The 52,152-nt window shown below is 41.4% G+C and overlaps 1 long non-coding RNA gene across 1 annotated transcript; it reads left to right on the forward strand.

Moving 5' to 3' along the window:
* The first annotated feature begins 18,810 nt into the window (after positions 1-18,810).
* Positions 18,811-29,018, forward strand: LOC147653284 (uncharacterized). The gene is made up of 2 exons (XR_015287306.1): positions 18,811-19,076; positions 25,290-29,018. It is a non-coding gene; the product is annotated as an uncharacterized LOC147653284 (long non-coding RNA).
* Positions 29,019-52,152: the final 23,134 nt, after the last annotated feature.

Consider the following 52,152-nt stretch of genomic DNA (forward strand, 5'->3'; position numbering starts at 1 on the left):
TTTAATGCTATCTTTTTTCCTTCTAACTTGCATTTTATTCCAAGCTTGTTTAGTGTGAAGAGAATATGAAACTGTTCCAGAATCATCCAAAATGGAAATCGTGACAGATGGCAATAAAAAAAAAAATATCCATAATGGGTCCCATTTTGTTTTATACTCTTAGGGCAAGGTTATTGCTACAGTTATGGTCTTAAACTCTGTTTTATTTTTATAGCTATGATAGTAGTTAACGTTGCCTTTGCCTAGCCAGCTGCCTCTACTGAATAAAACGTCTCTAACAGCTTTGTGTAGCCAACTGGGGGAGCAAACAGTGTGGGAACTGCTCCAAAGTGCTGGTTTAAAATCCAAAAGGGAAATAAACGGGAGCTCTCATAATACCAGGGAAAAGCACCTGCAGAATAAGTGGCAAAGAGGAGGAAACCCAGCTTGGAAGAGAATATTTAATGGATTTATGCCTCAGCACTGGAGGGGCAGGTGAGAGGGAGAGCAGCATTGGGGCCTGGGGGGAAGCAGCACCAGAATGTCTCTGTCAAAAAAGTCTGCGGAACACAGTGATTTTGGAGCTTTATCAGAACATTTACTCCATGAATAAAATTATTATTTTTTATTGAAAAGCAGCTTTGGTACATTTATCAGTATTATCAATGGTGTTTATACATTCAGAGTGAATTCTCCTAGGTTTAATTATCTGTCTTGTTTTTCAGATACATTGGGAGTTTTTCCGTTCATTGATAAAATAAATTTAAAACGTAGATGCAATATATGGGCCAGAAAAAATTACACATTCTTAAATACTTCTAATTTAAGTTGAAAGTGTCCAGTGTTGTATTTACAAATATTTTCTGTGCAGCTATTTCTTAGCTCAGATTTTAATTTCTTTTCAGCAACTCCTAATCACCAAATTGGGAGCAGAATTATCTTTCTGAGACAGGCAGCGACCCCATAAACTAACAATATGCTTTCAAGAACATACTAATGTTCAAACATTCAATATTTATAGTGGCAATTGCTTTGCTTTCCTGTAGCTATGGGAAATTAAATCAAATTTCAGCACGTCGCCTCAAAAATCTTTTAGTTGTTTCCATCTGCAGTTTAATAAAATGCTTAGTACCTATCTGATACAAGCCACATGTGATTATATGGAAAACAAAACACTGAAAGTAATGAAATAGGTAAGTCTAAGTGCAAATCTCCACATACAGAAGAGGGGAAAGCAGAACCATCGTGCCAGCCATATCACCTTTTACACTATCTCAGAATAAATGAACATATGGTGAATAAGGATGTGACTCCTCGCCTTCCTCTAGCACTAAAAACACTAAAAAAATAAACATTTAATCCAAGTCAGCTATCTGGGCTCTCTGTCACCAGTGTCCCAGCTTTCTCTGGGATCATGGACAGAGGTAAGCACCTTGGATGTCTCATTTATGGACATATTTTATACACACTGTTGGCCTTTAGAGACGTCTGCCTCTTTCACTTGATTACAAATAAGTCTCACAGAGGTGTCTACACTGCACCAATCTGAATTTTGTGTGGCTGAAGATGGTTTTCAGACATATGTGGGCACAGAACCCTGAATTGCACACCACTTCAGAAAGCAGGTCATCCATAGACATGACTGGTTCTAAAATACCCACAAATACTCATCCAACCCCGAAAAATCTGCAGAAAAGGGGGGGTTCATTTCAATGTGCTACTGTACATGGTTCACTCACTCCCATTTCTCTCCTGCTGAGAAATGTAAGAGTCTGAAAGAACTCAGATATTTCCATGGAACAGCACATTTCTGTCGTTCATTAGCACTTCAGCTGTCATATTCTGTCACAAAAATCTGTACTCATGCTACTACATGTAGCATATGTTGCACAGCTCTGAGTAACCACATTTCAATAATATATTTACTACGAGATATAGAGGAACTCCTCTTCCAGATCTGTGATTAATCATAAAATCCCCAATGTGAAGTGTTGCACAAGCATGATGCAAGTGGGGTATGTTTGGTGGTGAATCTAAGTTTAATTTAGAAGATTCAAGTATAATCTTTTAGTTGATTAGCTACTCAAAACACAACCAAGATTATCCCAAGTGTGTCTGAATAGTATAATGTCTGGAATTTAAAGCATGACTAAGGAATACCTTGAATTGGAGAGATTTTTTGTTAACTACACTTAAAGATTGTTATTTAAGGTTTTTTTCCTGATAAATACAGGCAGCTGAAATTATTTAAAGTACTGTATGTCTCTCTCTGTTTCTTGAAGTACTTCATGGCTGAACAGTGGTGATATAATGTGACACTAAATGAAGGAATTCAGAGATGGAGAGGATCACCCTGTCTTCTGAGGTTTCCACATACATGTATCACAGAATCAGAGTATCCCTCTGCATGACCCAGCATGGAGATTTGATTTTAAACAGCTATATTGAAATGTTTAAAATGTGACCATTTGACTTTGTCTTGTGGTCTAGCACTGTATTATAACAGATTCACTCTTTTTAACCAAAAAATAAATAAATAAAGAAATAAAATAAATAAATAAATAAAAATAAATAAATAAAAACACCAAAAGAAATGTGACTTTGGTTTTCCAGCAGTCATAAATTAGAGATAAGACAGACTTGAAAGAAAGCTCTGACTTTGGGAATGTGATGGGATATAACCTTCCTGTGGCTTCTTTTCCTGCTGTTGCTACTCACTGATATTTGATGGTGAAAGATTCACGTCCTATCAAATCCTAGAGGGTCACAGGAGCTCTGTATCTCGAGGATCAGTGTGATCTTTTTGCAGGCTGTGACTCTTTTCTAGCTGTTGCTAAAGCTGTGCTCTGCATTCAGCCTGGCTGCCAGTGCCATTTGTGTGTTATTTATAACGGGATCTGCTGCGCTGCGGAACACACTTTGCATACAACAGGCATTCTTAACCAAATCAATAAACCCTCAGCCCTTTAGAAGATAACATTCCCCTTAGTCTGCATTTGTCCCTTGAAAAGATTTTGGGCCATTCCAGACCCTACTGCATTACAAGTAGTAAATAATAACTATTTCAAAGAGAACACAGGGCTGACCAAGCCCAGGCTGCTCAGCCATCCTCGTGCTGCCACTTCTCTGCCTCTCACCAAGCAAACCACGAGAACCAGGAGGAACTGAAAGGAGGAAACATTAAAAACCACAGGCTTAATACACAGGTCTGAGCACTGCTCCTGTGGCTTTTGCCTTCCCCTGAACCCTCCCCTCTTCGCTCTGCTGTACAAAGCAAACAGCAGTGACATTCGGCAGGCGCTTCAACAGCAGAGCAGACTGCAGCTGCAGATATTTAGTAGACAATTTGTATTCCTAGGCACCAGCTAAAAAGAAGGGTTGCTCAGCACCATTCAAACCAAACTGTGTGGCAGATTTCATGTCTCTAAAACTGATACGCTTTTATGCCTCTCCTGGAGTTATTTCCCTCACCAGTGTGCTTCCAGAAACAAAAGAAAAATATTATGTTTTCCATATTTTGATTTTTTTTCAGGCACTTGTTTATTTTCAGCATCATGGGTACCACATTAATAGACTGATTCTTCCCATTGCCTTGATTGCTTAGATCCACCACAATGGAAAGAGCATTTCATATTCAAGGCAGGGCAGTGGCAGCAAGCACAGCAGGTAACATTGAAGAATTCTGTGTATTTAGTCAGATTTAACTGACTTTTTCTTTACCAGTTAAAGCCAAAATATGGCTCTAGTAATTTTCAGAAGTTGAGTATGATTTAGTCTTGCTGCAAACATTAGCAACTGTATTTTGTTTAGAGGTTTTTTTGCATTGTTGATGAAAATATGACCAGCCTTAAGGAGATAGAAAATTTTTTCAGCAAGACTGGAAGCACAACTTCTTGCTGGCTCAGGAGCTGGTTTAAGCACGATGTGCTTCTCCAAATAGACCTTTTAAACCCCCTTGCTTCAGCCCCCCATGGGGTGAGATAACCAGGTAGTTACCCCTGGAGAGCCAGGTGAGGTGTTGGCTGCCTGCTGCACAGCACAATGCTCCCACTGACCCTCAGAGTTACGAGTGGATTTTGAACTCAAGGTTTTCAAAGGCGGGGGTGGATTTTGCCTGTTCAGGTCACAAAAGGGCACAGAGACAAAACCCCACACCTCACATAGATCCTTTTGGGACTGCTACTGAGGTCCAGCTCTAGCAAAACCACCTCAACAACATCCTGCAGGGCAGTAATGTTGCACTGGGATTCAGTATCTTGTCCCATCAGGGACTTGGTGGCCTTTATGCGAAGGGAAAGGAGTGATTCTGCCATCCAAAGTGGTGTCTTTTACCAGCACCAGCATTAAAAAGTATCATGAAATTCAGGGAACTGTTAGAATGACAAAAGGAATCCATTTTTGGTTTCTTTTACTTACAATGTTGCTCTAGCACAAACCCTGGTGTGCAAAACAAGACGCGCCTACTCAAAAAATCTTTCACTGAATGGTTGATATCTGTCTAACAAAAGGGAAGAAACACAAAAGATGTGAAACTTCTATTTCTGAATCTGATTTTTGCATCCAGCAAGGAAATGTCATGAATTAGCAGCCAAAACAGCCCTGGAAGAACACACCTGCAACAAGTGGCTGTCTGCCTGCTGGCAAGCCGGTGTTCCAAACATTCCAAAGGCTGACTGCAGTCAAGGGACCCCTTATCTGGAGGATGAGCATGGGAAAGGGAAGGAACTTTATTTATTGAATGCGTTACTTGCCCGGAGTTATTTTCTCAGGTCTGTTCCAGACACAGAAATCAATTGTCCTGTGAAATAAACTTCCACCAGATCATCTTGACACACTCAGAGTTAGTGTAGAAAGAGAATACACTTGGTTGCAAGCAGTAATGAACCACTTTGTTAATTAGCTGGCTTGAGCTGCTTGAGTTCTGAGCATTGAGCACCAGATTTTGTTTTCAGTGTTCCTCTGGCAGGGATGGATAAGAAGGCTGATTTTGGGTAGAAAAGTGTGTGCACACGGGAGGACAAGTGAGAATGACTTTGATGCACTATCTCTATTTGTTGGTCCTTGCTGCCCATTAAAATAAATGTCTCATTTCTCTGTGCCTTCACATCGATTGTGAACATATTATTTCTCCTCTACCATCTTCCTTAAGAGATTAAATGATCTTTTTCTCCATCTACTGAGGACAAGAATGTTTTATGAACCTTAAAAAATCACTGCTGCTCAAGCAGCTATTGCTCCTGGGTGGACCCTACCTATTGCAGCCTCTCTGTGAGCAGCATTACAGCATGACCTTCCTGACTTTCTGCTCCATCTCCTCTGACACCATTTTGTTGTGACCATTCAGACCCAGAGAGAAGTACGGATTTTCTTCCAAACTTTGGGAAAATGCTGATCACCTCCTTCAGGCTGCTTTCTACCAGAAAAGCATCAATGTGGGTAAGCACCCTGCTGGCTCCTGCTGCTATGGAGGGTGAAGTCTCCTGCTGGTGTTGGTACAAGAAGCAGAGAACATACAACCACCAATGATTTCAGAGGAGGTTTTCAGATGAAAACCTTCATATTTTCCAGGCACTCAACCAGGTTGTTTCCAGCCATCCTTAACCATGGCATTTTCATGCCCTATCAACTTTTGTGATTCCCGCAGAACAATGTAATCAGTTTGACACAGTGACCAAAGACTAAAATGTGCTTTAAACTGCAGAAGTTCTCCCCTTGCAGAGGTGATGGTGACAAGGGGAGAGCAACACAAGGCACTCCAGCAGCCATCCTGGAATTTGCAAGGAAGGAGAGTCAAGCTCTGCCACTGATTGGCAATGATGCCAAGCAGGGCCAACTCCCATCACCATTTAATCAAAGCAGCTTACTCCCCTAAGCAGGTACTTTATTCAGGGAAGAGCTGTTGCTCTGATTTATAGGACAACTGGAAGCTGATATTAATTTCCAGCAGCTTTCTCGTGTGCCTTGAAGTTTCAAAGTGATGAAATATTTGCATATATATTAGGGAGGATACAGCAATGGCTCTTTTACGAGTACATCCTTGCATTTTATTGCATATTGCAGGTGATCGTTTTGAAAGGGAAAAATGAGCTTGCTGCCACTTTTCTTATGATCTCTCCCAGAATACATTACAGATCCTAATTGACAACATTTTATCAAAATGCCCACAGTCTTGGGTTGTTTTATGGGCCCATAAAACCAAATCATTATTCTCTGCTGATGAATTTAAGAAAATTTTATTTTTATCTGAAAAACTGGTTTACAGCTACATCTTGGAAAGGCAAACAAAGGACTGACAGTGTTCAGAGGAAAGAATATTTATGAGAAAATGAAGATATACCTGGATTCTGCATGCTATCTCATTTTTCTTTTTCTTTTATTTCCCCAGGTTTGATGAATGCCTGTAGAAGTTTAAGAATTTTAGAAACATCAACAGCATAAAGAAAAGAACAGAACTGCTCACTCTTTGTTTCTGATTGTTCCATTGGACCATGCAGCAACAGAATTTGTCATTTTTATTATTAGCTATTATATTTTTATTATTAGCTATTTTTAATAGCTAAGATTCTTTATGATTCCAAAATATGAGATTTCATGTGGTACAGTCCTAAATTTGACCCTGAGGGTCATGTGCTGTGATGAATTCTTGTGTTTTGATAACTTTTTTTTATTTCTTGACCAAAAAAATACCCTCTAAAAAGTTAAAACAGAAAATGCTATAGAGATACAACTACAAATCCCCCTTCTACCTCAAGCTGGCTCCTAAAAGCTTTTTTTCCCAATATGAGCATAGTTTCCTTTTTCTCAGCACACCACGGTAATGGAATTTTGCCTGTGCCCTGCTAACAACAAACACATTTAAACATGACAGATTGCTGTAGTTTAGCAAAGCTCTGTCTGTGCTCCAAATCCATACGTGCCAATTTTGCATAGCAAAGAGTCTGCACTTTTTCCAGCTGTTGAGAGCACTTAAACCCATTGGTCTGAGGAAATGCTTTGGTTGTTATTTGATTTATCCTTGCAATTCTGCGAGTACATTGAATTTTCAAATTTAGCATGCCTGCCCAGAAATACTCTCAAAACTACATGTTAATATATTTAATGTAACAGTCCAAACCTCTCTCAGCCCTTTAAAATTAATACTGAAGAAGGAATATAAATCATTAACAAATGTTTTAGGAAAATCAGCCTTAACAAGTCAGAGTCTGTGCTGGAACTGTAACGCCAATAACAAAGAAAATAACGGAGTAGGCCCCATTTCCACCACATCCTCAGACATTGCTCTGTAGTTGCAGCTTGCACTTTCTACTCCTACATTGGCAGGCTGAAGCAAAATATGGAAAAATCCTCTCCAGCTGGAGATAACCATGGAGCAGCCAACCTTTGGATAAGAAGGAAAAGGTTATGGCTGATCCATAAGTAAGTGGGACATGGGAATTCTCATTGGAGTCTTGGCTGCTGCGGAGACGAGCGGTCAGGGCTCACGGCTCAGTTCAGCAGCTGGCATTGAAAGCTCCAAGAGCTGTGCCATTCTCCTCAGAAATTCCAGGAGAAGGGAGCTGTTAATGCAGGGGCTTCATGGAGAGCAGAAGCCAGTGTCCATCTCCTGGGCTTTGTCCCTCGGTGCACGTGAGGAGTGTGACAGTGCACCATGCTTTGGAATGGAAGAGCTTCTCTCCTGGCCATCCATGCAGCTGCATCCCATGAGCCTGAGTCATCCCATCCTTTTTCTTAGGAATTTCACATTGTGTAAGACACTGAAGATGCATGCATATCATGCTGGGTAAGGTTGCATGTGCTGAAATGTGAGCGGTGGAGCTGGAAAACACCACCAAAAGCTATGAAACGCCACACATCTGAGACCTTTACAAAACACTTTTGTCTCATGTTTCAACTATTTCTCACAAAAAATAAAACTTCCTTTCCTCCCCTGGAGAGGGGAAATTATTTCTGAGAAAATATTTCTTTCTTACTAATTGTCATCAAATGTTTGCCAGCACTAAATATTTGTAAAAATCTGTACTGGCCTCCAAAAAGGAGCTCCTACATAACAGTAAATAAAAGCAAAATCACTTTATCTGGATTAGGCTCTGGACTGGCTCCTTCAAAATCTCAGAAATCTTGCATCAAAGTGACACTATTTAAAAAAACAGAAGGCTGAAGTTTAGCCCTATTTTCACTTGTACTGATCAATTATTATTACTATTTCTTCCTGAGTGGAAATGTCTACATTTCTGTTCAAAGCCAAATGAAAACTAGGTTTAGATTAAAAACTAGAATTGGCCTAGTCAAAATGAGCTAGAAAATTAAGTATTTCATCTGTTTAAAGATGAAGAGGAGTCTAATATTGACACTGTACCAAAACCCAGTCCTTATGTTACCAGGAAAGTCCACCCAAGTTCTTTAAATAATACTCGACTTTACAAAGAAAGATAAATTAGGTTATTTTTATTCACAGCATGTCAGTCAAATTTAATGATGTTCCACAATTTTTAATGGAACTGTTAATTATATTGAAACCCCTCATAGGTCTTCTGCTGTTATACAGAATGTTGTATATGGATATATACTGTGGGTATTTCAGTCTAATATCCTATCCCACAAGTTTTATGCTGGCTATTGTTGCTGGTATAAAAGCCCTGAAATGTTCCATAAGTCACTTCTTATAAGAAGCTGCTGGATACAAAGCAGCTAGAAAATAATAGCTTGGGTTTGGCAGGTCTTAAATTTAACAAATAAGTCCTTAAACTAGTCAGGGACTCAGGGAATACTGCATTTCTCTCTCTCTGTTTTCAAAGGAGAACTTGGGTCAGTCAGAAGTCCTTTCTAATCCTTCCAAGGCAGAATAATTAATAGTTCAAGGGCATAAAAACGTTCAGTTGTTTGCAGTTGCTCGCTGCTAGAGCAGCTTTAGTTTCTGTCAGCATTTCTGTTAGCTGTTCTTTAAGCTGGAGGCTTGTAATTTTGAATAACACTCGCTCTGGCCTGAAACTCCGGGATATATGTATATTTATCAGGGAACTTCAGCTATTTGTCTGCTTCTTTGACACAGAGCTAGAGTTATGACCCCTTAGTTCCACTAAAGAAAAAGCTGGCTATCTTAAGGGAAAAATGTATGTATAGCTCCGGAGAAAGCAGAAAGCGATTTGCAAAAAGAGAACAACCAGAGACCTCATGAAAATCTATAATGCATCAGATTTATTTCTTGAGGCCAAAACAATCTGCAACCTCTTCTTGTTCTTTCCCTTCCACAGAGGAGATATAGGAAAAACTGCTCTCAGTGATCAGAAACTCGGTGTTTTGTGAATTTGGGATTTATTTTCTTCCCCTACATTTAAGTTCAGTGGTTTGGGGAGCTTCAGGCAGTTCTGGCTTGGAGGCAGTGGGGTGATCTCAGAAGAAGTTGCCTGACAAAAGCAGGGTGAACCACCAAAAGAAACTGAAAGAGGGCAGGCATAGATAGTCATTAGGTTGGCTGCCCAATCCCTGGAAATGTTCAAGGCCAGGTTGGATGGGGCTTGGAGCAATCTGGTCTAGTGGGAAGTGTCCCTGCCCATGGCAGGGGCTTGGAAGGAAGTGATCTTCAAGGTCCCTTCCTACGTTCTTCTATGGTCCTGTTGTACTTTTTCTCTCTGCGTTATTGTACAGCTCCCAAGATAAAAGATATTTCAGAACAGCCCAGAAAAGAAAGGCAAATTATTACTGTAATAGTTTTGTAGTCTTTCTCTGTAAAACATTTCTACCAGCTGTGTTAAATGCCATTTATCATTTTGCTTTCATATCCCAGACATACAGTTAGATCAAAGCAACTTTCTGAGCACAGGGTGACAACACTTAGTCTTTAATTAATAAAACAGTGAAGTTAATACTCAGATATTCAACTATTTCTAACTTTCATGCAGCTCATCTACAGGACATATATTTTATTACTGCTAAAATGTATTCTGGATCCTCATCAATCGTAACTGAGTGTAGCTGCAGATTCCGGTTGTTTTTACTGTATCCCAGGTCTATAACTCCCAGTGTTGTTTCCTTTTGGATACATGAACCTGCCATCTCTTTTTTCTTTTCTTGTTGAAACCAGCTTTATGATAAATGAACTCTCCCAAACCAGCACATTATAACGGTGAGAAATTATTGGACGTAATTCCCATGACAGACCAGAAGTAGTTTGAGAGAAGGTCCAGATGGAGAGAGTTTTTGAAAGAGGAAAGATGAATTATTGTTAAGGCACATTGGACAGCCAAAGAGTGGGGAGAGAACAGAAACTTGAAGAGGCACATATACAGACTATAAAGAAGAAAAAAAAAAAGAAAATAAAGAAAAAAAAAAGTTTACCTTAATAAAACCGCCCCAAACTAATCTTGTCTGTAAAAAAACTTTGGATAATTAAAATTCCTTTTTAGATAATTAAAATTCCACTTTTCTACCATGTGAGGAAAAGCAAAGCTGTCCCTGTTAGCTGGTACCCTGTTAGCCCTACCTTTTCCTATGTTTGCTCCTTGTAGCATGTCAAATGCCTGTCACTGAAAGCACTGCCATTTCTATGGGAGAGGCAGCGTACCATGACTAAGGTTATAAACTGCTGAGCAAACAGAAAAGGCATAAAATGGATAAGAGGGGGGAAAAAAAGAGAGAACCTGCTGTTAAATAATCCTTCGAGCACTGTTCTGAACAACTTGACAAGATTAATAAGCTTTTCTCATAATAATCCCTTATAAAATGGGATGTGTAGGAACTGGGAACATCTGTTTGTCCTGTTTCAAGCAAAGGACAGAGGCAGGTGATCAGGAGGAACTGATTTTGGATCTGCTGACTTAGAAATATGTGGACTTACACCCAACCAGCCTTGAGGAAAGACTTAATTTCCTACCTTGGAACTGTAGGCTCCGTCACCAAAAAACCCCCACGGGGACAAATAGACACACAGACTCCCATTGGACCCTGTCTTTGTAGTTCTTTTTGCCATTGTTTTCTGTGTTTCTAAAAGAGTTTACCAGGACCTGAAAACATTCAGCAAAGTTTTATATTAAGTTTCATTCTCATGTCTCTCTCTTTTTTTCCTTTGAAGAGATACATTTGAAGGCACAGATGCATTTCTTGGATATAAACTCGGTCTACGTTTCACATCTAAATCATGTTTTCCAAGATGCCAGGTGAAAGCACTTGTACTTGCAGCCACCCACTGATTAGCAAGAGCATCCCTCAAGTGGAATATTGCACCCTGCAAGAATGCAGGGCACAGGCACTCAAATCATACTGGAAGCATGGAGGAACCATTTCCTCACTGAATTGGAGGGCAATTGTCGCTTCTGTCATGCACGAAGTTTTCTGTCGGGAAATTGAAACCGTTGTAGTTGCTCAAGGACAAACAGCTTATGCTGACTTTATTTTTACCCCACTCCCCCTTGAAAGCAGGGGTCCCTCTGAGCCCTCACATTGAGAATTAAGCCCTGGAAAGATCTCAGCTTACAGACGGCTCTTGTGATCGACAGTAACAGAAAACCTGCTTTAAAACACCAGCACAGGAAGCCACTGTGCTGTTCCCTGAGTCACCTACAGAGCTGCAAAGCAAGCCATAAATCTGCTAACGGGTCCAGCACAGATCCAGCTTTCTTAGCAAGAGTGTGCACAGCCATATAACACGAGGGGCAAGCACACACATCTCTCCTTTCACCACCTGAAACCCTGATAGCTGTTCCGCTCATAAAGCCCCTGCTGTTGTGGTGGATTTGAAGCTGCAGCAAGTGCTGAGGACTCACTGTGGAAATACTTGTCTGCTCATGACCTTAAACCTCTCAACACTACAGCAAGCAGGAGTGACAGCATTTGAAAAATTTCAAACCTGCTATTTGAGAGCTGAAGAAAGTGTCCTGTAATTGCCTGAGGATTTGGGGGAGACTTGACAAAGATTGTACCCATTACCAGAGTGGGAATGAGATACACAACCTCTTTTCCTTACCCCACAAGAAAAGGAGAGGTAGAGGCTGAGAAGGCTGACAAGCTGTAGGCTGGTGTCTTTGGTCCATTTTCACAGAAAGCCGGAGCTTGTCTTGCACTGCTGCTAACAGCAGCTTTAATTGGAAATGTGTTTGGAAGGTTCCAAGTGACAGAAGCTGTTGGTGCTCAGCAGCTTCCAGGTCACAGAAACAGCTATTTTTAAACATGTTTAGGATTGCTGTTAGGCATGTGATTATCTTCTGAAGTTCACAGATTTTCACTTCTCGACACCTAATTCCTTGCAACTTGTCTGCCCATGCTGTGTGAAACCAGCTCTTTAAGTGTATCTGCTCTGCCAGGCACTTCTGGGACATGTGCAGGGCCACCTCTGATCCCTGACGGACACTCTCCATCTTCTCTGCTGAACTAGTAGAGTATTTTGTTCAGATAAGGAAGTGCTGAACCCTGAAATAAGAATCCAGACCCTTATTTTGAGTTGTTGGAAAAATTCAAGTGATAAATGTGAGTAATTAATGCTGCAGAGCATCACAGAATGGTTTGGGTTGGAAGGAACCTTAAGACCATCTTGTTTCAACCCCCTGCTGTGGGCAGGAACACCTTCCACAAGAGCAGATTGTTCAAAGCCCCATCCAGCCTGGCCTTGAACTGTTCCAAACGCAGCTTGATTCATGTAGGACAGCAAACAAGGTCTGCATCTTTTTTATTTCTCTTTATTTTCCCAGTTCTCCTATTATTATTTTTGGTTGCCCTGTAATAGAGCTTGTAGCTTCTTTCTCTACTTGTATTTTGATACAAACAGCATGAGTGTTGCCTCTATAAAATATTTTGTCTTTCATTAAATCAAACTCAGGAAGGAAAAAAAAATCAATTTTATCTTCACCTGGGCACAGAGATATCAAAACCATTACAGTGAGAGCACAAGGTAATTTTCATGGGGGCAGTGAATAACTTCACTCCCTGCTGAGCAGCAGAATGATGCTATTTCTGAAGCTTTCACATTTCTAGTCCTTGTTTTGATTTTCTTTGGAAGAAACCTGCAGCAGTCAGCTCCCACTCAGGCCTTGCTTCTTCCAGAAGATGGACACCTTCTGTTCCTGCATATTGCCTTCGTCTGTGCTGCACATGTTTGCTGGAGCTGAACAGGAGTATGAGGGGAAGCCTTGCTCCACCAGACTGTTCTTCCTGGAGAAGATCCATTTCACATGGACACACGACGGTGAGATGTCCCAGTTTATTGAAGCTGGGGATTGATTCAAATGCACTTCCAGACACTGACATGCCCTGAGGTGTGAGTTATCCTGACAGGAGTCAAGGTCAAGCACGGGCTGCCGCGTGCCAGCAAAACAGATGCTTAATCAAAGCCATATAAAATATTTACAGGGAAGCTGCAGCTGCTGGTGAAGTGCAGCACATGACACGTCATCTGATATGAAAGGTTTAAGGAAAATCCTGAGATGTGGCCTGGCAATGGCTTAAAATAAATAATCTGTCATGAACCTAGTTTTTCTCCTTCTTAAAGCCAGGTTGGATCCAGTCTGTCTAAATTAAGGTTCACTTTGCCAGGCTGCTCAATGCTTCTGCCACAAACAGGAATGATGACAGTTCCCACAAAGCCTCTTTAGGTCCACATTTCACAGCTCATCTGAAGCTGAAGGCATTACATTTCTGGCAGTTTCCAGCAAAGCACGACAGGATGGCACTGGTTTCCAGTTCTGGCTTTTAATGCAGCATGTGCTTAAGTCAATAACCACTCTTATTTTCTGACATGGTGCGTAATGATAAAGATGTGGGCGGAAATGTAACTTGGACTTCATGCAAAGAAAGCAGACGGCTTGTGATTTCCCCTCTTGACTCTGAAAACTATTTATTACCTGCTTATTAAAAATTCCTCTTCCAGTGTAAAGTGGAAAAACCTTCACGGTATCCTCTTCCTATTTCTCTTAACGTTTCAAGCTAGAAGCTTGCTCAGAGTTTCACACCAGCAGACTGCTCCTTCAGCTCTGTGCTGGCAACAGCTGGGGATCCACAGCCAAGAAGAGCCTGCTCTGCTCCTTCCAAAGATCAGAGTGTCTGCAAAGGATGTTCAGCATTTTGCTTGGTTGAACCCCTTTTTTAAGACGAGTGGTGCTCACATTATTGCCTGCCCAGCTGGCACAGTGATTCATGCACGGACAAATTACCAAGACAATAAAATTGACACTTGGAAATAATTACTCTTTAATTTAGGAGGGAATTAAAAACATGGACACAAACCTTTGCAAGTAGTTTTACTTGCAGAGTAGCTGATTAAACACAGTCCTTCTCATTTAATCTGACTGTTCACAGGGAGAAACAGTGACCTTGTTTGAGCTGAGGGCAGAAATCCCACTGATTTTTGTTGAGCTGGGATCTTACTTTCCACATATAAATGCAGGTGCAGGTATTTGCAGACTTAGACTCTTGAGCTGGGTTTTTGATGAATTTATATTGCATTTTTCCCCCCAGGAGCCTTATAAGCAGGGCAAAACCCACTTTCACAGCCAAGTCTTTATTGTTTGTGTAGGATTAACTTCTGGTTAACAGGGGATATGTTTAAAGTTACCTTGAAAACTGGTGAATAAGGAAACTTTTTCACTTGAAAAGCCAAACAAATTTTCGAAATGGGGTTTTTTAATCAATACTGTGGCTTTTGAGAAACACTGAATGGTCTTGGATTCCTAGACTTGTCTATTTTACTTTTAATTCAAGTAGAGTTTGCTCTTGCTTGCCCATAGCAGGGAGGGTGAAACTAGATGGCCTTTAAGGTCCCTTAAAACACAAACCCATGACTCTTCTACAGTCAATTTCAAAGACTATTTGTATGAGGAAACCTCCATCTTTTCAATGAAGAGTGACACAATTAATATATACGAGCAGACACACACAGTTCTCTATTTTGATTACAAAAAACTAGAAAGTTTGACATTGTTTAACATTAAAAAGAGTCTTTCCACCCCTGGGCACCCTTTAAAACTGTACGAGCAAGAAGGTAGAAGAACAGATAAAAGGTTCTTATTAAAGAGGTGCAGAAACTTAATTTCTATTGAAATATTTGTTCCTCTTGAGGGTCTAGTATTGAGTTTGTCATGGTGGCAGCAGAGATCCGCAGGTTAGTTTTACTAAGGTATAAAATCTCAGTACAGCTAGCCTGGGTTAATACCTGGGCAAGGTCAGGTATGTGCCAAGGTGTCCCTCTGCCTCAGATTGAGACAAAAAGCCAACAATTTTAACAGTGTGGATCTTACCAGGATACACTGTGCTAACCCATGTACCCTCCACAGAAGCATCTTTATTCTCTTCAGGGAAATTAATGTGATATATAAGCCTAGTAAGCCATGTCACGATTAAATCTGATCTTTTGTCTTTGGATGCCTATCAACACACATTGGTTCAGAGGATTCCCCAGAGATATTTTTGCATCAGGGTTGCCAAACACTGGAGTGGGCAGCCCAGGGAAGTGGTGGACTCACCACCCCTGGAACGACTGGACATGGCATTTAATGCTCTGGTTTAGTTGGCAAGGGTTGGACTTGAGGGTCTTGGAGGTCTTTTCCAGCCATATCAATTCCATGATTCTATGCTTATGGACAGCAATCCATACTTTTATTAAGATTTCATATCATACAGCCTTACAGCAGTATGATATTTAGCAAATGTTAATTTCACTAAATCAGTCTGTTTATCTATCAAACCTGCCAACCTTCCCAGAGCAAACAGATTCCTCTTTAGTCTTGAAGAATTATGTATGGATAGCAGAAAGAGAGTGAGCAGGACAAGGGATAGAGGAAGGAGAGCACAAATAACACCTGGTGTCATCTTGCACTTCCCTGGGAGAAAGGAAATATTTGCACTGTGTAGCCCACACCTATTTAATTAAAGTTCAAAGCTTGAAAACTATGCCTTGCTTTTACATACCTCCCTAGGGAGAGCCAAAAGAGAGGCAATGGCTCAGGAGAGTGCGGGAATGGGATGTGGGAGACAGGCAGAACCCAGCAAAGCTACCATTTACACAGCCAAACTGAACCAAAACAAAACCAAATGGTGCCTAATTTTCCAGGAAATAGAGCTCACCCACAGTAACTTATCTCTTAGCTGAGGTTATGTACTTTAGAATTTAAGAGGAAGGATGTTGGATGAATTCTCACTTTCTCTTCAATTGAGTAAAACACTTTCTCAGGAAAAGCAAAATGAAACCAAACCTAGCCTGCACTTTACGAGCCAAAAAAATCAACTTATTCACTAATGAAGAGCCTAGATCCTCTTCCAGGAAAGGAAGATTGGAAAAGGGAGAAAAATACTCAGCAGATGAAAAAAGGGAAGAAAATAGTGGTGTCCATTTCAGATATGGATCCAAAAAATGATCAACGCAGTTTTGAACAAGTTTTAGCTTGCAAGAGTAGATTGCATGGATTTCTAAGAAGATCTGCAATTTAATTAGGTTTCTCATATGTCCTATTTCTGCATTTTCTCAGTGGTAATGGAGCAAGCTGAACACCAGGGACCAGAAAAACAGAAGAGTGTAAAAGCAAAAAGTCATTGCATTAAGACAACATAATCATACATTTTAAAAGATTATATGAATTCAAGTCCTGGGCAACAATCAATTGTATTTTGAAGCTTTCACCATTTCTAGGAGAAACTAAATGAAAATTGCATTAAACCTTGAACTGCTATGCTTTCTCTTTATTTTGTACTCTCTTTTCACACTGTTCTGGCCTTTTTACTACTAGTCTCCTCTCAAAAAACAATAGCTCTATCCAGACTCTTAGCACTCTTCAGAGAACACAGGTAGTGCTTCCATTTTTAGGGCTTTTTTTGGCAAGTTGTCCAGCTACAAGCAGGAGAATAATTTATATCCATGTTTGAATTAACATATTTTCAAGGTGATATAAAAGTGCCTTTGTAGACCCCCCAGAAATAAGAAAATAGCTTAGGTGGTCTGGGATATATTATAGTATTTCTCTCTCCAAGTAAATATCATTATTTCCTTTGTCAGTGCAGAGAGGTGCATAATAAAGCTTTATTAGCTCAAAGCCACAGTTGAAGGAATAATAAATAAATTAAATCCATCAATATAGCAATCTACAGCTCATTTGGCCGCTTTGCATGTATCTTAATATATTCTTGCCTGAGCTGTGATGTGGATGATGCCTTGTTTGCATGACTTGTTGTAGAAAAATTTATATTCTTCTACATGCTATTGTTTGCACCTGAATGTGGCATTTGCAAGCAAATGTGAAGTTGTTAGCAAAAAATAACAAAACCTCTATCTCCTAGAGGATGAGAAACTCCGGTTAGTTAAACCTGGGCATCATGACCTCAGCTCTCACAGTCGGGAAGACAAGGTGATGAAGCCAGAGGTTCCCTGAGCGTGGAAGAATGTAAATGCAAATTCCTTTGTGTGAATGTGAAAAGGCACTTTTCATAGAAAAATCTTCCACATGCATTTATTGAAAGACTAGAAAATTTATTTTAACTCTCCTCGCCACCCGCACGCTACAAGGAGCTTAGTCCTTGTGAAAAAAAGAAATGTGGAATGCAATTTTCTCCCATTAAGTAGGGAAGGGAGAACAGAAATTCACCCAGTACCTACTTCTTTGCCTAGAAAAACCCCTCCTAAAAGCTTTAAAAGTGTTGAATTTGGACCGATTTTCAGCTGGTTTGTACAGAAGTCTTAAAGTGAATTCTGCTTTTACATGGGTATAAATGCCTGTGGAGAAGAGGGTTCAACAAGAAAAGAACTGTGGGGTAGGGGGATCCTTTCACAAGCCAGCAATCCACAGCTCTAGTGGTAATGAGTAAGACTTTTTTTAAAAAAAAAATTGGGTTTCAGCCAAAGTTGTGGGCTTGATTCAGGAGCTGGATGGTGAAATTCCCAGGTGTATTTCTGCAGCACATCTGTTCTGGCCTGAAGCACCTGTTGGGCCCAAAATGGGTAGCACAATCTGAGTTCCTGTCAAGGTAATTTAGCTTTTGCTGACCTCATGCTCTCCATTCTTCTCCACCTGCACTCTGCCACCTTCAGCTGCACCTCCACACTGGATATTTTGTGTTCTGTCAGATGGCTGTGCACTGAGCATAGTCCGAATGTTGATCCTGCTAAAATCCACTCTTCTCCTACAGGCCTGAGCTTGGACCCAGGTGAGAGGTTTTAGAGTCAGGGAACCATTTAGGCTGGAAAAGATCTCCAAAATAACCAAGTCTGGCACTGCCAAGTCCACCACTAAACCAAGTCCCCAAGTGTCTTTTAAATCCCTCCAGGGACAGCGACTCCATCACTTCTCTGGGCAGTCTGTTCCAGTACCTGACAACCATCTCTGAGAAGAATTTTTTTCCTAATATCCAATCTAAATCTAATCTATGTGTCAGTGCATCCATCACTGGGTGACTTTTGGTGGATGCTGGCTGTGATGTGCTCATGGTAAGCACCATTCCCACTTGTATTTACTTTTCCACGTTTAAGTGGCTTGACAACGATGTAGGTTAACTGTAAAAATAATACAGCTTGTACAGACACTTTCTGCGTGTGCATTAGATTTCTTGACCTGTCTTAAAATGTTTCAGGCCTGTAGTATTTTAAAGAGAGATTGTGGGAGCCCGGAGAGCCTGGCCTGAGCTGGAGGGGTTGTTAAAGAAACAAAGGAAGGCTGGAGTGGGTAGATCATTACCAAATAGCCCAGCTACACGGCTCCTGCTTCCCTAATGAGCCTGACAGCATGCAGTGCCACCTCTCTCTTCTTATGTAAAGCTAATCCCTTGCCCTCTCTGACAGCCACTATTTACATTTGCAAATGAATCCATCTTCCCACACATCCCCCCTTCCTCTTAGAGGGGGACAGGACCAGCAGCGCAGTCCTCCCAGGACAGCACCTTGCCGAGGTGTCCTACACCCAGACAGCGGGAGGAATAAATGACTCAGGGGCAAGAATACCTGTGTGCGATGCCAAATGAAAAGTTAGGCTAAACGCCCTCTCTAACCCTGGGGACATCGCTTTTCTTCCAGCATCCCTCACTGCCACATTGCCGCCACGCTGAGGCCAGGGACAAGGCGGGGACGCTCCTGCTCTCCTCTGCCCCTCGGCCCTGCATCCCTTCAGCTCCCACGGCCAGCTTCGAGACAGGTTAGGGAGCCACACGAGCCAAAACCTGATCTTTTCCAAGGAAAGACACGGGTGACTCGCGCTGTCTGAGCTGCCCGTGGCATGATGATTATTTCTCATTTCTCGTGAGGCAGGGAAGGGAGGCTCTGTGGGGTGGGGGGGATTGGGGCCGGTGTGAGGCACCAGCAGCCCTCACCCTCCTGGACCATTCCCATCGAGCAGTTGTGCTTTCTGAGGGCTGAGACAACGTGAAAAGCAGTCAGATTTCGTGTTATGTTCTCATCTAATGACAACTGCGTCACTGATTTGACTAATTGCCTGGGAATGATCCTGCAAACCCGTATTTTATTTTTTTTTTAATAAGAGAATGAAGGCCAGAAGTCATCGCCCCCCCTCACCCCACCCCCCAGCGTGGGATCTCACGGTAATCCCTAAATACTCCGAGGCAGGGCAGAAAAAGGTGGGGACACGTGTGCTGTGCTCCTTTGTTGCCAGGAATGAGCAGCAATTCCCCGGCGGAGGCGGGGAGGGAGCGGCGGCCCTTCCTGCAGGCCGCAGCGGGGAGCCCGCGCCTGCCGCCCGCCCATTGTGAGCCCCCCAAAGAGGGGCTTGTTCTGCCGAAATGCCAGGCGTTTCTGGAGCCGAGGTGATCCTCGGAGCCGAATACATAAATACGAGATTACTGGCGGGCCCTGCAGCCGGGCTGGGGCTGTAGGAAGTGTTTGTTTTCCTTTCTGTCACTAGGCAGCGGGGAACCCGTCGCCTTTATTCTGCGGGTCATACTGCTGGGGATGGCAAATATTGACATACATGGAGGTGGTTTTCATTTTCACGTGTTTCTTGTTACCTCTTACAGATGTGTGGTTTGGCTTTTCTCTTGTCTTCCAACATTTTTTTTTTTCCTTTGTGTTTTTGGGTTTGTTTTTGTCTTTTTTTTTGTCTACCCTCCTTGAATGTTTTCCAGTCCCGGATTGCGGATTACAGCCTCCTAATCTCTGGCACGGCTTGTCCAAATGGCCTGGGAGCTTCAGCTCCTGCCCAGTGCCACGGGGACATTCATTAACAGGGATGACAGGGAATCTCCTGGAGAAATTGCACTTCCCTGCTGGTCCTTTTGCAGTTGTCATTTCAGCTCGAGGTTCAGAATTGCTGCCGGGAGCTGCGTACTTCATCCTGTTCCTGCTCGGTCTGTACCTGGCTGGTGCTTAGAGGCAGAAACAAATTTTTCAGGGTTGTCAGACATGAAGAGGAAAGGAGGGACACACAGACACAAGCATCTTGCCCAATTTACCCTTTTCTTCTCTCCAGCTTTGTTGCTTCAGCTAATTTTCTTTGGTGCATTTTTAGTGCACATTATTTCTACCTATTACTGGTCATGGAAAATACTTGTTCGTGTTGCTGATCAGATCCTAGATTCAGGATACTGTCATACAACTCCATGCACTGAAGTAGAGGTGTTTTCCAGGAAGAAAAATAGGCATGGTAGAAAATTCTGGGAATGACCACACAAAACCTGCAATACATAAAAAAAAAAAAAAAGGAAATGCAGGCAGAGACAACAAAAATAATCCTGGTACCATGACAACAATGTTGTAAAATTGATGTGCATTTTCCCTTCATCACTGTGGAAAACCAGGAAATTATAATTTACTACTGAAATAAATATTTGCAGTATTCTCAACATACCACATACAATGGGATCCGCTTAAACATTTGACGTTCTACAAAAGAAACAGCCAACTTTTTGAGTCAAAAATGCATTCATAAATAAAGGGCTGAGAGAAAAGCCGTGTAATCTTTGGAGTAATTGCTCAGTCTTCTTAGTAACTTGTGTGTTCAAGAGGGTCTGCTAAGTCCTGTGGCAACAGAATGGCCCCAAAGTTCATACTGATGATAATGGCAGAGGTAACTTCCAGTTCCATGTGTCTCTTGTCACTTGTTTCTTCTCCATAATTTAGCTTTCCTAATGCTGTGCATGGACAAATACTCCTTAAACTGGCACAACCTGTACAGATAATCTTTTTTTTTCACTGTCTCTGAAGCAGCTCAGTAACTGTGATGCCTTTTCAGAAAATAAAAGGCATTTTTGGAAATGATTGCCTTTGCAACAGTCACCTCAAGTTTGCTGTGAACAAAAGACAGAGCGTTCTGCTGCTGTGTGGAGTGATTTAGCTGCTCAGCCTATTCCTGCATGAATATCCAATTACCCCTTGGAGCTCCTGTAGTGGCGAGGGAGGGGAAGGTGGGAGGTATTCTCATCATGTTGCAATTATGATTCTTCTACTGTCCTTTCCCCTTCTTCTGAAAATTATCCAGACTGGAAGGGAGTCATTACCGAGCTGATCATGATAGCATGTATTCTTTAATAAATATGCTCGGAACGGTTTGGATGAATAACGCTCGAGTGACAAAGGATTGCCTCAGAGGTGGCTCTGTGATTAGCCATTGACCTCTTGTGTGGTTTCTGTCCCACCTGGGTGATTGAAGCATCTGAAGAAGGAACAGAGAGCTCTGATTGTAAATTACAATTTCTGATCGGAACCGTTGGACTGATAATAACTCATCGTGCAATCCGTGAAACATTCAGGTTTCACAAACCCCTTGTGATTAGAGTCCTCACAGAGAAATGGCAACATGCCTGAATCACTCAAAATTTTAATTTGTGAACATAATCATAAATCAAGGTTCCCTTCATAGGAGGACCTTGCCCTTTCTCTGCTTTTTCGGATGCAGTTTTGTTCAGTGAGAACTAAAGCCAAGCACTAGATTTGGGACAGATCTAAAAGGAGGGGATGTTGCTTTTCATGGACTCAATATCAAAGCTCTTCATCAAAAGGTCAACATCCTCCATCTGCAAACAGCACCTAGGGTCAGGTCTCTGATGTCAAAACATGCCTGGTCCAACACTATCTGTTTCAGGCAGTTCTTTGAAGGCTGGGTGTTTACAGGCCTGACTAAATTCTGGCACAAAATCTCTGACTGCCGCCACTCGAAATCTGGCATGTCTAGGACAAGAGGTAAATCTCTTTGTGCCAGGGGGAGAGCAGAGCTATTACATGTCCTTAAAAGTCTTCTGGAACCTGCCCTGGTTTATGTAACCCTCCTTCTGAGCAAGACACTTCAATAAACAGCGATCCCCATCCTCAGAAAGCCGCTTTCCAATAAACCTCTCCATTGAAAGAGGACTGTAGCTCAATTGGGTTTAAAAACGTAGGCTGATATTGACAGTGCCCTCATCCTCTAATCTGATTATTTATTTCCTCAGTAGAACGAGCTCTCCCACAAGCAAAAAGATGTCTGATGAAGGACATAAAGCCTGATTTGCATCATGATTACTCTTGCCCTGCCCCAAACCATTAGAAGAAAAATTCAATTTTGCCTTTGTCACCAGAACGGTTTGTGTTGGAAGGGGCCTTAAAAAATCATCTCACTGCAACCCCTCTGCAATGGGCAGGGACACTTTCTATGCGACCAGGATGCTCAAGGTCCCATCCAACCTGAACTTGCCCTTCAGTTTTCCTTATTTAAAAAAATGAAAATTAAAATAAAAATAAAAATAAAAAAGAAAGATGGCTTGCTGTGTACAGAGACATAAAGGTGTATACAATATACAGTGCACTACCAAATCCATGCTTAGTGCCCTGTTTTTTTTTTCAACAGCATTATAGCACTGAAATATTTATCAAACAGATTAACAGTGTGTACATGTATATTTAATGTAGAAATTATCATCCATTTACAGAAGGGTTTTAAATTAACACATGGGAAAGGCTCCTTCTTTGGGTGTTTGCCCTCCTTTATAGCAGCTGTGCTTCCTCACCCTCTGAAACCTGTCCTATTTTTGGAAACAGTTCTCCAGGTTTTAACACTGTTGAGCAGGGTTCATTACCAGTTAGCCAGAGCTGGCTTGATCCCACTACCTAAAAATCTTCTGGAGGGAAAATCCACTCGCTGTATGACATGGCAACTCCAGAAACCAAGCTGTTGCTTAGCCACCCTCCCAAGCAATCCAGCTCTCCCAAGTTTTCCAGCACCAACATCTCCTCAGCTAAACTCCTAGTGCACCACAGGGGTCTGCCCTGGCACACACTGCAGAGTCATTTCACTGAAGTATGGGTGCAGACATTTTAAAAATATTGATCTGGACTGCAGAGTTCTTAAAATGAGGCTCTTTTTGGTGTATAATTTGCAGTTTGAGAAAGGTCAGACCTTTGCAAGGTTTAATTTACTCACTTCCCAAAGCTGAAAAGTGTGTGTTTTCTCATGTCTACAACCTACAGCTTGATTTTCAGAGCCTGGCTTCCTCATCCACTCAGCATAAATGTTGCAGTATTCCTCTTAGGTAGTGGAACAAGCATTTCTTCGCAAAGGCTTGCTTTGAGTTATTCTGGGCAGCTCTCAAGAGAGGGGAAATACAATAACAAAAGATTTAACTACAGTTTGCAGCGCTGTAGCCAGGGAAAGAATCGCAGTGTTACAACTAAATATTTATAGCAGAACACTAGCTGAAAAGCTCTGTGCAGTAAATAATTACCATATTGCTTCAGTCAGGACTTCTCTGATGCAAGCCAAGCAAAGCCCGTTCCTGCCACCACTTCAGGGTGGGAAGAAGCCATCCCACACATCCCAGTTGTGTGCCCCAGAGTTACTGCAGCTCCAGCAACCTGCAGACGCCTGCCCCATCCCTGACATCGCCACCACCGCCTGTATTAGAGTGAGGCACTGCCTCTGGTGTTAATCAGGACATCCCCCTGCCTCATCTTCTGTTCTCTTGGAGGACAAATCTCTTTTGATTCTTCAGATATCCAAAACAATCTACTTATCTCAGCCTGCAAAACTTTCATCTGAGGATCAAAAATATCCTGGTGCATTAGGAATATGAATTTACCCTGTAGGATAATGTGTTTTAATCCTTTAGTGAGCCAGCTCTCCTCCCAGTTTTAAACCAGGGAGGCCTCTCAGCAATCTAAAAGACTTGAAAGACTTGATTCTCTCCTGCATTAATGCACACACATATTATCGCTAATTGTTTAGTCTCTCTTTAATCTATTTAAATGCATAATACAGACTTCAAACATATTATTCTATTTCCATTTCAAATTGCATATGAGTCATTAAGCAGAGAGATTTGTTCATTGCTAGTTTTTAAATGTTGATATGAGGGCTGGATTCTACCATAGTGTTAGGTGGAGATAATCACCTTTTCACCTGAGTGCTGGTGGTGGATGCCTCTCACAAGGAAAATGTTCAGGTTGGGTGTTCTGTTTTTATTTCTCCCCTTCTTTTCTCCTTTTCCTCATATTAGAGAGATTGAATTTGTTAAACCTGGGTATTTGTATTTGACACATGAATTTATTATTCCTGTAAAAACGCTTCAAGACTTATGAAACTTATGAAGTACAGACCTGAGGCAGCTCTTAGGTAAAGGTTTAAATGACAAGGAGAGAAAAACAGGCATTAAATGGTGTCAAAATCTTACGTAATGATAACAAACTTAGAGTTTTTTTCTCTTATAAAGTCCCAGGGCATATAGACAAAGTAATTCAAAATGTTTGACGGCTCAGGACTGGTGGATGGAGCAAGTGATAGATGGATTCCAGAGCAATTAAAAGCTTTCCTCAAATGGGAGAGCTTTATTTTTAAGCAGTTTGAGAAGTTATAGCATGAGGTTGCCTCTGATTGTGTTTGTTTGTATCTACAATGCACATCAGCACAGTGAAACACAATGTCCAGAGGAGGCAGGACAAATAACACACCATATTTCAACCACCAGTTGTCCCGAGGGCATTTACCTCATTAATGAGGATGACGGCTTCAATTTTTCTCTTGAGAGTCTTTGAAAGGAGGTGATTGATACAGTTGCATAACAGTGACATATAACTTCTGTGATTCAAGCAATAAACTCTGTTTCACCTCTTAAAAGCTCTGGGGACTATGGTAAAACTGGTGAGAATTCTCTGGGTTGTCCTGTGAAACAATGCCCTTAGATTAACTGGTAAAAATAGGGAAAAAGGAAAAAATACTGAATATATCATGCAGAGACCCTTGTGCTCATGGTCTCCCACAGCAGCACGAGGTATCCCCACAAGGCATCTCCCCCCAGGAGAAAGGCAGGTCACACCTCAGAGACCAGAGAGCAAAAAAAATAAAAATATAAACCCCTTTCTTGATTTTTTTTTCCTCATAGAACTGGACTTTTAAAAAAAAATATTTTCTTTTGTCTCCTTTATACAGCCAATGATTTGCCATTACAGCCTGGGCTCACAAGCTCTGTGTATCTTCAGGAGATCTGGACAACATTTTTTATACAGGTGGAGCAGTCAGACATTACCTGAGCAGTCAGAGTTGCCACAGATGATTGTTTTTTATTGTCAGCTAATGGGAGACATTTCCAAATTGCTTATAAAGACGCTTGCATGGGAAAAAGTGTTGTGGAGGAACAAGGCCATGCTGGTTATAGGGTGAACCTGCTGAAACAGTTCTTTCTGTGATAAAAGCTCTTAGAGAAAATCAGCTGAATCTACAACAGCATCTCGTTTGGAAGATGGAGCATTTGGTCAATTCTGCATGTAGACACGGTAGAATATCACTGGAGATCACACATCATCAGTGCCATGATGCAGCTTGGTCTTCAGAGTGGATCTCGTGGATCTTCTAGGTAACAGCTGCTATTGGACTGAAGGATAAAACAGTTATTTTATATATATGTGTGTAATGAAATGATTTGACACAAGTTAGAGATTATGTGCAAAACAATCCTTGTGCTTTGATATCAGCTCTATGCTGGCTTCAACACAGCTTCCCATTCAATAAATTTCAAAGATCCTCACGAGTTAACGTCCACAGATTAGTTTTGGTTATAAAATCTCAATGTTCTGCTGTCTTGCCATGCGCCAGATTTTCTGCGGCAAGTCTTTCACCTCCTAATGGAGTGTGAGGAAGAAAAGCTGAGCACAAACAGTGTTGATTCAATGAATTTGCAGCCTGCTTAAAGAACTCGGCTCTGCCCTAACAGGATTTTATGGGAAACAAAAGAAGAAAGGAAAATGGGTTCTCTGACAGAATAGAAATCCCCTGGTTTTGCTGACGCCAAACTTATCTCAGTGCCACATGATGAGATGTCCCAGCAACACATAAGTAAGCCCTGAGATCAGATTGGTTCCACATTCATGAAAAAAAACCCATTGAGCACCATTAAATCCCTGCAATGACCTCCAAATGAAAAGATTTTGTGTGGGCGTGAATGGAGAAAAATCCTGTAACTAGTTTTATCTTGGCAATGCTAAGCTTGTTGGAAATGTCTTTTAAATAGAAACACTGGGCAGAAGCAGTTCCTGGGACATCTGGAGTGGGGAGCGTCCAGGGTTGGGCTTGGGCACGTCCTTCCCTCTGCAGGGGTGGGGAAGCCACTGGACCCCAAATCACGTCCCTGCCCATCTCCTAACAGCAGCAGAGAGCCTCTGAGAGGGCAGGCACCTGGCAGAACCAGACTTCCCAGCTTCTTCTTTGTTCCCTCAAGTCAGGGAATGACCAGGGTGAGGTCAGGAGGTGAGGGTGCATCTCCACATCCACCTCTTCAAGCGTGTCCAGCAGCCCTGAAGGTGCCAAGCACTTATCCCATTATTCCCTCTTGGCAAGAACACACCCATGATTACTAATAGACTGACATTTTAATTTTGAGACATGCCTCGTAGAAAACAGAGGGAAAAACATTCAGGATCACACTCCCTGGGTCATCTCTGTGTTTGGTTTGAGGCAAGGCTTGAGAAATGTCAGCCTTAGAGTCAGAAATGAAACGACAGTTCTGGGTTACCTATATATGGTACTTTGACTGGAAAAACCTCAGCAATCCACTCCTCACCTGAGTCAACTCCCAGGAGAGCCCACTGGAATTTCTTTTTCATGAAGTAATACTGTTTTGAAGCAGGAAGCACAACAAAACCATAACCATGGTGGATATTAAATATTTTATTGTATAAATATTGTGTTGTTTTGCATTGCATGATGGGAGCAAGGACACAAAAGAAAAACTCTGTTGGTATGATTTTTTGTGAGGGGTTGGTTTTTTTTGTTTTTCTGGGGGGTGTTGTTGGGTTTTTGTTGGTTTTTGGGGTTTTGGTGTGTTAGTGGGATACATCTCAATCAAGAGCAATTAGATACCTGAGCTGCAGCATCCCTGTCTCTGGAGAGGGATCTTGTCATCCAGCAGGAATCCAGCACTGGTGGCAGTGATAGAAAGCACCCAGTGAAACATTTCAGAGGGGAAAGCACATCACAGCTGAGTAATGAACAACTCAGTGCAGGGTTTACAATAGTATTAAACATTGGTTTAGTATGCATTCTGCCAAAATCTGTGTTAAATACATGGCAACAGCGTTAGTTTTTTTTCTTGGGCAGCCCAGTTTTGGACTGTTTTGTGCATTAAATCCTTGCTGGAGGAGAAACAAGTAATCTGAGCCTCAGCATGATCTCTCCTAGCTTAGCCCTCTCTCTTATTACTGTTGTTCACCCAGACTAGTGCTTGGAATGTAGATGAACTTGGAAAAACTACTGAAGCCGGCAGAAAAAGGTAGAGGTGTCAAACATTGTGACGGATTTCCGAGCAGGGAGCGCCAGCTCTTCCCCTTCCTGCTGGGTCTCCTTGCATCCCAACCTCTCTGAAAGTAAATTACCAGAGAGAACACTTACAATTTTCTTTTATATTAATCAACATCCCTTTGTCTTCATGGGTGATAATTGCTCCTGACTTTCACTGAGTGAAAACCAGCGAGCCAAATCCACTGCTGGCATTCGCAGCGGGAGCATCGCTGGGATCGGAAGGGATGTGACAGGGACACTTTCTGGGCTTTCCTCCTGTGCCCAACACCTCCACAGCACTACACAGGGCTACTGGGACACAATTACTTCCACTTTTCAATGGGAAGGCTCAGACACGGTGTTTTCTTGTCATTTTTATTAATTATGATCTACACTTAAAAAGGACCATTTTAAGCTGTCAGCACAGGAGGATTGGTGGCAGAGCTCTTCAGTCCTTTCTCCAGGGACATGATGGTATTAATAATATCATCATTTTCTATTTTTTTTTCAATCTATTATAAAATCCGTGAAGCATAAGAACAAGCCTTTGAAGCACCTTCTCCTCACCCCTGTCTCTGACAGGAGCTGGTAGCAGTTGCTGAGGGAAGGGGCTAATTACGTACTCTCAGATAGTCAACTGCTCCATCAGCCAATTATTTGCTGGATTTTTTTATTTTTCTTATTTTTTTATTTTTTTAAATGAGGGGTTTAAATACTGAATGCAATCCATAATTACCGAGGTGAATTCTGAAACGCTGAAGGCAAAATGACACATTGCATCTCAGCGGGATAAATCTGCTAAGATTTCGGAACTTATTTATTTATCCATTCATTTATTTATTATTAATTATTTCTTAAAGCTCATTTTCCCTGCTTGTTTTTTTCTATCTAAGAATTGCAGCCCTTTTTCATCTCGACCAGGGGAGGCTCACCTTTAATGGGCTCGTTCATACTTGAAGCATTTTTGAAATTTTGCTGTAAAATTTTAGCATGTTTCTCCCTTTCTCATCCCTCCTTGTTTGTTTTTTTTCTGATGCCTTTTAATTTTTAAAAAAACATGGCATTTTAAATGTATAAAGATTACATTTTGTATATTCTGCCCACAATAAAAATGCTAGAGAGCTTAGAAGAAAATACATTTCCAAACTTCAGCTTAGTTTTGCAGGGCTTATTTTTGTTTTATGAATTCAGAAATATCTGTGCAGATCCTGTGCTGTGATAAATTAAAACTCTGCAGCTAAGAGAACTAATATAAGGTGAAAATGTACCCTCCATAAACTAGAAGGTTATTTACATAGCCCTATTGTTTGTTCTTCAAAGGCTATATATCAAAATAAATCTAATAGTTTGAATTATTAATAAAGAAAATACCTGTTTTATTCCAAAGAGCTGCTCCTTTGGTTCTGCAGCTTTTACAAATGAAAGTGGCAAAAAACCTCCAGTAAAACAAGAGCTATTCCTAAACTGTGGATCTCCTGTTCATAAATAAGCAGAGTTACATCACTGAAAGGATTGATTAATAAGACATCACAAAAGGGGAACTACATTACAGTAACATTATAATGCTGCATTACTGCAGATGCCCTGCAATGTTGCACATTTCCAAAGTATACAGTGCACTAGGGGCACTGATCTTCCTGAGGAGTCCATAACCAAATAAATGTGTTCCAGCCCAATGTACAGCCCTCATAAATCAGCTCATTATTTCTTAGGCATCAGTGTATGCAGTTGAAATTGGTGTCATGTTTATAACCCCTGCTCACAGAGCATGTGTGTGGAAATGGGCTAAAAACTGCTGAATAGATATTTCGACCTTAGGTGACCTTCATTTAATCATCTTTCATATGACAGAGAAGAAAATAACAGTGTTAAATTAAGAAATTAATAGAATTTCAGGGAGTTTTCTCCAGCGGTCTCACAAGGCCATTTATGAACTCCAGTAGTCATGGTGGATGGCCTTCTCATATGTGCTGATCGAGAGGTCAAAACTGGGATATTTCTACTTGTTTTTAGAGCTTCACAATGATTTGCTGAGAAATATTTTTTTTAAAAAAATAAAAATAAAAAAGTGCTTCACTAGAGTGTGGCATAGCAGAATATGAGAAATGGAAATTTATGTCAGGAACACAGGACAGGACTGAGCATCTCTATTACACAGACTGGGAGATTTTGCATGCAGCCCCACATCACAGAAAGTATGTAGAGAATGGAAATGCAGCGCCTTGGAGCATCTTTCCGACTGGGGACTCTCCTGTTGATTCAGACCAGCTCCCAATTCATCCAGGAGACAAAGGAATGCCTGGAGATGAAAGTCCAAACCCACTGTCACCCTGTCACAGCAGGAGGAAGTTGCCAGACAACACCTAGGTGTTGTATAGCTCCGTATTGAGCCCAGAGCCTTTTGAAATGAGCAAACAGACTTTGATGTGGCAGCGAGGGATCTGCTCTCCATCGCCACAGGGGGATCCTTCAGGGGCAGGTGACCCCCTGGCAGCTCCATCGAGAGGCTCAGGGAAGGCTGGAGGATGGATGGATGGAGTAGCTCCTACCTTGACCTCATACTCACAATATTTTCCCCTCCATTGCCTCTGGCAGAGGGAATGCAGAGGCAGACATGGGGTGGGAAGAGCTCCATCAGCCTGAGGAGGGGGAAGAGCCAAGCATTAACTTAGCCGCTCCTGATAATCCCTGTGTCTCCTGAAGCTCCGTACTTACCACTCATGGTGTTTAACTTTCTCAGTAGGGAAAAGTGCTGGGAGCCTTTCCAAGGTAAATAAACCACAGCCACCTTGCACTATGGGCATATGTATTACCCAAAGCCTGTGGCTTCCTCCCCCATGGCTTTTTCCTGGTTCTCAGCCTTTTCCTTCTGCTCAAAACACACAAATCCTCTACAACCATCCCCTTACGGCCCAAAGGCTGCTGCAACTTCCCTGGAAACTTTACAAAGATGCCCACTTCCCACTGAGGTCCCTTCCACCAACACCCAACAGTGCTCACTCCTCCCCACCCTTCTGAGTGTTTGGCTCTTCCAGAGTCTCAGCTAACATTGCAGTCCACTTCCAAGGTTCCCATTCTTGTCACTCTTGGACTCAAGGGAGACCCTCCTCAAATCCACCAGCCAGAGCCACTCTTCCCACCAGCTCCATTCCTGCTTTCCTCTGCTGCCTTTATCATCACTTCATGTCTCTGTCGTCTCACTTAAAATAATAATAATAATCCCAGTTCTGGGATGAGTTAAAAAAAGGAAAAAAATTAAATCCTTGATATTCAGCAAAATAATTACATTCTGGGCATTTTAAGCAAAAATTGTGCCTTGTATGTGGGGTGACCAGACCTTGCCCCTGCCTGCTCCAGCCTCAGTACTGCAAGCACAGGGAGAGAGGGAGGCAGACAGGGAACACAACACATTCTGTGTCTCACTGCAGAAAAAGGTCTTCATACCCTGGGGTCCAGGTGATGATGGCAAACAAACACCTTCCTGAAGTCCTCCCAAGCTTGGACTTGTTAACACAGATCAATTACTTATAAACCAGGCTACCTTTCTAAAATGAGAGAAGCTGTTGGGTGTCTCTGTCAGGCTTGTCACTTAAAAATGAGAGACAGAAAATTTCCAATATTCTCCTTAGGTAATTTGTTTAACAAACATTTTGCTTTTTGCATGGATTTAATAATTTCTATGCCAAGGCTGCTGCAGAAATTTCAGTTTGAAGGAAGAAAATTATTGGCACCTTTCACAGGGCTTACTCAGAGTCTCTCACTGGCTCCGAGCTGTGATCTATGCCATAGCTACAACCATTTCTGCTGAGTGTGCAGCACAGGCCACTGCCCAAGATCATGTACATATCTTTTACAACAACTTTTTGTCTCCAGTGAAAAAAACTGACAAAAAAAAATCCAGATGGACTGAAACCCATGGCTGAAATTCCACTTACAGCAGGTAGCGTTAAAAAAATTCCCCCCAGGTTTGCACAATGCATAAGAAGGAATTTTCCAAGCTGGCAAAAATATGATTTTTCACATCTTGTATTTAAACCCTCAAATAAGGACCTGTGACTGTATTCATGCAGCCATATACACTAATCTCTAGCTACCTTATTTTATGTGAATTGCTACTCAGATATTGTATGTCAGCCTGCACTGCAGTTGCCAAACCCCTCGCAGTTAATAATATTTTACCTCTGTCAAACAAGGGAGAAAATCTGCAAGTATTTGAGTGCAGATTAGATGCAGCTTTGTAGAAGCTGATAAAAGGACTTGGCCAGGACAGCTGTGAGCCATGGAAAGTCGGGTGGCTGGTCCAGCAGTGAGCACATGCAGAGAAAACGTGGAGTAGAGCTGGAAACAGGATCCAGATCCATGAAGTCCTGCTGGCTTCACAGCCAGACACCTCTTCTCTACCTGATGGAGATGGTCTTGGCCATCCACTGCTTTGAAAATGTGCACACATGAGTAGGAATTTCCATAGCAGTAGCTCATTCCCCCTGTGTGTCACAACAATCTTGCAGATTCCCTGGAAGTGTTCAAGGCCAGGTTTGATGAGGTTTGGAACAATCTTGTCTAGTGGAAAGCATCCCTGCCCAGGGCAGAGGGTTTGTAGCTAGAGGATCTGTAAGGTTCCTTTCAACCCAAACCATTCTGTGGTTCAGACCTTTCTTTCTCCAAGGATTTTCCTTATAAATCAGTCACTGCCTCCATTTCTTGCAAAAATCGACAGCACTGAAATTCCAATTAACACCGAAATTTAGAAGAACTCTGTGTCCCATTCTGATCTCCTTCACCTCAGCCTCAAGCCAAGGGGGACCCAAAAATGTCATAGTTGCATTCTGGTCAGGAAAAGCCACCTTAAAAATTCAGCATTATATGTGTGACGTAATGACAGAGCAGGAAAATGCAAAGAACCCCAAGAACCATTTTTTTTAACCTTTGACTCGTGGCAGTGGAGCAGGGGTTGTCATCAAAGACTCCCTATAAAGAGACATCAAAGGGGAGAATGTGATAATCTCAGTGGAATGGGAAATTACACCCAAATCTCAGGAAGACAATGCCTGTGGTTCTCCTGCAAGAAGTTTTCCTGTAAGAGTGCTCAGTGAGGGAATCTGAGTTAATCCCTGGGAGCTGGGTTTTCCAGCAGGAGCCTGGGAGGTGAGGCAGGCAAGCACTTTACCGAGGGTGACCAGCCTCTAATAAGCCACTGTGCTAATAAGGAGAAAGCTCATTTCATCCACCATTAAATATCCATTAAGGACTTTAATTCTTGCCAGCTCCTTTGCACAAAGCAGAGTCAATGGAGAGTAGTGTTTATTAAGCTTCACTATCCATTTTGCCCAAAACGACCTCGTACCATAAAGGGGAAGAGAAAAGCCAGGGATCCAATAGATGAGTGCTGTGAAAAATATTCCAGCTGGTTTCCCTACCAATAATTTAAGTGTTAATGGAAATAGGCTTCCACTTAGGTTCCTTGGTCACCTTAAGGAACCAAAATACTTCCCAGGTTTGTTTTAAAAAGCATGAATGACTGAGTTTTCAATGTTCCCTATGAAATGCAGCACCCATTGATTTCCTCAAGGTGCTCCTAAGTAGAGCTAGTGGTAAATAAATAAAGAATGATGGGTTGAAGCCCTCCCAAAGACATTAAGTACTGATTATATCTTTAGTATTTTCTAATAAAAAAAAAAAAGAGCTAAGTATTTTCTTTTTTAAAAGAGAGTTAGGAACTGAAAATGTCTACACCCTGTGAATTTTTAAAAGCCTCTTTACCTGCAATGTAAAAGATCTCTGTCAAACCTAGGGAGGAATGGCTGGCCCCTGTGCCCCTGGAAGGAGACACCCACCTTCCAGTCAAGAAGCAGTTTTTGCCATTTTGTTATGCAGTTCTGTGTCTTATTTTTTGGAGAGAAAGAAACCTCTTTGCACACTTGTGTGTGATCTGTCCTTAGGCTGTTTCTGCTCACATTCAAGAGGAAGACAAAGCATCTGGGACATGCAGTCCTGTTCCTTAGTAAGCAGGTTTAAGGGTGTTGTGGTTGACATCAGATAATTCAGGGATCTTATGGAAAAAGAAACCTTTCAGACATTTCAGATTTGTCTCCTGCTGATTTTGGAAAAGATTCTTTACTCAGAGTTAGATCCTGTATCTTTAATTCATGTTTTCTGCCTTTACATCAGACCCAACTAATAGGGTTTCTGAAAACGTTTGAAAGTATTGGTTCTGCTACACTTTCTTCTTCTTTTGATCAAAAAGCATGATAAACAAATCATCTAGAATAGCTTTCATTTACCTACTGACTCTACATATCAAAATACTTCACTGCTTCCAGCAGTTACCAGTTTCACAAACTATTTTTTTTTTCCTCTAGGGGAGAAAGTCTTGCCAACCTCAACTAAATATTTGGACTTACAGGTTGTTAAGAGTACTGTATCAGATTTACTTTTATAGCTCTAGAAGAGATCATGGCTACTTCTCAGAACAAACTCAGCATTAGAGCCCCAGCTCTCGAGTGTCTGGAATGCAAAGCATGGAGGTTGGAAAGAAAACAGGTTTCTGTGGTGGATGAGAAATCCTACAGACCACTACATGACTCCTGAGGGTGTGATAGGGATATTTGCCACATGGAATAATTTCTTTTGTGACAAAACTGATCAAAACTTTTCTAGTTTATCTTCCTTAAAACAGCCAACAACAACAACAAAACCAACCAAAGGAAAAAAAATAAAAAAAGAAACAAGCAACTTAAAATATTCTGAATCATGATAAAAAACAACTTGGAAACACAGAATCGTCCCAAATTCCACCGTATCAAATTCCACCATATCAATATTGTGGTCCCCCATGGACATCCAGTGTTTTTTTTATAGTGCAAAAAATTATGTTTCTGAATACAGATGCTAAAATGAAAATGCCATTTAGCTTTTCATGCAAGGCCAAACACCTCCTAAACATTAAACCTTTGGATTTTTCAGGGGAAAAAAAAAAATAAATCTACTTTTCTGAAAACACTTCTAAAAGAGACAAAAAGGTGAGGGGAGCTATTTTTCCTGCTTTTAAAAAGCATTATGCAGGAACCTAAACTGATTACAGATTTAATTTTAAAAAAAAGGAAGGAGAAAAAGGGCTATTTTTACAAGGTCTCTGCATTGATTAGCTTCAGAGAAGGAGGCTGGTGCACTCCAGCTCTAGCAAAGGTGTGTAAAATGAAGCAGGAGAAAACAAGAGAAGCTCCATAAAACAGAGGCTGTGTTTGGTCTGTTTGCCTGCTTCTCACTGTTCTAAAGCCTCACAGAAGACGTCAAAGGCTTTTGAGTTGTGCTGATTCCATGGGAGCAGAGGATCCTCAGCTCCCAGAGGAAAGGCTCTGTAATTACCATCACTGCTGTGATCAGGGTATTGATCTGCAGTGAAACAGCAAAACATCAGCATATGGGAGTGCTTCTTTTATCCCCAGGATGGAGGCTTGGGGAGTTTATCTTCCTGTGAGAGTAGCTCTTTTATTTTTTCCTGCAAACCATTAAGAGTATTGACAAACTCGTGAGATTTTATCAGAAAGGGGGTTTTTTAAGAAAAAAAAAATTAAATATCTCAGGGATGCATTGATTTTTATTTATCAGGGAAAAAGATTCTTCTAACAAAAACGATAATCAAGCGATCAATTCCAATTACCTTATTAAAAAAAAAATAAAACTTATAAGCATGAGAATGCCAAATAATCTAGTTTTGTGCAACCTTTTGGCTACATTTTAATATTTAACACAGGCTCCTTCCAAGATAGGTCTAATGTTTGCTGTGAAATTAAACTGCAAGGGCTAAATTCTCCTTTCATTGATATGCCAACCCCAACAGATGCAAGAATAGGCTGTGTTGTTCCCTTCTTTTAGGCACAGGGGTCTGAATCCTACAACTAGTGTTGCTCCTTTATATTCTGCATCCATTTGCTTTTTGCTCCTGGCAGATAAGCTGAGTGCTATTAATATGAATTTCCTGGCATAAATATGTTAATATGCTATGGCTAAATGCAGACAAGTAAGAAGCTGGAATGAAAAAATGTCCTCTCCCCATCCAGATGTTCAGCCATGCTCTGATATTTTTTGCTGTTTCTTTTCCAAAGCACTTTAAGATTTCGACTTTCCAGAAAGACAAAAAAAAATGACCCCTGAAGAAAAGCCAAAAAGAACACAAAAGGAAAACCCCCACCTGCACCAGAACTGGTGCCAGTATCATCTGTGCAGTGCAGCCACCACAGACTTCCTTTGTGAAGCAGGATTGAGCCCAGGTGTTATTACTCCACTGGGTGCTGCCTGCATTTATGTAACTCTTTGTCCTTTGAAACCCCATTTTTCAGCAGTGTCACTTCACTATTGCTCTTCTGTGAGTTGCACGCTGTGATTTTTTTTTCATGCATTGAGTTATTTTATTCATGCATTCATAGTTATATACATGATTACCCAGGAAAATTCAAAGAGAAACAGACGCAGTTCTAGATTCCTAAAGAAAACAAAACAAAATAAAACAAAACAAAAAAACCCAAACAAATCCAAAACTAAAGCTTAAAAAAAAATAGGGCTTATTTTACTTTTTTTCAGGGAAATGTGCTCAATATCTGAATCCTAGTTACTGTTACCTGAGTAGAATATTGTGGGTTTTTTGAAGTAAATTCCCTTAATCTACCTCCATTTCCTAGAAAATGTCAGATGTACCTATATAGAGGATCAGACACTTTAACATTCTAACAGGCATTTGAAACAACCTTTGAATCAGTTAATTAGATTGCATGCAATGCAGTAATGAGGTCACAGAAACTAATTTGATGACCTTTGTTATAAATAGCTATTAATTAATGTATAATTAATCTTCATATCCATAGGAGACATTGCAGGCGACTTGTACATGGAAACAAAATTAGAAAACATCGTATTCATGTTATGTATGATTGTTGATTAAATGGTGATCATATTTAAATTATTCCCAAATTATCATGCAGATAAGCAATGAAGGTAATCAGATAACAACGATTTGCTCAGCGCTAAGAGTTTGTTCAGTGTGTGACGACAAGCTAAATCATTAGGCAGCTGTTTGAACATGAGGCAGACTCACCAACACTTCCTAAAATAACATCCCTTGCTTACAAAACCAGGATCCTACTTCTGATAAAGCTTGGATTTCATCAAGGAGAAAAGAAGAAATAAACATAAGGACAATACCGGGATTATCAGAGATGATGTGTAATGTGTTCTTTCCCTCCACTTTTTTTGGCTGAAGTGGAGGGAAAAAAGCTTCATTTTGCAATTAATTTATCTGGAAAGCCTTTCTCCAAGCTTTGGTGGCAATACTGAAAACAGATTGCGCTGTACTCATCCCCATGCCCTCAATCGCTCCTGCCCTGGCACAGTGGGAAGAACAAACGTTAGCAGAGCTTAATGGCCAGGTCAGCTGCAAGCTCTGAAAGTGTGGATTTAAAATGTGGGATGAATTCAGCAAAATGACTTTAAAAGTGTTACATCTTTTCCAGTGTTATTAATGAAGGAAATTACCTACTTTCTTGCTCCATAGATGAGGGGACGACTCATTAATGGGCAATAATACATTAGGACTTAATATGTGGAGCTACCAAGCTAAATTCTGTGGGTCTGTTGGTGCTCCTATGTAAGGTTTACCTTAGACCTTAGCAAATCCTGTCCTAAAAAGTTCCCATGCAGTATTGCTGCACTGTCCAGTCTTTCATTTCTAATACCTCTGGCTTAAGCTCCAGAAAAAATCATTCCCAGATCACCATAACTCAAGTAACCATTTCTCCATGGTCATAAGAAATTATTTTTAAAAATTCTAAACACTGGGACTTGATTATTTCTAGGAAATGGCTGTGAAAATAGCACTTTATTGTTTCCAAATGATTTCCAGATCAAAACTGTTCAATTTTCAGATTTAAAGCTTCAATCTGCAAGCATTTATAAGTAGCAGTTTTCTTCTTGTCAATAGGTGTGTTGAACTCATGTCCTGAGTTCAGAAAATGAAACCACGTCCCCTCAGCGTCGCAAACTCTCAGGCTGGGACTCGGATTGTTCCCTGTCTCACATTACACCAATTACAGAGCTGGACTTTCATTAGCACTAGGAATAATTAAAAGACATGGGATCCAAAGTGTTCTGACAGAACATTGGCTACGTGACAAAATTAATATTTTTGTGAGAAGGCTTTCCAGAAAGTCAACTTCTTTGTGCAAAAGAAGTGCTCCCCTTTCGTTTTCCCTCACACAATTTTTTGGACACACACAGGCACACGCCCCATAACTTGGAGGCAGAGATGCCACCACATATTTCTTGTCCCATTTGCATTGAAATCCCTGTGCCACTTCCCATTTTATGCATTGAAATGTCTACCAAATGAGAGGGGAGATGAGGATGCTTCACAGGAAACAACATCCAGGCAGAAATCCAGGGATTAAAAACGAAATAAATTAAGAATTAGCAGACTCCTGTTCTTCATTTTCCATAAAATACTGACACAGCTTTCCTAGTCTATTTTTGAGATAACTGAAAGCATTTGGGTTTCTGAGAAGTTAAATATTGCTTTTTTAAATGCCCCTCTGTTTGTGATTAGATATCTTGCAATATTTTACTGTAATTGGTAAATAAGATGAAAAAGAACTTACTGAAGCATAACTATTGCCCTGGAAAGTAGAAATACAAAATTGCTTTTAAATAGTGTTGGGTTGTCTGATCACCTACAGAAAAAAACTGAAAACAGAGTAAAAATTTAAAATACTGAGCTTGCAGTCAAGATTAACATTCAACAATGTCCCTTCAACTTACATTGAAAATTTATTTTTTAAAAAAAATCCCTTAACATTCATTGCAATATAAAATTCCTTTGGATTTGAGTAGAAATAACAATGAGACTGATCAGTCCAGGTCTATTGGTATTCCACCTGCCAACACAGTTAAAACATATATTTGAAGAGAGACATTAAACTTGGATGTGGGCTAGGATTTTCTCTCTTTGAGCTTCCTGGATGAAAGGCACTGTATAGTTAATAAGTGTTGGGGCTGTGATGTATTCTTAATAGTCCTGGAAGAGCAGACATGTTTGGAAAGTCCATTGCTGTTTTTAATAAGAGGGAATCCAAAAGTTCCCACTAAGGCCACGCTGCTGGCTGGTGAAGGCAAGGTTGCCCACAGATTGGTACAGCTGGCATGTTAAATTCAGCCTATGATTTCTTTCAGAGCTCCCTGTGAAGTAGGAGGATAAAAAAGGGCAATGATGGGAAATCCTGGTTCATTCCCCTCTCCTTGGTAACAGCCTGAGTGTGAAGATTATGGGAATGAGAGGAAAAGTGGAGCATTCTGCCAGTAATTCTCTTATTTACACAGGGAGTCTCAAGTCCAATGTCTCATCTCTATCACTCATCCCTTACCTGTTCTTTATTTATTCAGTTCCTGAAGTTAATTTTCTTATTAATATGAAAAGATACAATTTAGAAAGTGTAATTTAATCTGCATCTATCCCTCCTCACAGTCCCCAGTGCTGGAGAGAGAAACAAAGCCCTACCTGAATACACTGTTGATTCTGTTTTAAATAGCCTGTTGTATGACCCTAGTGCTAAAACTTTGCTTTTCTGCTGTAGATTATTAATGTTTAATAACCAAGTGTCACTTTGGAGGATAGCACTGACTCACAAATGGAGGGACACATGAATATAAACCATTATAATAAAGCAGTTATAATAACCTGCAGCCATCCTGAAGGATAAGAAGGATAAGAGGGGGGAGAGGATGATTTTCCTTTGGTGGGTGTATACAAGGAAGACAGGCACACGTTGTCAATAATCCCTGAAATACTGTGAAGATGCTTTCCTGAAAGCAGTCCTCTGGCTCCAGTGACCAGGCACCCAAAGGTTGCAGGGTAAGTGGCACTTTGGGACAATGCTCTGAACCACCATCAAATTGGAGATAAGCCTGGTTTGCTCCAGGATGCAATTGCTGAAGTCAAATTCTTTCAAGAAAAATTAACCCCCCAAAATGCAAACTGCTGTTGCAAGTTTACTGAATTTTAAAAATGAGAAAGCATGGATGCTCAGCCAGGCTTGGCATTGGCCCTTCTCCAAGCAAGAAACAAAACCAAAAAAAAACCAAACCAGAAACCAAACCTTCATTAAAGTGTTGGCATAAAGCAGATGCAGAACCACTTAAAAAACCTTCCTATATATTGATTTCATGCTCTGGATACCTTTCTTTCATTCTGAATTTCTTGCAGGGGGAGTCCCAAGCCTGCATTTTTTCCCCATCCACATTGTGGTGTCTGGGATGCAGCCAGGGGATGCCAGAGCTGGACAATCAAGGGAGCAGTGTCTGAGGATGCCACATAGATAAAGCAGACCAGAATTCAGCTTCTATTCTAACACAGATATCTCCTTCCTTAAAAGAAAGGGAAAAAAAGTGAATATCACCAAACAATGCAGGTACAAACAGAAGAAAAGCTTCCCTGCTCTTCTCTCACAGTTTGTGTACTCAGCTTTCTTGAAAGTGTCTCCACAGTGTGGCATTTTTCACTGTTAGATATGTTGGTGTTACCATTTAATTCATTACCCAAGGGCCTGTAGTGTAAAATACAATTTTCCTACTTGGATTCCAACCATACCTGCCATGCATAACAAAAGCCACACATTCATTTCACAAAAATAAATCGAATTCCTTTCGGGGGCATGCTTTTTATAGATGGCTGAATCTGCAGTGCTTCGGATTAGACTAGAATAAAAAAGGAAGAGGGAAAAAGGCAGGAAAGGAAATTTCTCCCTGTGGATATTTGCTCACAGTGTTACAACTGCTTCTGGGAAGGAGGATTGCCTGCTTCTTTAAATAGTGTTAGTTGTTGGCCATGTGTAGTGCACAGCGAAGTGTGAGACAATCGCTCCGCTGTTACAGACCAGGGAGAAATGTCTGCATGGAGATACCTTCTGGCTTGTTAACGTGCTCCAAAAGCAGCTTTCTGCAGCTGCCACGAGGTTTCCCTCCTCTTGGCTGGCTGATTTCAAGAGCTGCCCCAACCTGGTGGGCTTGGGAAGGACAAGGCCATGAGCCCAGCACTGCAGCGCCTCTCCGAGCACCACCGATCCTGGCCCTGCCACCAATACTGACGTGAGTGAATAGCTCAGTGTGACCTGCCAGCTGGGGTGTTCATCCTGGAAAAAACTGCTCAGGGTGTCCTGGCTGGCAACCTCACTTCAAGCTCCTCCAGATGGGTTTGACAGCACGAGTTCCTCACAAGCGCTGTCGTTGCCTAGTGAGTTATTAATGTATGTTAGTGATTAATGGCCAATGGTTTTACTTTATGCTCTTAGAGGTCTTTTCCAACCTTAATGACTCCATGACTGTATCATTCATTATATCACTATTTGTTTATTTTGCCCTGAAAGTGGCACTCTGCACCGCTGTTGTGACAGGCACACGGAGGAACCGCGCAGCTCTGCGCTTAATTTCCACGGAATTAAATGGGATCTGTGGTTGCCCAGCAGTTCAGAGGAACAGGCACTAATTGCCAAGCAGTGAATGGAGCACTGAGAGCAGGAAAGTTAGCTATGATGCCACCCAGAAGATTAAGAAGCTGTCATGCTTGCTCACAGTAAATCATTAGCCAATGTTTTATAAAACAATAACAACATGCATTGCTCCCTGCAGTCTGTGCTTGCTTCTGCATGAAATGTAGCACATGTCTGTAACAGGGAACAGAAATGAGAAGCACAAAGTGAGGGATGGGAACACTGCAGTCCCTGTGTCCTTGGCCTGCCCAGTACAGCAGCTTGAGAGCACAGAAAATCAGCAGCTTCCATATGAAGCTTCATATGCATGACTCGAGGCCAAGAGAAATCCCATTTCTATCTCCAATGTCTTCTAAATGCTGCCATTCCCTCTCCCAGGACTTAATGGCAACCTCTCTGGAGTCAAGCAGAGCGTGACTTGCATTCCCTGAGTTTTAGGCACGTCCCAAAATCATCTGACTGCAGAAAGGCTTTACCCCACTGCAAAGGTTCCAGCAAAGGGCTCACATTCCTTATCATATCTGCTGTTTTTTCATATCACTGGGCTGGTGCAGGCATAACATATCAGCAAATGTTCATTTTGAACTCACTCACTAGTTGTCCTTCATACCACGTGGGGTTCACTGTGGCTGTTTAACTCCAGTCAAATTAGAGCCACGGCACGTAAGAAACACCAATTTGCACAAGCGTGCGATTCGGCAAGAGAAATAACTCCCAGGGCTCCTACTGTCTTACCAAGTGATTTTGAGATTATAGTGGCACGGTTAATTTTGGATACCAAGCTCCTGATAGGTGAATAAATAGCTCAGTAAATAAGGACAGAATCTCATCAGTCATTCATCCTGATCCACAGTTGGGTTCAGCATGCGATTTAAGATCTGAGTTCTGATCCATTGTGTAGGGAAGGAAAACATTTGTGCAGAACACATTCATATATTCCATTAAGGCCCCCCCAAGATGGTTCAGCCAGAATCCAGACTTCTGGGTGCACTTACACCTTGTTCCCACAAACAAAACTGAAACACAAACCTTACATGGTAACTTCACTTAAAAAAACCAAAAATAACAAGGAAAGTTGTCAATGGTCAACTTTTTCTCTTGCCCTCTGTTCCTGATTAACTTTGCTGGAACATCTACAGGATCATGTGTGCATTTTGCAGCTGTCCCACCAGCATTAAAGGAAGTTTTGCATGTGCAATAAAGCAAGCAGCAATAGACCTCACAGGTTTCATTCTCATTCCCAGGCACTTCTGAATGTGATCTGACGCTGGTGGAATTTCACAGGGGTACGGACACTCCCACAGGGGGGATGACCACAGCCTATCTGAAGAACCTTGGGGAAAAAGAGTTTAGGCTCAGATGAGGCTTATCTCCATTCTCTCTCTCTCTTCCTTCAAGGAAAGGTGCCACAAAGCAGATGGAGCAGAGGGAACACTTCCCACAAACTCCTGCAGTCTCCTTTCTCAGCCTTTCTCTACCTTGCCCCATCAGCTTGTCATTAAAACACACATGTATAATGAGAGAACATTTAGTTAAGTTTGCTGGCTCTTGAATTAACAGAGTCCCTTCACAACACCAAATCAGACAACATTTCCAGGGTGATATATTGGAAATCTTGTGAGAACACAGGCAGAAGCACTAATTGTGTGTATATCATTAACTCCAAGCTGATAAAACATTAGCTGCTTAACTCCTGCCAAATGCACCAGGCACCTCTTCCAACAGTGTGTTACTGTTTGAATGTTACCTGTCAGAAAGTGAGAGTACTGTAGCTTTGCTTAAATCACTTCAGAATTTGTGGAGCTGGGACTTCAGAACTTCTGTAGTCATTACATGACTTAAAATGAAGAAGGAATCCTTTCAAACAAAATGCAACATTTTAGAAGTTGGGTTATTTTTTATCTTCCTAAATTATTAGTAATTCACCACTTTTTTCTTTTTTTTTTTTATCAAACATTTTTTGCCTTACTGCATTTCAGAAAGGCTGAGGAAGGGGAGCAGATGCTCCAATGCATGGTCTGGAGTGCCTGGAGTTTGACAACAAAAGTTGGGGTACATCTAAGGAGATGTGAAATCCCACATGCAGTGCTTTGTCTTAAACTTCTCTCAGCTCTGTGCCACAGCAGCATTTCACCCTTGATTGTGCTACTGCTGCTGATTTGATCACAGTATGATAGAAATTATTACATGCACCTTTATACCATAATTTATTATAAATTAAATATATATAAAATATTAAATAAATTGTAAATTATATATCCATGTATATTTCCAATATACTATGTATATGTATAGCATATTTCCAATATACCATTGGATAAATGCATTCTCCCTCCCTGTGCACCTAAGCCATCCCCTTCTGAATACACAAATGCCTTGGTTTTAGACTAAAGAAATCAAATTCCACCCAGTGGACATTGCAGGCACCTTGTCCCCTCTTGGATGCTCACACCAGATTCTTTGTATCAGGAATTTCACTGAAAATATTTCAGTTTTTAATTTCCCGAAGTTAAGCTTGTGTTTGGATTCGGTAAGAGTCTGATGAGCAATCATACTGGCCCCACAGATGAGTAACATATACAGTTCAATTCAAGCATGTAATTAATAGTCAGTGCTTAAGGGCTGTATTTAATTTGATTTATAGCACATAACCTTATTTTTCAGCCTCACTTGTTATTTAGCCCTATCAGTAACTCTTTCTTCCTCTGTCTTTCATTTGCTGCATACAAGAGGATGCTGATTTTTGGGCCAAGTGGGGTTACTCCGTGCCACCCCTGACCTGCTCTGCTGTGGCTCTCCCTGGCATGATGGATACACCCCAACTGCCTATGTGGAGTGAAAAATACCCGTTAGCTGCAAAAAAATAGATTGAGTTGTAGTGAAAAACCAAAAATAAGTAACTGGGAGTGGACTCCTGAGTCAGATCTTTCCCTCCCCTTCTCCAGCCAGCCTCAAAGTCTGGACTTCTGCCAGCTGCTTCCTCCTTAAAACCCAACAAAAATGAGTCTGATGCTGGATAATGTTCTAAAAGCCTCTCTGCAGGACACACTTGCCCTGCTTGCAAGTGGCTGGGCAAGGCTTGGAGGCCCTCTAATTGTCATGGATAGATCAGCAAACCCCTTTGAAAGCCATGTCAGCCCCATTTAATTATTTTGCTTCACACTTGGGTGCCTTTAACACAACAGTGCCTGCAAGGTGTTCTCCGTGCCGGCGGCTGCCTGGGAGAAGAGCAGCTGATTTAAAGGTTGGAAGGGAATAAAAAAAAAAAACCTCAACAAGGGTCCATTACGGTTTCCAAGGAAAGTAAAATGAAACAAAATGAGAGCTAAAAACAATTGCCCCGGTAATCAGCATCATGATTAAGGAAATGGACCAAAGAGAGACCAAAAGATGCATCATAAATCTTGAGGATCAGCTCCCCACATGCTGCTCTATTACAGCTGGCTGCTCAGCACCTCATTAATGCCGTGCAGTTCAGATGCTGGAAAATGCCTGCTCATGATAGCACTGGTAAGCCATTATTCCTGTGTAGAAGAGTCTCACTCTTCATCTGGGCAGCATTTTTGAAAATATTTCTCAAAGCCCCACATAAAGCCTCACTTTGCCAAGTCTGCCCAGGCAACATGCATGACTCTCAGACAGGGTAAAACCAGAACACCTGAGAGCTCTTTCCTGAGGCCACATCCACCACTGCTTTTTCAAGAGAAATGGGGCCAAGCAGTTTCCCAAAGAAGGGTATCAATGCATACCCATTGGCCAGGCCCACTAGGATGGTGTTGGTTCACCAGGAATGTACTTGATGCTTGTGCAGTTCAGTTTTTTGGTCCTAAATTATTTTTTCTGATATATAGGCAAATATTAGAGTTTTTAATATATATATCAGGAATTATATATAATATTATAATTGTATTTATAATATTATTGTTATATTTATATTTTTTATAATTAATTATATTAAAAAACAGTCCACACTAAGTGACCAGTTATACTATTTTTCTCCCCTTCTTGGCCATTAACTTGTTGTCACATGACTTCTTCCTCCTTTTTAAGTACTTGTCTCAAAACATTATTTTAAGTGAAAACATGCTGGTGTTGCTGGTCTAGACATTGGCGCAGAAGAGTTGGTACACTGGGTTCTATTTTCACTTTCTCCAGAGCTCTCCTGAGTTCCTGTGCACATTATTCATCACAGAGTTATACTGATGAAGAAGTGACTTTTTTTATATAACTACATAATATGCTTCCCTTTTTTTTTTTTTTTTTTCTCCCCAGGATGGTGAAGAGCCAAAACACATAAAATGATATTAGCATTGATCAGCATTAATTTTGCCAGCAGTTACATTTTCCAAATTCTGTTCTCCACCTTATAATAACATTCTCAAATTATAAGGCATAAGACTCAAATTGCTACCTACACTGACATCAAAATGTAGCAATTACTCTTGTTATAAGTGTATGGGAAAAGAAGCAGGTTTATGTCTTTTCTAGGGCTGTTTCCATATAAATCATTCTTTCCACTATCAGAGATATTTCTTCACAAGAGAAAGGAAAGAGAGTTTGGTCTCCTCATGAGAAAATGGACCCAAACACCACAACTGCTTGTCCTAGGCTTACTTCTGTATGAACAATGAGTTTCTCTGGAAAATGGTCATGCAGGAGGCATGATTGAAAAAACAACAAAAAAAAATTATCAGAGCAATAAGAAGATTTTGTTTATTATTATTTTATGCTCTCTTTCACCTAACTGCATTGGTAATTTTTCCATCCCATATTAGCATTACCATTTTTCAGAGTTAACATCTTAAAGGATTCTTCTCTTCCTATATGTGATGTTTGAAAAATCCATTTCATCCTTAAAATACGCATTTTAGCAGTGAATGGTAGCTACTGATTACTAGTGAATTTAATGGAATTATTATACACTATAATTATTACCTGGTTATAAAAACGTATTTCTTTTAGTTCCTAGCTCATGGAGACCATAAATGTTACTGTGGTTATAAATGAAATATAACAATGCACTTTGAAGAGTAACCTTCCTTACTGGTGAGTTCATTTCTTAGTTGGTTTATTGCAAGTGAAAAGAGGGCAAAAAAATGGGTAAAGAGCATCCAGAAGAGCTGATGGATACAAAGTAAGGAGATCATGATTCCAGGTGAGATAAAACCCAGACGTAAACTCGATGCAGAAATATTTTCACGGCTGAAATTTCATGCTCCGGATCCTAGAAATAGCAAAGACGTGGAAAAGCTGGAGTGTGTCTAGAAAACATGCTTCCCCCTCTTCCATCTGTCATCCCAGCCACCTCCACCAGAGAATCCTTAGCCTGACTCCACAACAACTGCTTCTTTAGATCCGGCTTCATCCTGCCTGCTCAACAGCAGTGGGGCGGCAGCAGAGGATGGCACATGCCTGGAATTCAATAGGCACTTGGCACGGCCTCCTCATCCCTCCTGGGAAGAGATCCATGTGCTCCCAGGCTTTTCTGGGTGTTCTCTGCCATTTGAGTCAGCAGCACATACGGTCAGCCTCAAGGAATTCTTGGCAGGAGCAAAGCCTGGATCGCAGGCTGTGAGCTGTGCCTGTGTCCAGGAGCAGCTGGGCCTGGCTGGTCCCTGAGCTGGGGACTGGGCTCCCAGTGGATGTGGGTGTGGGGGGGAAAGAGGCAGCCCAGGGGAAAACCAAACAAAACAGCCTAGAAAAGTCTTGTCTGGAACATCCATAGGCAGAGTTTTATTGATTGCATGTGATAATAACTGGATTTCTTCTGTACAGAAAATGTTTTCCATGGTGCCGGCTCATCACACGGCTCCATCTGTGAGTTCACATTAGACCACAGAAGTGGGCATGAAGGAAAAAAAAAATGATGGGCTATTTTCACAGTGTGTCCCCCCAGATCTTCCCCTCAACATTCCTCCTCAGTTTCATATTCCCACCGCCTGTAGAGCCTTCTCGTGAATTGTCTCTTATTTTTGGTTTATTTACCCAAAGACGCCTTTACATTCCCACAGGCCTGAACTGCATCGACTGCAATTTCTGTTCCTTGTTACACAGCACTAGAAAATCCGTGGAAGACTCTTCAGCATGGCAAGAAGCAGATGAAAAATGACTGTGTGAGAGAGAGGGGGAAAGGTCAAAGTGCTGAACATTATCCTGAAAAAACACTGTTTTGTTAATAAATATGTTGTTTGCCAAGGGTGGCAGACCCTGGAATATCCACTCTGTGGGAAATCTTTCTGCTGTCAAAAGCACTATGATGCTTTGCCACGTGGACAAAAAATACCCACCCAAGGATCATCTCAGGGCCAAATCCTTTCCCACTAAGTCAATAACAAGTGAGAGCTTTTAAGGATATTTTTTTAGGCTGAGAGCAGCTCTTGGATGGACTCGCAGGAATGCTGGTCACATTGTTATCCATTTATTCAGAGAAGAATGTCTGTCTTATGGGGAAGTTATTTAAAGCAGGAAATAAAATGCTGCAGGAAAAGTTCCCTTGCATTGAAAGGAGATCACGACTCAGCAGATGGACATCATCCATTCCTGCTGCTGTGGCACCAATACCACAAATAGGTTTGCAGTATCACAGGGAGAAAGAGATGATAGCAGAGTGTTGATTACCCAGCAGACATTTCCTTTATAACAAGAAACAATAGTCCCAAAAAATCATTGCACTACAGTGATTATTCAATGTGATGCTGACTGAAAATGAAAAAGGGATTTTTCATTATAAACCGAGTTTTACATTCCCAGTTGTCACAGCCTCAGCACCAAAGCCCTTAATGATTTGTAGGGACCAAGATTAAAAGAAGCTGTTCACTGTGTGTCAGCACCTATGCAAAGTCTCTCCTTACACAGTGGGAATTCTTTCCAAACTGTCAAGGAAGTGCCAAAAAGCCAAAACTAATAGAGCTCCATAAATACTAATATAATAAAGAGAGCTGCAAATTGGCACCTTTATCTCCCAAGTCACAACTCCCTGGCCATTACAAAATTAGTGCTTTGGGAAATTCTGTGTTTTAATGAAGGTCCATCTCATCACCTATGCAGAGAAGGGATGCACTTTCCATTTCCACTGCTCCATCAAGCAAATACTGATATCCTGATGTCAGGGATGAGGGAAATGCAGGACTCTGAGCTATGATGTGGCACTCACCAGGCACAGCAACCTTGCACAGATGAAATGGGGTCACGGTGAGAGTAACACCAACATCTCAGCTTTGTCGTTTTACTCCCACCTCTGCTGAGGCACCAGAAGCAAAACCAGTCCTGGCTGGTGGCTCCAAAAAACAAGCAGTAATTGCTGTTCGTGAGAATTGTTGCTCAACTCCTTTAACATATGCACCAGACAGTACAAGCAGGCTTGGAAAGAGATTGGAAACTATAGCCTTTAGACTTTTGGGAAAAGATTCATTGCGTTTTGACAGCACGGAGAGATAATACAAACAGCCCAGAGGTCTGACTTATGGCCAAAATTAAATGAATACGATGTTTGTCTGGTCTGCACCTGAGAACCAGTCTGGCCTGATCCCAGGTGAGTCAGAGCCAGTGAGAACAGGGGATGTTCCCTCAGGTCTCAGGCTGAGATGCTCCCTTGACCATCTGTGGCCAGCTCTGCAGTGCCATGACACGGGCTGCCTGGTTGGCATCAGGGCCAACTCAAGCCCTGGGCCATCCTGAACCAGTCTGACCCCAGGGAAAGCAAGGAGAACTTGGGTTTCACCCTCCTATCCACCCCATCCTTTTTGCATTAGGGTCATGTTTTGATTTTGATATACCACAAGGCTAGAAGGGTGCAGGCAGTGTTAAGATGGTGAAATGCAGCGCTACTTCTGTAAAAGCATGCAGGGCACAGATGACCCCTTCCACGCTTTTCTGTCAAAAAATGATAATATTATTTCTTCCCATTAAAATTCTCAGCTGAGTGTTGTAATATTTTTGATCAGCTCTCCTGAAAAAAGTTATTCTGTGTGCTCTCTGCAAAGCTGCATATGTGACCCCTGTTAAGAAAACAGAGAAGTAGCACTGACACCTCATCACATGGCCTTCTTCCACTATGAACAAAGGGCCAACAAGTACAAGGTGTTCTTATCTCCTCTATATTGAGATGCCACTGAAGTAGGATATATCCAAAATAAATGTCAGGCCCAAAACTTAAAAAAAAAGACACGACTGAAGGAGCTTGTGATTGCAAGCAGAATTTCTGAAGAATAAAAATGCCTCCTGGGGATGCTGCACCAGCCTCCCCCACTGCATGAGACAGATTTCTTCACCTGCCCTGAGCTGGAAATGTCTCACCCAGGCTTCCACCAATCCTCAACCCTTGCAGTACTGAGCACTTAAGAGAGAATATCAACTACTCTTAGCCCATTTGCTCTTGTTATCAGGATCTCTGGACCAGTCAGAAAGAGTCTAGGCAGCTTGTGTTGGTCTTAGGCAGCTCTTCTGCTGAGAAAATGACCTTTTAGGGGCCTTTAAGGGCTGGTTGGGCATAAGAATTCATATTTGGTAAAGAAAAATCTCAGGAAAATATGGAAATATCTTCCTTTTTTTTAAAAAATGTAGAATTAGGTGCATTATAACTGGAAAACTCACCAGACCAACTACTTCCAACTAATTTTAATGAGCAGCACTACAGAGACCAAAATATCTCCTCTGCTTTCCAGTAGGAAGAAAAGTTTGTAAAAGCTTCTTTTTCTGCTGCTGAACCACCCACCCATCAGTTTTATTTACCTCTAAAACCCAGTAACCATATAATTCTTCACAGCCTGTTCCTATATTACAGAAACAATGGTCCAGAACCAAATAACGGAGCAGTAATTTAACCCCAGCTCTTGGATCCTGCCCACGAGCAGCACAAAGAGCTGCAATCTCTGTCGTGAGCAAGCTGCATCTGAGCTGGGGCTCTGCCCTGTCCTGCTCACAGAGACACTGATCAGGCAATCAGGAACTCATCTGGGGTTTTTTTCAGCCTTCTTGTCCTTGTTCCCCACTGAATATTGCACAGGAAAGAATGGGAGGGTGGCCAAGCGCTGGCAGAGGCTGCCCAGGGAAGGGGTGGAGTCACCAGCCCTGGAGGCATTAAAAAGATGAGCAGATGTGGCTCTTGGGGACATGGTTTGGTGGTGGGCTTGGCAGTGCAGGGTTAGTGATTGGAATCAATGATCTTAGAGGTCTTTCCCAACTTAAAAGATTCCATGGTTCTTCGCTTTAGTGACAAGGAGAGTCCATGGGGTTAGGAGAAAAAGCGCATGATCCACGAAAGAAGCAAACCCTGACCAGAGCAATTCCATACCAAACACATCAAAGTTCCAAGAGCTGAAGAGCCAGAATGTGTCATTAATGCCATTTTAATGCATTTGTAATGGTACTAAAATACATTGACTTAAAAATAGAGCTTATATCCACAGATAAAATCAGCGGAACACAGGCACTTGTTAGAAGTATGGGATTGCTTTTATAAGCTATGGAGGAAATATCCTAATTAGCTCTGTGAGACTTAGGACAGCAATAATTCAGGATGAATGGGGTTACAGGTGATGTTACAAAGGATAGAGGCAGGAGTTGATGTTCTTAGAGCAGTCTGGTGCCAGAGCTTTAAATTTGGAGCAGTTGTGGGAAAATTATGGCAAATGATGAAAACTGATGAAAAATGTTGCTCTATAAAACCAGCTTGGACACCAAAAAAAGGCAAAATTTCACAATTAAAAAATAAAAATAAAAAAAAAGAGCAACACTAAATGATATACATGTACCCACATGCTGTGAATAAACACACAAAAACATATAGTCACTGTTTGTTACATACACTGCTTTCTTAGGGAAAACTCCTTGGAGAACCATCTGTTGCCTGAATTCCGATGGTGATCGGGCTGAGATCTCATCAGTGGCAATAAATCCACCCTCATGCACATCCAATATTGTCACTGAGCAGAGGATTATGGTGACTAATGGCTCTCAGGTTAGCATCCAGCTCCAAGTAGACAGGTAGTTTATATTCTGCATCAGATCTGTGGCTCGCTAGAAAAACAGTTTTCAAGCACACATTTTCCATGCAACAAAGATAATTTGACATTTTTTGTTCTGAAATATTCCAAAAAATTTCGCAGATTTTATAAACTCCATGCACTGAATGTGGTTAAGTTGCACTGTAGCAAATCCACAGTTACTCCATTGATTTTGGTAAAATTAAACACATCTGCAGCATGTACACATACTCTGCAGCTTTTATGCTTTTCACTGCAGTGATATGTGAGGGGCTTGCACATTATTTCTTTAAGGGAATTCCTAAGCATGCCGTAAATCTTTCTCATAAACGTGTTTTCGGTGGACCAAGTCCACAGCTAATTGATATACATACCAACATCCATGCTAAATTTTTCTAAGAAATATGTACAGAAGTTTTATTAGCAAAATATTACAGGAACGACTCAGGTACTTGGGAATTTACTAAGATCACATAAAATGTATTTTGTTTCCTTCAAACATACAAGACCTGATGTGTGGCCAGTTATGTCCATAGGATTTTTTTCCCTAGGCTGTCTCCCAGTACAAGAAGCTGCACAAGACTTTGACCTCAGCAGTAAAACTGGCTCAAGGTCCTTTTCTCCCTCTGAATCTCTTTTTCATTTCTATTTACTCCCATCTTCACACTTCCACTCGTGACCCCATCACTTATGGGTAAATGTCTGTGGCTTGGGAGCAATTCCCTCTGAAGAGGTTTTGGCTGCTGGAGCTGTCACAGGGAGGGAGCATGGCTGGAATTTCAGCCTTGTGAGATGGTTATTGAAACCTCTGCACAGCACCTGCCCAGCAAAGCTCACACCTGAGCAGCCTGGTGCCCTTCCCCTGGTAGGAGCCAGCAAAAAAGAGAGGCAGGAAAAGAAGGGTCTGTCCAAAAGGAATTGCTGGTGGTCCCTGGGTGGGAAAGGGAGCCTGCCAGTCACGGTCTCCTGGCTGAGGACACCAGATGCACGACCGCCAGGAACCTATTA

Source organism: Cyanistes caeruleus, chromosome 5 (assembly GCF_971803275.1).
Source record: "Cyanistes caeruleus chromosome 5, bCyaCae1.hap1.1, whole genome shotgun sequence".
Taxonomy (NCBI): Eukaryota; Metazoa; Chordata; class Aves; order Passeriformes; family Paridae; genus Cyanistes; species Cyanistes caeruleus.